The sequence below is a fragment of the Staurois parvus genome, unplaced genomic scaffold (assembly GCF_062004578.1).
Source record: "Staurois parvus isolate SC_StPar_1 unplaced genomic scaffold, SC_StPar_1.0 ptg000218l, whole genome shotgun sequence".
Taxonomy (NCBI): Eukaryota; Metazoa; Chordata; class Amphibia; order Anura; family Ranidae; genus Staurois; species Staurois parvus.
The window spans coordinates 5,582,528-5,654,616 of record NW_028318014.1 but is presented as its reverse complement, the minus strand read 5'-3'; the positions used below and the strand labels follow the sequence as shown (position 1 = coordinate 5,654,616).

Here is a 72,089-nt window from a genome sequence, read left to right as displayed (position 1 = left end):
GGTGCAGTACAGGGGAGACACAGGAGGGAGAGGTGCAGTACAGGGGAGACACAGGAGAGAGAGGTGCAGTAGAGGGGAGACACAGGAGAGAGAGGTGCAGTACAGGGGAGACACAGGAAAGAGTAGATATATGCAGCGCAGGGGAGACACAGGAAGGAGAAGGACAATACAGAGGAGAAGCAGAATGGGGCATAGAGATGCAGTACAGAGGAGACACAGGAGGGAGAAGAAAACTATATGGGAGAAAAAGAATGGAGAAGACAGGTGCATTATACGGGCAACACAGGATGGGGGGGGGACTACAGGGGAGTCACAAGAGGAAGATGATAGGCATAGCACAGGGGAGACACAGTACAGTGGAGAAGCCGGAAAGAGTGAATAAATGCAGTAAAGGAGAGACATGGAAGTGAGAGGTGCAGTAGGAAGGGGACCGGTGCAAATCAGAGGAGGAGAAGGGAGTGGTGGAGAGGTGAAGAACAGGGACGACACAGGGGAGAGGGCTCAAGAAAGGAGAAGTGTCATACAGGGACAGGTAAAGCACAGAGTAGGTTGGTCCTTCTGTGAAAAAAGCCATTTGGCTGTTTTACTCCCCCAAACCAAACGTTCCCAGCCATTCCTTGTACTAGTACTAGGGAATTTAGTTGTTAAACAACATGGCATTGTTGCACCATCAACCCAATATATATCTCTTCTGGAGTGTAATGTTTAACATGAATGTATTTGACAGGATGCAATAGAGAAGAGACTACAGGAAAATATGCACCACTTGACTCTGAAAATAGACAACACTGACTATGTCCAAAGGCTGGAGGCAAAGCTCAATAAACTGAAGCACGCAGAGGAGAAGATGGCTGCCAGAGTCTCGAAACATGACAGTGAAATTTGGGATGAGATCGAGAATATGAAAAGTGAATACAGAGCAGGCAAGTCCTCCTTCCCTCCTACCTGTGCAATTCTGCCATTTCACAATGACTTATCCAGACATTATACTGGCCAGAAAAGTACTCTAGATGTTAATTAAGCAAAAAGAAATCAACATGTGGGAATAACCGACATACATTTGAAGTAGTGTGTGGGAAGTGGCAGAAAAATGTTCCTTATGATTATATTGTTGTCAGAGGTGCAGAGAAGTGTTCTTCAGAGCTCACGCTTGAACTTACAGTATCTATATTGCAAACTAAATGAATTTAAAAAAACATGAGCTATCTGGTCATTTTTCATACAGTATTTTTAAGAGAACTAGGGCAAGAAATAAAACATATACCGAGCTGTCATCACATATAAAGCTTGACTCCAGCCCAATTCTTGTTTTTGTTTTAGATAGAGTGGGAATACTTAGAACCATAGGTTGCTTTCTGTGTTCCTGACTGGTAGATGCCCCTATTACTTCCTGTTCTGGTAACACCCCTTCATTTCCTTTCATTTCCTAATGCCAGGGTGTCACCAAGACCGAATGCAACAGTAAATTTCTGCAATGAGCAATCATGCAGCAGTAACTGAAAGAATCAGAGCTTTACCAGTCAAAACACTTCTGCAGGAAGGTTTGGGAGGCTTCTGCAGGTATGTGCCTCTAGGTGTCTGTACTTCCCACCTACAGCGGTTGTCCCCCTCTTCACATGAAAGAGTCTCTGTAAGCTGGTTAATTAAAAAAAAAAAAACATAATACCATTTTATGCTTGTAATTTAACCTGTTTAGATATGCTCATTATCCATTTCTGAGGACATACGAGGGGCATTCAAATCAAACCGGGACTTTTAATTTTACAGGTATAAAAAATGGATGCTAGCGTGGTGGTACTGCATGCATTAGTAAGTGGCAAGTGTGTCCTATTACTGATAGGCAGCTTGCATGTAGCGGGCCAGTCCAGAGACAGGTTATTAAGATGACAGAAAACAGTGTTAGTGCATGCATGGAACAGTGTGTTGCGATGATGTTTCTTCTGAACGAAGGTGTAAAACCAATGAATATCTACAGAAGACTTCAAGTGGTGATGAGACGCTCAGCCTCCATAAGACATTTGAATGGTGTAAACAGTTCAAAGATGGCCATACGTCTATCAGTGATGATCCCAACTGTGGGGGTTACCAGCCCACAGCAGTCATTCCTGTGAACATTCAGTGCATAGAAAGCCTGATCCTGGATAATCACAGCATAACCTGTCATGAAATTGCACAAGAGACAAATCTTTATGTGGGAATGGTGAACACAATCATTCATGAACACTTGCATTTTCGAAAAGCTTTCACACACTGGGTACCCAGGCAGCTTTCTGCTTTTGATTGGCCCAGAAGAATTAATGTCTGCACTGCGTTAAAGGAGCGTTTTGATAGGGAAGGCCAAGATTTTCTGGATCGCTTCATTACATGCGATGAAACCTGGGCACATCATTTCACTCCAGAATCAAAATGAGCATCAAAGCAGTGGAAGCATGCAGACTCTCCACCACCAAAAACATTTCAAACAATTGCATTTGCAGGTAAAGTGATGGCAAGTGTTTTTTAGGACAAATATGGCGTTATTCAAGTGGATTTTCAAAGTGAAGCAGGCTGTCCTACGATGGTTCAGGTTTACTGACAAACCTTTCTTTGGTGGAGCTCTCCAAGCATTAGTTAAACACTGGGATAAGTGTATAAATGTAGCAGGGGAGTATGTTGAAAAATAAATGCAGTTTACACTAATTTAAATTTGTTCTTTTATTATATAAACTCAGAAGTCCTGGTTTGACTTGAACTTCCCTCGTACAATTTGAATAGTTTTGTGTAACAAGCACTAATTATGTTCCAGTAATCAACTATAATAAAATACCTTATTCCAATAAAAAAAACACTGGATTAGCACAACAGTTATTTTTACGGAGGTGTAATAATATGCAAGCTGCTGAGTCCTGCAGTACTGTGGAAGTCAGCAGCGGAAACCAGAGGAGTGGCTGGGGACCCAGAAGAAAGGCACATGTAGCAATTTTACATTACTCTCCAAAGAGCTGACATTTGACCACTGGAGAGCAACTGTAATTTAAAATTATGAGTCACATACCTATTACACCGTGAGATTTATACTTGTAATCTGCTTTTTGGCAACAGGATTTCAAGCTATACAAGAGTCTCTAAATTCCCTTCAACAAATCCAAGAGAGCAAAGTGAAACTGGAAAGCAGGAAAGTCCAGAAAGACATCAAGAAAATTCATCGCAAGATTGTAGAATTGAAAGACATTTAAAATGATTGTGATGTAGTAGGCTTACTATACTAAAGGATACACAAAGCATAATGTCAACAACATTGGCTGTGTATTAAGATACATGAGAATTTAAAAAGACACATTTAGACGTGCTTCGTTGATTCCCAGTGTGTTACAATGTAGTACCTTACCTTATGCAACAGGTGTGTCTTTCATGTCATTTGTTCATTACCTAATGTTTTAATCAACAAGGTGCCATGTATTCTATCTTCTTTAGTGATAAAATACAATCTTATCTTGATTGCACACGCAGATGCTGCTGGCCAGTAACTCTGCTAAATCCAAAAAGTAGCTTCCCTACATAATTTACACCGGAAAGCCCTATTTTGAATCCATTTAAGGTTCTCATTTTAACTGAAGCCCTAATGAAGGGGGGGGGGGGAGAGATCTACTCCTGAAACATGTTGGTTGTTTTTTTAGTGTAAACCAGGGCTTAAAATTTCAAGTCCTGAGCTACTAGCCAGGCCTTAGAGTTACTCACCACTAACAAACACACACAAACAGAGACACCTGTACACACGCACAGACATGTACGTACACACACAAAAACATGTACACACACACGCAGACACATGAACACACACACACACACACATACAGACACATGTATACACACACAGGCATGTACAGAGATGCATACACACAGATACATGTACATACACAGAAATACACATGCACAGACACATGTACATACACACAGACACATGTACATACAGACACATGTACGTGCATACACACAGACACATGTACACACACACATGTACAATTGTACATGCATACACAGACACACACATGTACATGTACACATACACACCCAAACCACCCCCCCCAATAAAAAAGTTGCAGTACTTCGTTGTTCACTCACAGATCCAGGTACTGCACTCTAGGGGTAGGCAGAGAGTACAGCACACACTCCTTGCTTTGCTTTCACTGCGCTCAGCTATTGAGCAGGCTGACGGCTCCCAGTGCCAATGACAGATCCGGCCTGAGCTCCGAGCCTGCTCAGCAAGACAACCCTGGGGGACACACTCGCCCCCTCCATAATTTCCACTCACCATGGGTGAGCAGGCGAGTGGAAATTTCAAGCCCTGGTGTAAACCATTAATTTATTTGGGCTCTTTTATCCTTTGGTCTAGGACTAGTTCTATTGGTGCATTTTTTTTGTCTAAAAGACTAATGGGGACTGTAAATAAAAGACTTCCAGCAAGCTATAATCCACAGCTAAGTTGTTTTAAAGGCAAAATCCCCCCCCCCCAAAAAAAAATTAAAATATTTTTTAAATATATATATTTTTAAAAATATATTTTTTAAATATATTTTTTTAAATACATTTTTATGATTTTTTTTAATATATAAAAAAGTAATTTTAACATACTTTTAACATGTTTTACATATATTTGTAAATGCATTCCAAAAATGTAGCTTTGTATTTTTAAAGACATACAGTATATTTGAAATGTATTTTTAAAAATATTTTTCAAATATTTCGGAATAAAAACACATTTCAACATGCAGTATGTATGTATATATATATATATATATATATATATATATATATATATATATATATATATATATATATGTATATATAAAAATACATTTTGAAATATATTGAATATGGCCAAAATTGTAGCATTTCAAATATGTCAATATATTTGGGAAGAATATTTTTAAAATATATTTAAAATATATTTCTCTTCCATGTGGGTCATGAGGTCAGGTGGGAAAGGGGCCACGAAATGCATATGTGCAACACTCCACCCAGTGGAGGGATGTCAGCACTCAGTTGCATAGTGTTAATCCATTCTACAGCAAGCCAGCAGTAAACATGAAATTCAAAAAAGGGGCCCAGCTATTAAAAAATAAGGGAGCTCCCATTGCCACTCACAAAAGTGAGTTTTCAGAGACAGTAAAAATCTAACTTCGCTAGAACCAGAAAGTGCTCAATTTTTGCCCAGCGGACAAGGATCAGTTTCAGGCTAGTCCCTTGATGTCCAATGTAGCAGGGTCCGGTCACAGTAAAACCAAAAGTCAATAGGACAACTGTACTGGGTGGCTACAAGAAAACAAATCAACCTTCTGCAAATACATGGAGAGGAATCCTGACTGAAAAGAACAAGTATGTGAAGTCTTAAATCAGCAGATCTGAGAAACAATGCACATCTTCCCAACACACTAGCAAAATATTAGGCAAGAGTGTTGTTGCTGATTTGTTGTACTAAAATGAGCTGTAGATAAAGTTACAGACCTATTCTAGCATCTAGAGAAAGTAGTAGTAAAGTCCATTCTTCCATTTTACCTACAGGCAAGCTTATAATAAAGCATACCTGTAGGTAACATGAATATCTCCCAAACATGCTGTGGTTATTCCAGCGAGCAGCCGGTGACGTGCCGTGTCCAGGGCTCCTGTGTGCATGCTCAGGAGTGACATCATCACAGCTAGGCCATTCAAGCGGCGAGAACCCACAAACCCGGAAGATAGACCAGGTAAAGATAGAAGCCCTGTCAGTGGTGACAGCATGCCACTGGAAGGCTTTGTTGTAAGGTAAGTATTTCATAATGAGCACAGGGGCGGACTGATCATTCGTGCACTCGGGCACTGCCCGAGGGCCTGGGGTCAATAGGGGGCCCCATGAGATGCCCCTGGTACCTTTCATAGGCATTTATGGGTGTGGTTTGAGTGTGGGAGAGGACACAGGGGCCCCATGATCTCCTATTGCCCGGGGGCCCCATGAGTTGTCAGTCCGCCCCTGAATGAGCACATTATGATATTACCTTGCAAGGTGAAACCTTTTTTTTTCTGAAACTTTGCTAACACTTTTTAGGTAGATGAAATCAAACTTCAGCATGTGAAGGCCCCATAAAGCTTTTTTGCAAAATTGATGAACCTCTACTCATTTTTACGTCTGAGACATTCTGACTCTCTAAGATGCTCTTTTTATAACCAGTCATGTTACTGACCAATTAACCTAATTAAGCTTTTCATTGTTAGTTCTACTTACTTTGTCAGCTTTTTTAAGATTTGTTGCTGCCATCAATTTAAAAATACTTAAGTTTGTTTCCTTAAATGGTAAATTTTCTCAGTTTAAACTTTTGATATGTTTTCTATTGTGAATAAAATATGGGTTAATGAGATCTGCAAATCATTGCATTCTGTTTTTATGTAGATTTTACATAGTGTCCCAGCTTTTTTGAATTGGGGTTGTATATACTGTGTATATACAGATGTTGGGCAAAAATATAGAAACATATGATTTGCAGTTGTGAAAGTTACAACATGGTTCACGTTGAAAGTGAAGTGATGTGGCATTCTTTTGCTTCTGCTGTGTAATGAGACACCTAACAGGTGGGAAGCCTCACTTTCATCATTTACTGTGTGCACTGCAAGTAATATGGAATCATGTCAGAGCCTACTGAATTTCAAAGAGGACAAATTGTTGGTGGCCGTTTAGCTGGTACCTCTGTGACTGAAGTTGCAAAATGATTTGCCCTGTCGTGAGGTACAGTATCAAAGGTTGTAATGGCATATACAGTTTCTGGGAAAATGACATCTGATAAGCATAAGCCTGGTCGACATGGTCAACTGAACAAAAGAGACAAAAGAACATTGTGCAGGATCATGACCCAAAATAAGGAAACAACTTCTGCAAAAGTGACTGCAGAGCAGTTTTCTAAAGCCCGCGTCCACAAAAATTGTGTGGAGGGAACACCATAAGTAAAACATTCACAGGTGAGCTGCAACTGCCAAACCACTAGTGACCAATATTAATGCTCAGAAGAGGAGACAGTGGTGCAAGACCCATAAATCATGTACTATTGATCAATGGAAGACTGCAATATGGTCCAATGAATCAAATTTCACATTGTTCCCAACCACTGGACATGTTAAAGTGTGTCAAACACTGTCCCAAGCATATGACCAGGACTGTCTTGCAACAATGGTACAGCATGGGGTTGGCACAATCATGGTTTGGGCAGCTACTGTATATCTTAGTATCCTGAAAGCCCCATCATCACCCTGAAAGGGAGAGTCAATGCCAGCATCTATGTTCACATTTTGGCTGACCACGTGCACCTCATGGTGCAGACATTGCTTCCCAAAGACAGTGCCATTTACCAAGACAATAATGCTCCGATTCACACAGCTGGTGTTGTCAAATCGTTGTTTGATAAGCATGCAGACAAAGTCTCACACCTTCCCTGGGTCACACATTCGCTGGACCTCAATATCATAGAACAACTATGGGCAATTTTTGGAAAACAAGGTTTAGGCTCATTTTCTGGAACCATTTTTGCATGAAGAGCGGTATCAGATTCCATTGTCCACCATCCAAGACTTATATTTGTCAAACACCAGGAGAATTCATGCCGTCTTGGCTTTTTGTTCTTGGTTTCCACACTTTTGTCGCATATATATATATATATATATATATATATATATATATATATATATAATATATATATATATAGAGAGAGAGAGAGAGAGTGTCAGGATCAAAGGGGAAGACAGGTATCCATCAGAAAGTTCTACAAACTTAAAATCAGTTTTTTTTGCCAGCAAACAAAAATGTAAGCCTTGTTTTCAGCTTAAAGCATAACCCAACTCATCAGTTCACAAGGGAAGAAGATTTAGGTAAGTTCTACAGAATATACAGATGACTTTGAAGGGAAAAAAAATAGCATGCTCTTTAAGTAGTCATTAGCGGTACTTTAATTTGTTATATTTTCTACTTGGTGTGTTTAGAAAAAAAAGAGCAATGGAAAGGCAGATGAAATAGTAGTAATATCAATGCTAAGCCAAGAAATTACAGGTTGATTGCTGGCCCATTTAAATTATTAAATAAAGCAGATCCCAAAGAGACCCATAACTGTATTCATAATGGCATCTTTGATTAGAAGTGAAGCTCCTGTACAAGAGTATCCATTATTTCATCATTTTACCCACAGATAACATGATATTATTTAATTTAGCATGACATCCTAATAATGGGTATACAAAGGTATTTGTGCGTGTTTTATTCTAATATCTACAGATCCGAGAGCTCAACTTCAGGAAAGCAGCTATATACACAGCTTAAATAAATGGGAACAGTATAAACTCTGTTTAGCCAGTCTTGTGATCCACTCACCCTTCCCTGAGTGCACAGCCAGGTCTTAAAACCCCATTGTCACAGTAGAAGAGTTTGGTGAAGAACACATCCCAGCATAGAAAAATTAAAGAGCAGTAAAACAATGATTACATTTTCCTATATGCTTTCACCTCCTGTTAGCAAATATGCAGCAGAAGAAGCTAAATGGCTATTAACAGTCGGCCTAAAGAGGAGCTTCAATCAGTTGTGCAAAAATTAAAAGTCAACAACAAAAAAGTAAAAGAATAAATAAGGAATTTATTATTGGGTTTATACCAGCCACTCTCAGTCAGTTCTGAAAAAATTAAAAGTCAGCAGCTACAAAAACTGTAGCTGCTGACTTTTATTAAACGGACACTTTCCTGTCCAAGGATCCAGCATCATCCTCACCCGGGCCAATTCATAACCAGTCTTTGGATCCCCAGTGCCGACATGTTAACTGTAGGCAGACAGCTTTCAACTGTACATGCATGAGCCACGCTGTGCTTTGTAAATGGTCCCACAGCCTTCTGGGACCTGTGACGTCCCAGAAGATTGAGGCAAGAAGGGGGGGTGGGGGAACTCCAGGTGGAATCAATGCAGCAATCTGGCCAGAAATGAGAGTAGGCACCTGTCAAAACCAGGTACCTGCTGCTCCCCTTCCTCCCCACAAAAATTTTCCAAATATAGTGTAGTAAAGGAGGGGAGCAGTTGGAGGAAGAGCAAAACTTCCCTTTTTGTGTGAAATTTCATTTTAAGCACTGGCTTTCAGGAGTATGATATGAAAATTTGTACTCGCACTAGTTGCCTTTAAATGAATAAAGAACCACATTATGGTTTTCTATGGCTTCTGAATTCAAAATGATCACCGTGTCTCAGCAAAACAAAAATGACATCTCCACAAGGGCAGATTATGTTGAGTAAATCTGATGGATGCAAACCAGTGAGTATAGCAAATGAGACTGTATAATCACAGCACCTTTATGTGATGATTGTAAGTTCTCAATCAAATTTGTTCATAGGCCTGTTTGTCTAAATCGCTTAACTGTCCAGGAACACAGCACCACCGTCTCTTAGTTTCAGGCAAGGTTACTCAGAAATATACTGCTAATTTTCATCATTATTGCTCCTTATGAATTGAAGATAAATTCTTTTATATTTAAAAAAAGTAGAATTAAAAGCTTGAGTTACTACCTAGTATAGAGGGATTAAAATCAAACTTTAGTTTTGAGTGCCATTAAAAAAAAGAACAGAAAATGTGATAAATTGTATTATGTCGTGGCTAATGTTTTTGTTGTCATATACAATGCATAGCTGTAGCTTAAGGTAAATCTTTCACGTAATAAAAGTCTGCAAACTATGAATATTCCCAAAGTCCAGGGTCTCTGTAGAGTTTACAAGCACCTTAGTTTTCATTGTGCATCCAATCCCAGGGACTACATACTGTACAGGTCTAACTTCAAACCCAATGTGCAATGATATAATGTGTGCAGGGGCGGACTGACCATTTGGAAACTCGGGCACTGCCCGAGGGCCCGGGGTCAGTTGGGGGCCCCATGAGATGCCCCTGGTACCTTTTTCATAGGCTTTTTTGAGTTTGGGCAAGGACACAGGGGCTCCATGATCCCCTATTGCCCGGGGGCCCCATGAGTTGTCAGTCCGCCCCTGACTGTGTGTTTGCGACTGATGGGCCTCAGGCACACAGAAAAGATGTTGAAGATCAAGAATTGTTACCATCACAAGGGGCCTGCAGTTTGGGAAGATTGTCCATTTTAAAACTATGACTTGACAGGTTCACTTTAATGTCACTGCTACAAAAACAAAAGTGTCTGTAAAATTGTCAGATATTATCCAGCTTTATATGCTTTTTCTATTGAACCCAGACAGCATCAGGTCTGGCCATCACAAATTTTAAGCATGTTACATAGTTATATAGTTAGTCTGGCTGAAAAAAGACAAAAGTCCATCCAGTTCAACCATAGAAAAAAAAAAAAAGTTATAATCCTATACCCCCAGTTGATCCAGAGGAAGGCAAAAAAAAACCCCAGCAAAGCATGATCCAATTTGCACCTGCTGGGAAAAAAATTCCTTCCTGATCCCCCGTGAGGCAAACGGATATTCCTTGGATTAACCTAATTACAATTAAAGTAGTATTTCTTTTAACTTTTTTAATTTCAAACTTTGTTTACATCCATTTTTCATCCATTTACCACCTGCGTTTTTTTTGTTTTTTTAACGTAACAAAAATACAGTCTTGTTCCATTTTAAAAAACGAACCTGAACGGAAAGAAAAGAAAAACTGATGTGAACAGACAACATCCATTTGCATCCATTTGCCTAAAGGAATGCATTGCCATATGTTTTTCATCTGTCAATAGATGGATGAAAAATGGACAGACAGATTGCCCATGTGAAAGGGGCTTAAGGATGTAAACAGATGAAGAGCTGATGTACACAGAACTAAAACAGAAGATGGATATTAAACTATGTAAACTGAATCAGTTTTTATTAGCAAAAAAATGACTAAACTGATGACATCCATGTGATAAGGGCCTACACTTGAATCCACTTAGGCCCTACTGCTTGCATATGACAGAAAGGGAGAGTAGAGAAAGCACTGATGACATGTCACTGTGCTGCTGCTCCTTCATTGTCCAGACTGGCAGATTGCAGAGAGTCCTTAAAGTGGTTATAAACCCTTACATATACCCAGCGAAATGACTGGCCTCCGGTGATACACAGAGATGAAACAAATTCCTTTATATACGTTGTAGCTGTTTATCTGCTGTATTCTCTATAGCAGTTCAAAGTCCAGAATTTATAAAGCTTGTCTGAGCGTTCAAAAAACAGTAGGTGGAGAGCTGATATTATGCACTGCAGAGCTCAGTGAGGAATGCTATGAGAGCTGATTGGAGGAAGGGGACACCCCCCCCCTTCACACAGTACCCTGGAACAGAGTTGAGGCTGTCAATCACAGACTGTGTGCTGGAGTCTCTCCCCTGTTACCTTTTTTCCCTTGGTGTCAGGAAAATTTGTCAGAAGTGATTCAAGCTGATAGCAGAGGAAGAAAACAGCAGACAGAAACTAAACTTAGTGCTCTCAATTGAGACAAGCACATGCTACAGAGGGATTTGCTTTGTTCGCATTTTACAACCACTTTTACTCTAACAAAGAAAGTGGTGTCACCCTCCTGACTGTTTTTTTTATATTTAAATATTTATTGATTTTTCAGATTAACAAATCATACAAACATATCCTTTATAAAAACATAATCACAGTATTAAAAAATCATTAATCTTTTCTTTTCATCTTCCCCCCCCAAGCCCCCCCTCCTACCTATGCAACACCCATCCCCCCACCCCCCTCAACTCTGCAATTTCCTATTCCTTTCTGGAGATCTCAATCTCAACAACGGCAGAAGCGAGTAACACCATAATGTTCTATGTTAGTCCCCCAACAACTCTAGATTTAACTAACTTTTTAAATTCCTCCCATTTGTTCCATCTTATATCGTGAATCTCCATCTTATCTTCATTCATATGGTAAAGTTCCTCCAATCTACATATTTGATCTACCCTGTCAACCCAATCTTTTATTTTTGGCACCTCCTGTCTTCTCCAGAACTTGGGTATCAATCTCTTTTGCTGCATCCAAATAATACAATAAACCAGATTCTTTATACTTTTTGACTGAAAGCTTGGTACTATGAAAAAGGCAAGTATCTGGGTCTTTTAATACATCAACCTCTGAAATTTTTTGAATCAAACTTACTATTTTCCCCCAATACTCTTGGATTTTAGGATATTCCCACCATATATGAGACATTGTGCCTCTACCCCCACATCCACGCCAACATAAGGGTGAGTTATCTCCACTTAATCTATGTGCCACACTCGGTGTAATATACCATCTTGCCAAACACTTATAGTTCATTTCCACCTCCTGCATATTTACATTTCCATGAATTATTCTATACATTTTCCTCTGTTTTCCCGCATCCAATATCATTCCTACATCCCTTTCCCACCTTTCTATAAATGGAGGCCTTATATCAGTGTTTATTTTAGTGAGAATCTTATATATTTTAGAAGTTCCATGTTTCCCATCTCCCCGTGTATCTAACAAGTGCTCAAAAGGGTTCCAATCCTCTCTTAAAGACTTTAGAAGCTTCCCTATAAAGTGTTTCAATTGAAAATAACGTCACTTATCCATTTTCGTGAAAACGTCTTTTTTTTTCCAGTTCCTTAAGTGAATCTATTTCCTCCCCCACCATTATGTCCCTTAATTGTGCATCTTCCTTCTTTATCCACTTCCCTGTGATACCTTCCTTACCCGGGGGGGAAAAACTCTGTGGACCCTAAGGGCATTAATAATGAATTAAATTCCCATCCCATCTGTTTGTGTAAAACATCCCACACTCTTAAAACATTTAATGTGAACAAACTTGTGCTATCTACTAATCCTCCCTTTTGGAACAATCACTATTTTTATCAAATTTATATGACCTATCCACGACGGGGTACCCCCTCCTAATTTCACTGTTCAACAGGTAAAAAGTTTTGGGCATAAAATTAGCTAATCTTACATAATTTTGGGGTGCTGAAAACGAAAATGACCCTAAAAAATGTTGATTGGCTCTAGTTTCCATGATATATTTACCCATCTAATGACGTAAGCCATTCAAAATTACGATGCAACTTCAGCTGCATATTGCGCAATTGATACTGGTGACCAATAGAAAATTGCATGTATACTGAGATGATGCAATATTAGCCTTTAATTGCATCACTTCACTGCATAAAAGCTGCAGTATCTGCAGCTGATTGTAGTTCGACAGCGTCTTTACATTTCGTTTTATGCTTATATAGGCTACTCAGTAATGCCTCGAACTTGTGTGAATAAAGCAGATAATTTCTGCTATATCTGCGGTGAAATAACTTTTATCTCACAAAAAAGGAGGATAACAGGAATGATTAAGAAAGCCTACAACTTGTATTTTGGCTGCAAGATAGGAGACCAGGACAAGAGCTGGGCACCAAATATATGCTGCAATTCTTGTGGGACGGCACTGGAGCAATGGTTGAATGGAAAAAAGGCATCTATGCCTTTCGCTGTGCCAATGATTTGGAGAGAGCCAACAGATCATGTTAGTAATTGTTACTTTTGTATGGTGCCTCCAATTGTAAAAGGGCTAAATAAGAAGAAAAAGTTATCTGCGCACTATCCAAATATTCCATCGGCAATACGTCCAGTTCCTCATGGAGAGGGGCTACCAATTCCTAAAGCACCAGAATCCTTCGTGGTTGAGTCAAGTGAGGAAGAACCTGAAGCGTGTAGTCATGTGCAGTTGTAAGAGATAGCCCTTTCCTCGAATACAAGAGAAAAGCCAAGAGAAGCAAAACCGACACAAACTGAAGACAAAACTAGTGAGAATCCTAAGTATTAAAATGATTCAACTTAGCTTATGGCTATAATTTTTCTTGGTAATCCTATGCAATATATTATGCCATTTAGGCTTTGTTATGTAGTCAATATCACTTGCTTTATATTTGTGGAAAGACATCTATCTATAGAATTATTGTGCATTATGTAGTCATTACGCCTATAGTAGAAAACTTTCCGTTTACAGAAAAACTAGAGCCAATTGACAAATTTCATTGTTATATTTGAACTCAGAATGTGAAATTCATTAAGAAATGGACCCTTTTGTTTCCAAAACTGGCAAAAAATAAAAATTTGTTGAACAGTGTTTCCTTAGTTCATCCTTAATCTCATTTAACAAAGGAATATAATTCAATTTATTCAGGTTCTTGGAGGATACAGTTAGTTTTATTCCTAAGTATTTTAGTTCTTTTTCTCGCCAAACGAAGGGAAATTCCTCCTGTAATCTATTTTTCTCACTCTGTTTTTGTTGGATTGATTTTTAAATTTGATATCTCCCCATACTCTTTCAGTGCTCTCATTAAATTTGGCAATGTTATTCTTGGGTTTCCCTCATAGAACAGCATATCATCTGCATAAGCTGCCACTTTATGCTCTGTGTCTCCTATCCAGATTCCTTTTATATCTATATTATTCCTTATTGTAGCTAATAGAGATTCTAATGACAAAACATATAAAAGTGGAGACAGAGGACAACCCTGTCCTGTTCCATTGTTCATCCCGAAATACTCTGATAATTCCCCGTTGACCATAATTGTTGCAGAGGATTGACTATATAATTTCCTTATCCATTCTCTCATTCTAGGACCCTTCCCCAATACTTCCAGTGTATCTATCATATATCCCCAATCTACTCTATCAAAAGCTTTTTCAGCATCAATCCAGAGTATCACCACAGGGGGTTTTTCTTTCTTACTTTTTTGTACGAGAAACAAAGATCTCAATCCATTGTCTCTACCCTCTCTCCCTGGGACAAAACCTACTTGATCTATGTGTATCCATTCTGGCTTTACCTTCTTTATGTATGAGAACTACATGTGCTTGTAGAGATTCCTTCCTCATTTCCATCTCTCCACCCAATGCATTCATATATATTCTCAATTTAGGTACTAATAGTTCTTTATATTTTATATAATACCTCACAGTATATCCATCTGGTCCTGGACTTTTCGCAGCTATTGTACTTTTTAATGCTGTTTGTATTTCTTCCTGCGTTATTTCCAATTCGAGAGATTTTAATTGTTCCTCACTTATTTTCGATAGTTCCGCCTTTTTTAAGTATGTCCATCTTTTTTCTATTTTTCCTACTCCATCTTTATTTCTAGAACTGTGCGGAATAATATTATATAGGTTATTATAATATTCTTTAAACACTTTAGCTATATCTTTAGTTGAAAACACTAATTCTCCTTTGGGGTCCTTTATTTTCTCTATATAGTTCCTAGGTTTTTTTTTTCTCTGAGCCCTCATTAAATACTTTCCTGGCCTGTCACCCCATCTATATCTCTCACTTATTTTATTAAATACTCTTCTCTTCTCTTCTTCCAGGATATTATTTAATTATTCTCTTTAATTTGTTACCCTCTGCATAATCTCTTTTGTTGCTCTATATTTGTGTGCCTGCTCTAGCTCACTTAGTTCCCCAAGAAGCGTATTCATTTTTTCTCTTCTTTCCTACTTCTTCTTTGCTCCTATTGCTATCAGGATTTCTCTAATATACGCCTTATGAGCCTTCCACACCATTGCCACAGACACTTCCCCCGTATCATTCTCTTTAAAGAATTGCTATATTTCTTTTTTAATTTTTTGATCAATCTCTTGATCCTGAAGAAGTGTCTCATTTAACCTCCAACCATTTCCCCCCATTGTGACGGGAGAATGGTCAGATATTGTCATCACTTCTATTTTTACTTTGATCAAAGACTAAAGGAGTTGATGTTCTAGCAATATGTATTCCAATCTTGAATACATCTCATGTGCATGTGAGTAAAACGTATAATCTCTGTCCTTCATATGCTTAATTCTCCATATATCTACAAGTTGGCATTGATATATAATTTTTTTCAAGGATCTCAAATATCTACTTTCCTCTCTCTGCACAGGAGACGTCATGTCTATCTGAGGATCCAAACAAAGATTGAAATCTCCTGCCACAATTAAACTGCCTTTTTTGAAATCCAGTAATTTTTTCAAAGTATCTTTTAGGAATATCTCCGGTTTTTTATTCGGGCAATAAATATTTGCTAATGTACAATCTTTTTCTTGTAGTTTTCCCTTCAGAAACAGAAATCTCCCTTCAGGATCTACCAAACTGTCTTCCAATTTAAACTTTATATTTTTCATAAAACCTATTGCCACTCCTTTAGCTCTTCTAATTGTCAAATCTGCATAAAACCACAATGGATAATTTCTGGAATTCAATTTCACATTTGTTTATAGCCCAAAATGAGTCTCCTGTAAAAACCACTGAGGACAATCTATGCTGAATCTCTTTAAATATCCTAAATCTCTTCCCAGGGCTATTTAAACCATTAACTTTATAAGTCACAAAGTTCATTTCTTCCATTCTTTCCTTTTCCTCCATCCCCATGCTCCTCCTCTCTTCTCCATATCTTCTCCTTTGTTCTCTAAAACTTCTCCAAACTAATGTTTTCCCTACTATATTGCAGAGTCTTAACCTACCTAACCCCTCCCCGTGCCCTTCACCCCCCCCCTCCCTCCTCCCCCTCCCATCCGCTTCCCTCCCCCCCCCGCCTTCCCCTCCCCCCCATCTCCTTTTAGGCTACTTTCTTCCCTATAAATAATTTATGGTCCTAACCCCACCTTTGATTCAACTTTAGAGTGAAGCTCTGACCATGTACGTTCCTCCAGTATTCATACCTAAACCTCTGTGTCCCGCCTTACTCAGAAAAGGAGGAAAAGAGAAAAGAGAGGGAAAAAAAAGGCAGAAATAGAGGGAAAAGCTAATAGCAATAATAAATATAATGTTGAAGGAGGGAAGAAGAAAGAGAAAAAAAAACCCACACCAAAATCCTAAGAGGGAGGCAGAAATGGGTCCTATTTACCATCTCTACTTCCTATTCCTTCTTGATACAACCTGCCACCCCTCTTTTCCTTTAGCCCCTATCTCCCCTTCTTCTACTTCCCACCCATGAATATCTACTTTCTGTAAATCAAGTCTCTCACAAAAGTCACTTAAGTCTTCCAGATGACTCAATCTTGCTGAACGACCATTTTTCCAACCATTTAAACACGCCGGGAATCCCCAGCTGTATCGAATATTCTGCTTTCCCATCTGCTCTAATAATGGTGTCAGAGATCTCCTTCTTATCAATGTTTCTGTTGCTAAATCAGCAAAAATCTGTAAATTTATTTCTCCATATTTTATCACAGTTCTTCCTTTTATCTTCTTCCAGATTTCTTTTTTATCTCGATAATTATGAAATTGCACAATTACATCTCTTACGTCTCTCGTATTTTCTTTTCTACCTTCTTGTTGATGTCTTCCTATTCTATATACTCTGTCCACTTTAAGAGTCTCCGATGTAGGTCTGTCCATTATAGTGTTCAGCATTTTCCTTATTATTCCCATTAGATCTTCTTCTTGAGAGATCTCTGGAAGACCTCATATCCTTAAGTTACTTCTCCTATCCCTATTCTCCTGATCTTCTATTTTTTATAGCAGATTTCTTTGTTCTTTTCTTATTTCTATCATCCTTTTTTCTAACTTCTGGATAATTTGGGCATGTTTATCCACCTTTTCTTCCATCTCCTCCACTCTGGACAATATTTGCCCCAAGTCTTTGTGTATTTTCGCCATTTCTTGTTTTATGGATTTCTCTAGTCCTTTAAACATTTCCGCCATTTCTGTTTTAGTGGGCATCTGTGAGCTCTTATCTTGTTCTTCTACATTTTGCATCCCCACTCCTTCTTCCATTTTGTTGGCTACTATCAACTATTCCTAGGGATAGTCTGGAGTTTTCTCCAACACTGATTTCCATCTCACTTCTTTCAGATATTCCCTGTTGTCTTTCTGGGGTTCCTTGCTCCTGTGAGGGTATATATTTTTTAATTGAGCCTGTTTGGAAAGCCTTAGCCCCGCCTCCTTTAAGCACTTTATTTTTCATAATGTCCACACTGTTTTCAAAGTTTTTGGGGTTCTGGGGGGCTATTTTTGGAACTAATTATTCAAGTTATAGTCCCTTTTATACTCTCTTCCATGAGAATCTTCTCATCACTTTCTTTCTTTTACTTTTCCTCTTCCCCCTTCGCCTAATCACCTCCACCAAGTTCCACTTCTTCTGGGTCTTTATTTGGTTGTAACTTATTCTCCTTCCACCTCTTTTATTTCCTTCTCCTTCCTCTCTCCTCTTTTAGACCCTCTGGGTGAGACCCCTTTTAATTTTACATCACATCTCTTCATATCTCTATTCCCCCATGTATCTCCTCCAACACAGCAGGCAGCCACTCACACTCACCCTCCTGACGCTTTCTCCACTTTCTCCTGGGTGAGGTGGCTTCAATCACTCTCCTCTGGGGGGTTTCAGCAGTCCTTTTAGGCAGGTTGCAGAGAGGGGGTTCTCCCAACTTCAGTGGGATCCAAGCAGCCACAGTCCCTTGTGAGGGAGGGGGGGATCCGGCATCTCCTTCCCTCGGAGAACGCCGGCCGGCTTCCCTACCTCCCAGTGCTTCCTTGCAGTGAGTAACCTTACCGCCTCCCAGCTCCAGGGAGCACCTCGGCACCAAAGAGATGACGCCGCAGCAGCCGCCCCTGGGAGATCCCTGGTCTGACCGACCCTCACAGCCGGATCATGCCAGAAGTCCCCTCCACCACTCCGTAGGGTCTGCACTCCTCCATCGAGACCACCCTTCTCACAGGTAAGTCTTGTTCTCCAGGCAGGACAAACTGATGTATTGGGAGCGGAGAGCCCTCACATCAGGCTCTTGCTCCACGCCATGGTCAGGCTCCTCCTCTGGAAAAACGTGGCCAGTTTGTTGTGGCCCTCCTGACTGTTTTATCTGGCAGAAGTGTATGATTCATAAAAGTGACTAATCAAAATGACACTCCCTTTGGCAGAGAAGACAGTTCACATACATGTTTTAAAGCATTTTGCCTAAAGTTCAACCTAAAATCTCACAAATTATGGCTCATATAAAAGATGGAGTCTTGTACTGCAGCAATATTCCTGAAAATAATTCATACATTGTACTATATATGTACAATAGATTCTAGCAATAAAGAGAAGCATTGCCTAATTCATATGCAAGAACTAAAAAACACATGGAGGGCATTGTACTGAGAAATCTATGAATAATTGAGTCACACAGCTTGTTTTGGCTAGCATTTTGTTGCAAATATGAAAGGTAAGCTCTGGCTGGTACAACACTGGATTCTGCGGGTTGTATATTACATTACATGCTGATATTTCATGATAAAACGATTTACATTTGGCAGGAAGGCTGTTTAATTCATGTCCGGTTACGAAAAACAAAACACTATGAACTATTGGACAGCTGCTGGTAGAGATCCAGGACTCTGTTGTCTTCATGAACTTTGGCATTCTCTAAGAGCACCTGAGAAAGTGTAGAACAGAAAAGTGGCAAATTATTATCAAAGATAACACAACAGGACAAGACAGGCCATTTCTTCTTCGGGGACTACTAAAGATGCAATGTGTTACATGTCTGAACTAAACAGGTCAATAAAAAGTAAAACAGGATAGGCAGCAAGTGCCAAGCGGCTTCTGAAAAAACTAAAAGGGATGAAACATATCAGGAGCAACTTCTGGAACTTAATGTTTAACCTAGAGGAAAGAAGGGAATGGGGAAACAGGAGTAAAACCTATAAATATATCAAGGGGGTGAATAAGGTTAAAGAGGGCAGAATTTTCAATATGAAGTCAAGATCAAGAACACGGGGACATGACCTCAGACTAACAGGAGGAAAGTGCAAAACTAATCTTAGAAAGTATTTACTGAAAGAGTAGTTGATGATTGGAATAGACTTTAAGCAGAGGTCATGACTAAGTCAACAGTAAATGGCTTCAAGCATGCTTGGAACAAGGATCTATACTCAGACAAAAATGTTAATAAAAAAATGAAATAAATAAAAAACCCAAAACAAAAACGAAAAACCAACCACAAAATAAACAAACAAAATACCACTACAAAAACGGGCAGACTCGATGAATCACCTTTTTTTTTCCCTGACATCACTTTTCTATGTTTCCATCTTTCACTGAATACAGCTATCCTAATATAAGCTGTGATATCCTGGAAGTCACTTGATTCTCACCTGCTGATATTTCTGGATTCAACTACATCTGCACATAGATTCTCTGTACGTTGGTATGGAAGAGACTGTTACTAAAGCCCAAACCTTTTTTCCTTTTTAGTTTTGGAAAGAGTGGCTAGAACCCCTGCCAGCTTTTTTAACTGTGTCTCTGCTGGGAAGATTCACTGTCTCCATCTGTCCTGGTGTCTCCTGTTACTGAGACAGAAAGTGATGGGAAAAACAAAATATTAAGCTGTCACTGGACAGCAATAGAGAGATCTTCCAATATTATATCTGGTTCAGCCACAAGTGTCTAAGGGCAAGTTTACACTAGTGTTATCCTTCTGAAGAGCAATCTGCAGTGGAACGATTTTTCAGAGGGCTTTTGACAGGTGATAAGACATAACAGCCTGTTTTTACCCCTAAAAGCGCACACCACTGCATTGTAACCGATTGCATTGCATGTGGTTGCAGGGAAGTTGCGGTGTGGCCACAAACCAAAGCATTTGTGGCTGAGGCTTGTGAACATCCTCATCCGCTGTCTTCACAGCTTAAGCTGGAGCAGTTGTGGGGAGGGCAGTAAAAATGTGGCTCAACTACATTTGTACCTTCAGTCAAACATGAGTAGCTCCAAGAGGAAATTGCCCCACACTTTGTAGAGATTAACTTTCACTTTCTGTCCTGTATATAGTAATAAGAGGTTAAGGGAAACCTCCGCAGTGGACACACTAGAACATCAAAATGCTTTTAACCATTTCCAACTTCACAAAAAAATAAACAAAACAAAAAAGAGTTTTGACTTTAGCTATATTTTAAAGTGTTACTAAATACAGGCACCTACATTCATTCTATCTGGTCTCCCACAGTACACACAACATTGAAATACAATTAGTTTAGTAAATATAAACTGCTAAATACCTTTTCTCATCAGCAGTTAAAGCAGTCCTATGACTTCTATCAGTGTTCAGCAGAGCACTGGTTAAAGCTTGTAGGATGAGTTTTCTTTCTGCTCTGGGAGGATGCAGGACCCCTGATCTCAGTCTGGACAGTGCTTATTGGCCCTGTGCACTCTCCCAAGAAATAAAAAACCTCTCTAGCAATACACACCAAACTGAGCATATGCAGAGTGTCTCCACACGATATGTCTTATAATGAGATAAGAGAGGGACACTGGAAGAAGGGGAGGAGCAAAGAAGTGAGGATCAAATAGCATTTTTACACAATGCAGAGGATTAACCCCTTAGGTTCCACAGTGAGTATAACAAGCATGCTTTACTGCATATATAGACTCATTTAACTTTAAGTTTGCCAACTCCTCTCCTTACAAAATACACTGCTTCTCTGGCTGAATAAATGCAGTTAAAGGCACTTATTCTAATTACTCCAGCCAGGCCCGGACTGGGACAAAAAAATAGGCATTTTAGACTGCGCACCCAATTTTTCCGGGGGGGGGGGTTCGCAGGGCAGTTGGTGATAGAATATTCACAGAGTCATGGAGTTGGTCCTCTGCACTGTAATGTAAAGGAGCACTGTGATATAAAGGGGACTGCACTGTAAAGGGGCACTGTATTGATTACAGTGCCCCTTTACAGTGCAGTCCCCTTTATATCATAGTGCCCCTTTACATTACAGCCCATCCAGCAAAGAGACATCATGCCCAGCAAAAAGACATCCTGCCCAGCAAAGAGACAGCCCATCCAGCAAAGAGACAGCCCGTCAAGCAATGAGACAGGCTATCCAGCAATGAGACAGGCTATCCAGCAATGAGACAGGCCATCCAGCAAAGAGACAGGCCATCCAGCAAAGAGACAGCCTGCCCAGCAAAGAGACATCCTGCCCAGCAAAGGTACAGCCCATCCAGCAATGAGACAGCCCATCCAGCAAAGAGACAGCCTATCCAGCAAAGAGACAGGCCATACAGCAAAGAGACAGCCCATCCAACAAAGAGACGTCCTTCCCAGCAAAGAGACATCCTGCCCAGCAACGAAACAGCTCGTCCAGCAATTAGACAGCCCATCCAGCCTGTCCAGCAATGAGACAGCGCCTCCAGCAATGAGACATCCCGCCCAGCAAAGAGACAGCCTGCCCAGCAAAGAGACATCCCGTCCAGCAATGAGACAGCCCATCCAGCAAAGAGACATCCTGCTCAGCAAAGAGACATCCTGCCCAGCAAAGAGACAGCCCATCCAGCAAAGAGACAGGCCATACAGCAATGAGACAGGTCATACAGCAATGAGACAGGCCATCCAGGAAAGAGACAGGCCATCCAGGAAAGAGACAGGCCATCCAGCAAAGAGACAGCCCAACCAACAAAGAGACGTCCTGCCCAGCAAAGAGACATCCTGTCCAGCAACGAGACATCCTGCCCAGCAACGAGACAGCCCATCCAGCAAAGAGACAGCCCATCCAGCAAAGAGACAGCCCATCCAGCAAAGAGACAGCCCATCCAGCAAAGAGACAGCCCATCCAGCCCGTCCAGCAATGAGACAGCCCTTCCAGCAACGAGACAGCCCATCCAGCAAAGAGACATCCTGCCCATCAAAAAGACATCCCGCCCAGCAAAGAGACAGCCCATCCAGCAAGGAGACAGCCTGTCAAGCAATGAGACAGGCTATCTAGCAAAGAGATAGCCCATCCAGCAAAGATACATCCTGCCCAGCAAAGAGACAGCCCATCCAGCAATGAGACAACCCACCCAGCAAAGAGACAGCCCATCCAGCAAAGAGACAGCCCATCCAGCAAAGAGACAGCTCACCCAGGAAAAGAGACAGCTCGCCCAGAAAATAGACAGCCAAATCCACCACCAAGCTGTCACGGTGTGCTGATGGGTGAGGGATAGAGGCTGCCATTGTCCCTTCAGTGCGGCTGTCTGCAGCGGCTGGCCCAGGAGGTGTCTGTGTGTCCTCGGCGGTGCTTCCTGCCTATCCCTGGAGCCGTCACTGCTGCTCCTCCTGTCAACCCTGCTTTGGTCATAGCCACACAGCGGGAGGTGAGCGGAGGCCACGGTCTATGTTAGCTCTGTCCAGACCTCGGTTGCCGCTTACCTCCTGCTGTGCAGCCCAGTCATCAATAGGCTGCTCTTCTTAAGCCCAGCAGCCCTGGACCATTGGGCAAATGCCCAGCGTGCCCTATGACCAGTCAGGGTCTGACTCCACCCCAGCCTTTCCCCATCTCAGAGATATGGCAGCTAGCAATTACTCCTAAAATATGAGTCCCAGATACCAAAAAGAACCCAGATCACTAAAGAAGATAAATCACAGAAACACCTAGAAGACAGAATCCTGCTGCTACAGTGAAACTGGTATGTAGAAATGTCCCTGAGCCCATGATATGTTTTGCTATGTCCTGTTCATCATAAAGAAGAATAGCTCTACTGAGAAAATGAGAACAAGGTTCTGCTGAACTTGGAGATGGTACCCGAGCCACATAAACATTACTATAGTCTCATTTACCAAAGTAAATGTCTGTTGGACCAGTACCGGACAGTCACATTGAAACCTGCACAAGATGTATACATTAATATTAAAATGTGAACACAGACAGTTCCAGCTTAAAGTGAAACTTTGCCTATAACAACTTGATAAAAAAAATCATGTTTTTTTAGCATGGAGCATACATTCCACATTAATAATTATGTTACCAAAATGAGTGTGTGTAGTAAATTGCCTCTAGCATTGCTCCTGTTTCTTTTTGCTGGAGGCTGTCATTTTGCTGAAGCCCAGAGCCCCTGAGCAACAGTAAATCTTTAGGTTGTTAGCAGATTGACACATACAAATGGATATACAAATTTGGCAGTACCTAAAAACAGAAAGCAACTGAGAATGCGCAGAGAAGGGTGAAACAGCGTATTACTGGACTTTAAACAGTATAGGCACTTATTTCTAATGTTTTACATATGTAGCGGGCCATTGCTGTTTCCCTTTTAAAGAACGATTTCCCTTTTGAGACTGCATGCTGTCAGAAAGGGTTTGATTGGCTCAGCTATCAGCAGTACTGGAGTGTTTGTGAGAGTTGCAGTTTCATCAAAGAGGCAGACAATGTAACCTTATGTTGCACAGGACTACAGGGACCAGGATGCTTTGCAAGGAGGAGGGTTGGTAACCCATGTGTGCCTTTGCAGAGGACATATGCGAGCTAGTCAGCAGCCCCTACTTTTGAAGTACACTGACACTGTTTCTAGAACAGCAGAGGTTGCTAAGGACAACGGTTATCTACAGCAGCCGAAATCAGCAGCAACTGTGATCATTGGTACCAGTCACCCGCGACGGCAGTTACCAACCCACTGCAGAGAGAGGTCAGAGTGTTGGAAATCACAGAGGAGGAGTGTGACCATCACAGGTGAGGCACCCCAGAGATTGTGCAGCACCGACAACTGACAACAGGAGAAAAAAACTAGCCAGAGAGAGCGCCCCATTCATCATCCGATCAAGGAGTTAACCCCTAGAGACTGTTCTTCTTGGATGTGGTGAGCAACTGCTAACAAGTGACATGTCAGTCCTTAACCTCCCTGGCGGTATTCCCAAGTTTAGATCGGGGTAAAGTTTCACCACCACAAGCGGTAACCCCGAGCTACACTCGGGAATACCCTGCAGCGCTGCTCCGGGATCTCTTCTTCACTTACCTTGTCCTGCGCTCCTGCGATGCCCCTCCTGCAGTGTCCCCTGCAATGTCCTCCGGCGGCTGCCGGCATCTGTCTTCTGGGATCCGTTCCCTGCGTCTTCAGGACGTACGGGGGGGACGGAACTGGCAGGAAATTTGCAAGTTGTAAAAGTGACATTCACTAAACCATTTCACATACATTTTGTCCCTAGAGCTTTGTCCTGTGCCCTGCCTGCATTTTTACCGTTCTTTCTGCCTGGAAACTGAGAAATGTTCATGGTGTCCAAAAAGCGTCCCTTTAGGTCAAAATCAGTTTTAGATCAGCTAGAGAACAGCGATAGTAAATCAGAACTACTTGCAGAATTGAGTGATAACGATTTGTGTGGAAATTCGTCATCAGACACTGAAAATGATTCTGCGACTTTGCTCAGTGATGTGCAAACTTGGCGCTCTATTTCAAATTTCACTGTTTTTGGTTTGATTATATTATTTAATTAAATCTATATTATTATTTTTTATGATTATTTATTAAATTATGATTTTGTGTTTCAAATTTTATCATACCCGGGATGTTTACTAGACTCTTGTTCGGACAGATTTCAGAGAGTTATTCCTAAAAACTACAGGCCTACAATAAAAAAAATACATATTTCCATGCAAAAGAATGAGCCGCTTTGAGCACAGAAATATGTACATACCACTACGGAGGTTAAGAGTGCTCCAACGATTCATTAACACAAGCCTGTGCAACACATAGACTCACACAGTGTTACAAGTGAATTTGGGACTGAGCCTAAGGAGACGTCGGTTTAGCTGGGGACATATTGTTGCTGTAGTTGCAGGGTCTATAGCTATACCAGTATATACATTAATGTTGTGTTTATTGATGTTATTGTGCCAATTCTTTAAGGTTTCTATATTCAGTGCATTTAACTGATATTTTTCAAATTAATGTTCAGTCTAATTGCAGAGTTTTACCTGTCTTATTAAACCTGTTATAAATCTTCCCACAAGGTGTACTGGAGTGCTGTGGATCCATTATATATAGTTTATCATTGAAGTAGGACAGAAGTGCCCGTTAATTCCAGCGGCTCCTTTGGGGGTGAGCGCTACCTGCAAAAGGGGGCCATCCTGAACTGATCTAGCAGGACTTAATTTTCTGACTAAAGTTCCACTTCACAAGCGAATAATGAAAACAAAACCTGAGTATGTGTTACATTTGATTTCTCTGCAGCTTTCAGTATGTGCATAAATGCACACCATGCAAAACTTCTGAAGGAAGGAAATGTCTGTGGATGAGCCATAACTGATTCATTCATCTGTACTTTTCTAAATTTAGTGTGAAAAGACTACAAAGAAAGCAGATGTGTATGTGTATATATTTGGGATAGACTCCTTTGAAAAGAATCATCTACTGGCTTTTTGTATTTTTTTCAGTGACCCCCGGCAGTGAGATCTCCCCCACTGTAATTACTGGCTCTTCTCTCATAAACACACACTAAACCTTCTCCTGCTGCAGCAGCTGTCTCCTGCATTATCCTTAATGGAAAACTAAGAATCTGTCAATAGAAGAGAGACCCCTAAAAATGGCTACAGCAAATAGGCACACTTTGATACTGATGGGTGATTCAACCCATGATTATCCACCCAAAGCAAAAAAAATAATTTGTGGGTAAACTGACCCCTTAGCAAAAAAATAATCTAACATAAAAAAGAAAATTCATATTAATAAGGTGATAATAACGTGTCAAAATGACAGCAAGTATTCATTGTCACAGTACAATGAACAGCTGTCAGGATCTAGTATAAGTCTGATCATGTCACAGTGACACTGTTAATTAATGATTTTATACAAATGACATGACGAGAACATTTACTAAACCAAGAACAAAGGCTTACTTCAATTAACTGATCGTCATTTTTGGCATGTAAATGTCTAAGGAGATACCAGCGGGCGACAGCAGCAATCGTCTCACTGCTTCCAGTTTGATAGACCACTTTCTCCAACAATTGCCGAGTTTTCCTGGTGACAAAACACAAACATACCAATGAATAAGAATTCAATGTTTTCTTCTTCCTTATTGTTAGTGATTATTTTTTGACTTAACAAAAAAAAAAAGAAAAAGTATAAGGAAAAAATGGTAAGAAGAAGTAACCCAATCAGAATAATATAGACCCTAAAGCAGTGGTCTCCAAACTGCAGCCCGGAGGCTGGATGCGGCCCTTTACTTTCTGCTATTCGGCCCTTTGGGCACTATTCCTACCATTGACATCAACAACAGGGCATAATCCCCATCACTGATACCAACAATAAGGCACTATTCCTACCAACAACCCCAACAATGGGACACTATTCCTGCCAATGACACCAATGGCAAGGCACTATTCTTCCCATTGACACCAACGATGGGGCACTATTCCTTCCCCTGGTCCCTACTAATGCCAATGATGGGCCTTCATTTACTTTCATTGAAGCCAGGGCATTTCTGCTTTTACTGGCCACAGTCCGGCCCCCTCAATGTCTTAAGGACACTAAACTGGCCCTTTGTTTAGAAACTTTGGAGACCCCTGACCTAAAGCAATAAAATAAAGAAATGTGAGCAAGGAATGGTGTTCAAACAAATATGTTCTGATTGGCTGGCTGCCATTTGCTCACTGAGTAGTACTCAGATCATCCTGATCACAGCTGCACTCTTAGCACTTGTTAATATGAATTATAATCCTATTTGTTTTAGGGTGCAATCCAATCAAAAATTTAAATGATTCTTCTAAATGCAGTTAGGGGACACAGTCTTCCTGCTGGGTGCCTCTAATTCCATCCCGCTGTTCATACTGTGAAGCTGGCTAACCTACTAAAGAAATCTGTTTAGCTGCTATCTTCACCTTCTGAACAGCTCTTAAGTAGGGGTGCCACCTCATCCCTTTAAAACTGAACACGTTATTTATACAGGTTCCGAGGCTAATTTAATGCAAATATGGTACAGGGTGAGTTTAAATACCACCTTAATCAGCCACAGAATCTGTATAATTAATATGTGCTCCGTTTTAAAGGGATTAGGGGGCAACCCTACTCTAAAGTGGAGCGTCAAAAGGGAAAAGTAGTACTATTTCATGTACCACCATCTCTCTAGTCCCTCTGCAGCCTCACCTGCAAATAATGGAGAAGAAGAGAAAGGTTTACAACACAGAATCACGTGACGAGTCTGCAAACTCACACAAGGGTCCGATAAGTCTGGCTGCATTAGATTTGATATGCGTCATTCGTAGGCGAAAGCAATGGGATTTACTAAATATCAGCTTCCAGGTTTTCAAATCCAAGCATAATTGAACAAGCTGACGTTAGAGGCTGATGGTCTACAATGTACAGCTGCACCAGATTTTGCACTCTCAACCCCAATGTGTCTTTATGTGCTCATCTTCCCGTCATGCCGATTCCGAGTCCTCCATCTTCTAGACTCTTTCTTTGGGCACCCACGTTGCTGGGTGGGTGGGTGGTGTGGACACCTCTCAATGCCTGACCGGAAGCAGGGTCCTCTCAGGGTCCAGTAGAATGCAGTGGTGTGATAATGTCACTAACAAGGTGTGGAAATAGGACCGGTTGCAAGATCGCCAGCCTCAGTTCCTGGAAGAGGCACTAGGGGGGGGTCAGACAGAAATTAATTAAAAATAAAAAAAGGGGTTTGTTTTAAATTGGTGAACCAGACATACCTCCTTTTCTGTGACCTATGGAAAAAATCTAGGTTCTGAGAAGCATGCTGGGAATACACGTGACTAACCTCGTTAATGGACAGCTGTTTAGTTCCTGTTTGCCCTTACTTTGTGAGTCTGAGGGCTTCTGCTTTTGATCCCTGCCAATAACACACAGAGGGTTATTTACTAAAACTGGAGACTGCAAAATCTAGTGCAACTCTGCATAGAAACCAATCAGCTTCCAGGCAAAGCTTAAAGTGGTAATAAGCTGCAGGGAAAAAATACTAGCACGTTATGTAGGACTTACCTTAAAACAAAGCCCTCCAGCTGTCATCACGCAGAGGCTTCCATCTTCACTCGGTCTTCCTTTCGGGTTCGCAAGCTCTGGCCGTCTGACTGGTCGGGCTGTGATGATGTCACATCTGCGCAAGTGCACAGGAGTCCCGGGCCATGGCACAGTACTCTGAAGGAATGGCATGGGTATGCCGTTCCTTTAGAGGATATGCACCAGCTCTAAAAAAAGAGAGAATCTCTCTTAAATTGTGCATGTTTAGGAGATATTCATTTTACCTACAGGTAAGCTTTATTATAAGCTTTCCTGTAGGTAAAAGTTAAAACAATTAGTTTTCTACCACTTTAATTGAACAAGCTGAAGTTAGAAGCTTATTGGCTACCGTACACAGCTGCACCAGATCCTGAGCACACCAGTTTTAGTAAATCTACCCTACAGTCACATTGAACAAAACTGAACATAGGCAAGACTTCCTCAGCAATTAGAAGTGACTATGTTTGGGGCAGAATCTGTGCTTCTATCATTAGAATCTAAGCAACAGATTCACTCTAATGCAGGCTCCCCTGCAGCAGTAAACAGTTGCCTTTCATTCACGCTCTTGCGCCTCCATTTATAAGGAGGGAGAAGAAGCCCATCTTGGAGCTTACACACAGCTTAGGTCTCCCCACCATCTGACAGTGTTGGACGAGCAACATCTTGCACGTACCAATACTGTATTGTGGGATGAAGGGGATTGGATTGCATGTGTCTACATACTCAAAGTACACAGTACAGTATTTGCTTTTGCTCACAGAGTGAGACCTCAGTAGCAGGAGAGAAAAGGGAAGGCAAGTATAAGCTGTTCAAGGAGGAAGGAGAAAGATATGCAAGAGAAATTAAATATATGGCTTACAAGTCAGCTTTAAAATTCCACAAATATAAATTCCAAGAAAACATCTTGATATTTTTTTTTCTACACAAACAAGAACATGTACTGCAATGCATCAAACTTTCTGCCAGAATGAGATCACAGATGGCCAGTGCTGCGGTATGTGTGTAACACGGAGTTCTGAGCACTAGGCTGAAGATTATTGCCAACTGTCAGCTCTATCAAACAAAGGCTTCAGACCCTCTGAGGACAACAATGGTCAATGCTCGTCACAAAAGTAGGTGAATGAGCACAGAATTTATCTAGGGGTGGGCAGGAACGTTTGGCATCAGTACTAGAGTTATACAGGAGGTGGAGAGCGGGGAACCCCTGTGCTGGGCTACAGAAGAAATTAAACTGTGCAATGGGAATAGAGTCGTTTTCATTTGCTTTTTTTCCTGCGTATAAATTAATTCACACTGCTACTTCTGTACTTTTCTCTAAAATAGATACAGTATTTCCATTGTTTGCACTACAAACTAATAGGTAGCAAGTCTCCAGTCGTCCTCCATTCACTTTTACAATGTCTCAAAATGCTTTTTTTAATTGAAGTATATGTAAGCCCTCACCTTTAACCACTTGCCCTCCAGGATTTACCCCCCTTCCTGACCAGGCCAGTTTTTGTGATATGGCGTTACATTACTTTAACTGACAATTGTGCGGTCATTGCAGCCAGGGGCAGCTCAGCCAGGGGTAGCATTGGCAGCTATCATCTTGGCTAAAGTATTCATCTTGGAATCAGTAGTGAGCAATGCACTTTGGCTCTGCGAATGCACAAAGCGAGAAGCAGACAACTTCAAATACTCAACAGACTATAGGTGACCTGTTTCCCCATCCAGCTCTTTTATCTCTTCCAGTCTGCTTCTTCATCTCACCACTCTGTAACATGCACTCCCTACTCCTCCTTCTCACAGTTGTATCATCTCTCTTCAAACTCAAACTCTCTCTCCTTCACCTCTTTTCTCCACTCCACAGCTTATATATATATCACCCCCACTCCTGTCTTCACCGTACTACTGTGCTCATTAACTCCTGCTAATTCTGAACCCACATACTAATAAAACCTCCAGGACACTGGAACCTGTCCCTCCATATACGTCATACTCCTATATTGCCTCTGTCACCCTTATGCTTCTCCTAACATCTGGAGATATTTCCCCAAATCCTGGGCCACCATCTTTTTCCTTTGATAAACACATCTGGCATCCCCTATCCTATAACAGCAGCCACAATCCACACAATCTAGTTACTATTCCTCTTCTTCCTAGAACCAGCTCGCCCTTTTCCTCTCAAGACTTTCTGCTCTCTAGTTCTCGTGTCACCGCCTCCCATACACACCTCCAGGACTTCTCCCAAACTTCTCCAATCTTATGGAACTCAGTACCCCAATCTGTCCAGCTATATCCTAAACTATCCACCTTTAGACGATCCCTGAAAACCTCTCTCTTTAAAGAAGCCTATCCTGCTTCTAACTAGTAAACTGACATTTATTTCCTCCATCAGCTCACCCCCCCCACAGCTATTAACTTTTGTATCACTCAACCCTTCCTCCTAGATTGTAAGCTCTAACGAGTAGGGCCCTCTTTTTCCTCTTGTACCAAATTGTATTGTAACTGTAATGTCTACCTTCATTTTGTGCAGCGCTGCGCAAACTGTTGGCACTATTTAAATCCTGTATAATAATAATAATAATGCAACACTGCACCCAAATTAAATTTATGTCCTTTTTTCCCCACAAATGGAGCTTTCTTTCTGTATTTTTAAATAAAAAAAGACAGACAATTTTGAGAAAAAAAACAATATTTTTGACTTTTTGCTATTAAACATTTCCAGTAAAAAAATAAAAAAAAATAAAATTTCATCATAAATTTAGGCCAAAATGTTTTCTGCTACATGTCTTTGCTAAAAAATAAATCCCAATACATGTAAAATAATTGGTTTACATAAAAGTTATAGCGTTTACAAATGGCGGTATATATACACTGGAATTTATTTACTAGTAATGGCGACTTATAGCGGGACCGTGGAGGGCATTCTGGCACTGGGGGGAACTGACTTGGTGTCACTGACATCCCCAGTGACAGCAATACAGTGATCAGTGCTAATAAAAAGCAATGACACAGTTCTAATGGCACTGGGCATGACATCTGGGGCGATCAAAGGGTTAACTGTGTGCTGTTTCACTGTAAACACACTGCTTTGTATGGTTCTGCTTTGAAGAGCCATACAAAGCAGTGTGCAGGAGTTGACAGGGGAGTGATCTGTACTGTTTAGATACAGGTCTCTCCCCTGTCCGTGATACACGGAGATGACCGGGTGCCAGCGAGTAATCATCAGCCGGGACCCAGTGATTGACAGCTGAGGTCGCGAAGGGCGGCGCGGGTAGGTCTCGTGCGAGCCCCCTACCCGGAATTGCAGAAAATCACATATATATACAGTTGTGTTCAAAATTATAGCAGTCAGACATCATTAACCTGATCAATCACTGTTTTTGGTAGAAATGATATTTCTACATGGCAAATAATTTACTAGCAGGTGTAGTAGACTAATAGAAATCCAACAGACCCAACAGTCATGACATGCATGCTGCTGATTCTGTGTAATTGAATCACTAATTGAAAGGGGCATGTTCAAAATAATAGCAGTGTGGAGTTCTATTAGTGAGGTCATTCATTCTTTGAAAAACAGGTGGCAATTATTGCCCTTATTTAAGGAAGGAAGGCAGCAAATGTTGTACATGCTAGTTACAGTGCATTTCTCTCTGAAATTCTGAGGAAAATGGGTCGTTTCAGACATTGTTCAGAAGAACAGCGTACCTTGATTAAAACGTTAATTGGAGAGGGGAAAACATATAAAGAAGTGCAGAAAATGATAGGCTGCTCAGCTAAAATGATCGCAAATGCTGTAAAATGGCAACCAAAACCGGAAAGACATGGAAGAAAGCGAAAAACTACCATTCGAATGGATAGAAGAATAGCCAAAATATCAAGGACTCAGCCAACAATCATCTACAGGAAGATCAAAGAAGGTCTAAAGTTACCTGTGAGTACTGTTACAATTAGAAGACACCTATGTGAAGCCAAGCTATCTGCAAGAAGCCCCCGCAAAATCCCACTGTTGAAAAAAAGATGTGCTGAAGAGGTTACAATTTTCCAAAGAGCACATTGACTGGCCTAAAGAGAAATGGTGCAACATTTTGTGGACTGATGAAAGTAAGATTGTTCTTTTTGGGTCTAGTGGCCGGAGACAGTTTGTCAGACGACCCCCAAACACTGAATTCAAGCCACAGTACACTGTGAAGACAGTGAAGCATGGTTGCGCAAGCATCATGATATGGGGATGTTTCTCATACTACGGTGTTGGGCCTATTTATCGCATACCAGAGATCATGGATCAGTTTGAATACATCAGAATACTTGAAGAGGTCATGCTGCCTTATGCTGAAGAGGAAATGCCCTTGAAATGGGTGTTTCAACAAGACAATGACCCCAAACACACCAGTAAACGTGCAACATCTTGGTTCCAGACCAACAAGATTGACGTTATGGAGTGGCCAGGCCAATCCCCGGATCTTAATGCAATAGAAAACTTGTGAGGTGGCATCAAAAATGCAGTTTCTGAGGCAAAACCAAGAAATAGAGAAGAACTGTGGAATGTAGTCCAATCATCCTGGGCTGGAATACCTGTTCACAGGTGCCAGAAGTTGGTTGACTCCATGCAACACAGATGTACAGCAGTTCTCAGAAACAGTGCTTATACAACTAAATATTAATTAAGTGATTCAAAGGAAAGCAAAATATTCAAACATTTATCAGTTTATATAGTGAATGTTTATTTGTAAAGAAGAATATAAACACTGCTATTTTTTTGAACAGTCTAATATTCACTTTTCTTCAATTTTTTTTAGAGGAACAACACAAATTTGATATATTTTTCTTCATGTTTTGATTGGGAATAGAATGTGTAGTGTTTCCAATGCATTTGTGTGTATGGAAATAAAAGCTATTAGAAGAATTTTGAGCTTAATTCACTTTTTTCAACACACTGCTATTATTTTGAACACAACTGTGTGTGTATATATATATATATATATATATATATATATATATGTGTGTGTGTGTGTGATTTTGCGCATCCCTGCCACCCTGTAGCAGTATTTCTGCTATAGGGTGGAGGGGAAATGGTTAAAATAGAAATGATAGGCAAAACATGTGCATAGATATTAAAAAAAAAAACATTATAAACACAGTTTTTCCCTTTTTTTTAAGTGATCACATACCCTCTGTTCTTAGCTGCATAAGAGCTGGGGGAGGAGAAACAGCCATGCACTGATCTTCCCAGTGAATGGCTGTGCAAGGGGGTGGTGTCAGGACAAGACTGATCATTGGAGGAGAGCAGGCTGAGTTCTGCACAGCTAGAGAACCAACCATCATGTCTTTTCCTGCTTAGTGTGGTCAGTTTTAAATAAGAAATCAAAGGGACTGGCAGAAACACCAGTGATTTCACACAAAGGAAACAATACAAAGAGAACAGGATACTTCTTCATACATGTACATGGCACAGCAGGTACATATCAGGAATATGAAATGTTGGGTTTACACACTCTTTGACAGTGTAATCATCTAAATAGAAGGAATGTATTATGGCTTCTGTGATTCCCTAAATATTTAATGCCTCTACAGACACTCTCCTGCATAACACTATAAAACATTGATGTTTTCTTCCGTGATATACATGTTTATTTGATCAGTTTAATATAATTAATATCAATAAATCCAAGTCTTTTTTTATTTAACCACTTGACCTCCAGAAGATTTTACCCCCTTCATGACCAGGTCATTTTTTGCTTTATGGCACTGCGTTACTTTAACTGGCAATTGCGCAATCTTGCAACGCTGTATTCAAACAAAATTTATTTACATAATTTTTATAATAGAGCTTTCATTTGGTGGTATTTGATCACCACTGGGTTTTTTATTTTTAAATATATAAACGAAAAAAAACCCATAAATTTTGAAAATAAAAAAATAATTTTGTACTTTTAGTTCTACAAGGTTACCATGTTCTGATTATATGGTTTGTCCCTCGCAATGGGGACCTGAATTTTATGCGACGATGTCAAGGGTCTGCTCACATTTCTGGCTTGGGTGGAGCAGAGACGAGTTGGCTGCCAGAGGCGCAAGGAATTAGGCAAGTATGGCTCTTTGTTATATACCCATTGACTAAATGAGCATTAGATCATTAGTTTCCAGGAGAGCATGGGAAGGGGTTGAACCTGAATATCATTTTTATAAGCTTACCAGAATTCACCTTTAAGTCTGAAAGTATTTCAAATAAATGAACTGCATTAGAGCCAGGAAACTATCACTCAAAAAGAGTTGTCAGCAACAGCAGCCTACATGTTTCTTTCAATATGGGTTTCCTTTAAATAAGTCTGTGTATGAGTCATTTCTAAAGAACCTACTATATTTGTTACCATCAATGAGAAAATACTGAACCCAAAAACTACAATTTTACAGAGTCATTAAATCTCCTGGGTTTATTTAGCCCATAGGCTTTAGTTAGACACATTCACAAGTTTTTCTTGACATCGTGGTGACAGTGTGAATCAGAAGTTAAAATTAGAATTTACAAGGAATAAAGAGTAAAATCCAGCACTGAACAGGGGACAGTACCTGTTTAATCTCTGCAGTCTTAGACAGAGAACCTGGGTAGGGTGTACAGATTTAGCCTCAGCATTACTCTCTTGGCTCTAAGTGAAACATCTTACTGGAGTGTGCGTTATCTGGCCCGAGGGTTTGTCAGGACACAAGAGCTATGAATAAATCCATCATCTCGTAATACATTAAATCAGCTGTATGGCATGCCAAAGATTCAATCCAAAGCCTTTTCATAAGCAAAGCGGGAGTAATTTCTCTCTTTCAGTAACTATGACAAGGCTGGTTTTAAATTTTGATTTGTTAAAAAGAAATTAACAAGCGGAAAGATGATGGCTGAGAATTTCCATAGTTGTGCATCAAAGTTAGGTATGAATTTACTTATGTGTTTAGATGGGCAGTTTTTTGTACTGCTCTGGTATGCTACACATCAACAATGCTTATTTTATCTTCTAAAGAAGAAAATAGATCAACCTGCTTTCTTATAACTTACATCCATGGAGAACAAACATGCAGTTATGGCTGCATGGCCTTTCCCTCTTAAAGGATAAGTTCACCTTTCGTAACATGTTACACCCATATTCCAGATGTAACATGTAACATGTTATGATCAGACCCATACTTGTCTTGGCAATGCTCTATAAATTGTTCGCCTGGGTTCCATTTTGAGACACATACTCGATAGGCCAGAACTCCAGATGAATGCTTCTTCACTAAAATAAACAGGGAAAATGATGTGCCAAGGGTCTGCAGGCTATAAATCATTATGTTATATTAATAAAGAAGTACTGTGAGGGTCTGAAATGTCAGTTTTCCTATGTTTATTTCTGTAAGGACACTTTTTATCACATATTCTGGAGTACTGGCACATCTGGTATTTGACATTACAGTACCTCCTTTTCCCATGCATGCAGTCCAGACTTTAGTGGTCTGTGTGTGGAACGGATTTGTTCACATTGCCAAGACAAGACTTTTTTTTAGTGTGTTGACAGCCTCTTTTTTTATCTGAAATTTATTTAACAATCAAACTGGATTTTTCAGACTGAAAGACCATTTATTACAGTGTGACTTTAGGATCACTACATACTAAGTGGACCTTTATATGAAGTGTGCTTCCATGCCATTACTGCTTTTACAACAATGGAATAAAAGGTGACAACAGAGGCTCTCCCTCTGATAAAGACTTTCTGACCAACTTCAGTACAAGACACAAATGCCACTGCTGAGTAGTTTGCCCGTGTGAGCATGTAATGGTTTCCAGACATAATGTCACCCCAGCAAAAACTGTTCTCTATACTGAATGAGGGTCCCTATACTCAAAGACCATTTGCTGACTGCAGGAATCAACTTAAAAGCTTTTACAGATATCTGCTAACAGTCAGCAAACTGTCAGAGAGTATTGAATCGGCGTTTACATTAAAGAAACTGTCTTTATGGCAAATATTGTACAAAATGCTCTCGAAAGCAAATAAAAGCAGGAAAGTTCAGATAGCAACAGGGCCATGAGAAGGTACTAAATATACAAAAAATCCCCCTGCGCTCCACAGAACCTAGTGATCAAAAGTAAGCTGCTATCACCTATTCTTTATACCTCCAGATATGTGCAAACAAATTATATAAATGATGAAGCGCTCAACTTATATCCTTCCATAAAATATAAATAATAATCAATCTACAAAAATCTAGTGCAAAATCCCCCACATAAATTATACATCCCCTAGTGGTCAATAGTGATATTCAACAGAATGACACTTAAACTGTGGAAAGTGACAAATATTATACAAAATATAATGCAAGATCAAATTCAAAAATTAGTAGTGATGCCACACTGTGCAAAATAATAAAAGTGTTCAATACACTGTGGTTATGATTTCACTCCATGCTGCAATTGTGCTCTTCGTGACTCTTGAAGTGACTCCCCTCATTAATAGCCAAAGTGCCCCCTCACCTTCCACATTCGACCCTTGCGGGTCACAAAGCTTTATATATATATAATATATATCTGCCAGGATATTGATACTCCACTGCCTCCACCGACTTTAATCAAGATCCTCCTCCAAGCAATGGGTTCCTCTCAAATACCTTCTCTCACAATACGGGCTCAAAAACAGGGCGCATATGCAAGAGAAGAACAGACCTCCATAGTGCAACACTATTTTAATGCACTCAAGGTTAAGATAACAAAAACGCACTCACATATCCTCCAACAGAGAGAAGACTTCACTATTGACCACTAGGGGATGTATAATTTATGTGGGGGATTTTGCACTAGATTTTTGTAGATTGATTATTATTTATATTTTATGGAAGGATATAAGTTGAGCGCTTCATCATTTATATAATTTGTTTGCACATGAGAAGGTACTGGTGAGTTGGACCCATTACAGGCTCAAATTTTAGAATAATAAATAAGCAATGATGATGTGAAAACTGAAGAATACCAATCAGAATTAATGTAATGGTTGTTAGATGAGAACAAAAAACAAAACATTAAATCGTATAGGTGACTCCAGGCATATGTAGTTTGGACATCAATACTGCTCTTTGCACTGGCTTACTGTATACAGTGAGGAACAGAAGAATTTGAACACCCTGCGATTTTGCAAGTTCTCCCACTTAGAAATCATGGATGGGTCTGAAATTCACATTGTAGGTGCATTCCCACTCTGAGAGACAGAATTAAAAAAAAATTCAGTGCATATCTGGTGGTCATGCCCGAGGTTGGTTCGTTTTTGGTCTCGTGTGTTTGGCCTCCTTTTCACTTTGTTTCATCTCTCCATACGCCGGGATGCTCGGTATGCTTTGCTTCATTGCCCCATACCGGGCCTCTTGGCTCGTCAGCAGCGGTTGGCTTCCTATTTGTTTTTATCGGCCACTAGGACAATTGCTCAGGCCTGGAAGAGTCCGTTTGTACTTTTTCAGGGGGTGCGGGATCGTATGACTACTATTATGCTTAATGAACAGATGTCGAGTATATGCAACGACTCTCAACATAAATTTTTGAAAATATGGGAGCCGTGGTTGCAATATGCCTTTCCCACGCTCCCCCCGGCCAGTGTAGGGAGGTGATGGAGTTTTGTATTGGCGCTCATGGACCCTTGCTCTTTGGTGTGTGTTTTTGTTTTTTTGTGTTTTGTTTTTTTCTCTTTCTTTCTTATCTGCTCTTCTTCTCTCCTTTTCTGTTTGTTTTGATGTGACAGTGGACAGCTGTCTTTAGTTGCGATAATCTGAGTTTCACTGATGTTATTGTAACCTATGTGCCATTGATAGCCCCTGCGTGGGCATACGTTTTGCCTTATTGGAATTAGAGCGTTGTCTGCTCTATTATGCATTTTCTATCGCTGCACTTGATAGTCCCTGCGTGGGCGTGTTTTGTTGCCTCTGTTTTATACTGTTTAAAATTAATAAAAACCATTGAAATACAAAAAAAAAATTCAGGAAATCACATTGTATGATTTTTAAAGAATTTATTTGTCTTGCACTGCTGAACATAAGTACTGTATTTGAACACCTGAGAAAATCAATGTTAATATTTGGTACAGAAGCCTTTGTTTGCAATTACAGAGTTCAAACGTTTCCTGTAGTTCTTGACCAGGTTTGCACACACTGCAACAGGGATTTTGGCCCACTCCTCCACACAGATCTCCTCTAGATCTGTCAGGTTTCGGGGCTGTCGCTGAGCAACACGGAGTTTCAGCTCCCTCCAAAGATGTTTTATTGGATTTAGGTCTGGAGACTGGCTAGGCCACTCAAGAACCTTGATATGCTTCTTAAGGAGCCACTCCTTGGTTATCCTGGCTGTGTGCTATCATGTTGGAAGACCCAGCCACGACCCATCTTCAATGCTCTGACTGAGGGAAGGAGGTTGTTGCTCAAAATCTCAAAATAAATGGCCCCATTCATCCTCTCCTTAATACAGTGCAGTCCTGTCCCCTTCACAGAAAAGCACCCCCAAAGCATGATGTTACCACCCCCATGCTTCACAGTAGGGATGGTGTTCTTGGGATGCAACTCATCCTTCTTTTTCCTCCAAACACGACGAGTGAAGTTTAGACCAAAAAGTTCTACTTTGGTCTCATCTGACCACATGACTTTCTCCCATGCCTTCTCTGGATCATCCAGATGGTCATTGGCAAACTTCAGACGGGCCTGGACATGTGATGACTTGAGCAGGGGAACCTTCTGTGCAATGCATGATTTGAAACCATGACGGCGTAGTGTTCTACCGACAGTGACCTTTGAAACTGTGGTCCCAGCTCTCTTCATGTCATTGACCAGCTCCTCCCTTGTAGTTCTGGGCTGATTTCTCACCTTTCTTATCATCAGTGATACCCCACGAGGTGAGATCTTGCATGGAGCCCCAGTCCGAGGGAGACTGACAGTCGTCTTTAGCCTCTTCCATTTTCTAACAATTGCTCCAACAGTTGATCTAGTTTCACCAAGCTGCTTGGCAATTGCCCCATAGCCCTCTCCAGCCTTGTGGAGGTCCACAATTTTGTCTCTGGTGTCTTCTGACAGCTCTTTCGTCTTGCCCATGGTAGTAGTTGGCGTCTGTCTGACTGTCGGGTGGACAGGTGTCTTTAAAGAGCTCAGACAGGTGCTGCTAAGTTAGATTAATGAGTGGAGTAGAGGTGGACTTTTTAAAGGCACAGTAACAGGTCTTTTAGAGCCAGAATTCTTGCTGTTTCTTAGGTGTTCAAATACTTATGTTCAGCAGTGCAAGACAAATAAATTCTTTAAAAATCATACAATGTGATTTCCTAAATTTTTTTTAAATTCTGTCTCTCAGAGTGGGAATGCACCTACAATGTGAATTTCAGACCCCTCCATGATTTCTAAGTGGGAGAACTTGCAAAATCGCAGGGTGTTCAAATTCTTCTGTTCCTCACTGTAAGTCTGTTATGTAACATTTTCTCATTTTAATTAAACTGGCTCTGATGCACAGTATGATAGCAGTAGATGATCCTTGCCATTTCAGTATCAGTATTATTAAGCCTTCCCAAAAAGCAAATAGGCTGCTATAAAAGACAATGGGAGCATCAGACAGTTTATAATGTATGCAGATGTGGGATCATGGTACTCTCTGATTAACAAGTATATCTTCACATGAGGCCATTACAATATATCACTGCTGGCAGATTCTCTGCACTGTAAGTTTTATCATGGACAAGGAGCCCATTAACCCGCCTGCAATAATAATAAGAATGGCCACCACATTTTAGAGATGAAATCATTGTAACATTATCTTTACTATAATTCATATTACTTGATATCACTTATGTGGTTGGTCTCCACAACAGCAGCTCTGTAAATCAGTGGCATATGGTACAATAGCTTCTAATTTCTGCCGCAGAAGCAAGACTGATTAAATCTTACACTTCAGACAGAAGAAAATAATGACTGCCAAACAAAAAAGAGCTACATATGCAAGCAACAGCTGACTACGAAAAAACTGCAATTTTCTAGATGATGAGAAAGGGTTAATATAAAGTGTATTATACATAAAAAACTGAAAACAAAACAAATTGTCAGATTTTAACAATGGACTCTAGGCAGATAAAAAAGACACAAATTATTGTAGCTCTGTACTCATGGATACATCATTAAATGTTATCTTTTTTGCACACAGTGTAAGGACCTGAGGTTGGCTTGGAACCAGTCTTTTGCAATCCACTGTACAGCTGAACATAGAATGGGAGATGGAAAAGCAGCACAAGGAGCAAATCAGTTGCCCTGGAGTGATCAAGTGCTGAAAAGGGGCATGCCGACAGTAGCAGTGAGAATAGTGAGAGATGAGCTCACCAGTCTGCTGCTTGTCCTTTCACTTTCTCTTACAAGACCTGCAACTGCCTAAGGCTAGGTTCACTTATGTGCAGGCGGATCCGCACAAAAATCCATGCAGCTGCACCACCACAGAAGAATGCGGACCTGCGGGCGGGTGCCATTAGTTCTAATGGCACACCGCCCGCACTGGAAATCGCAACCGTACTGGGAACCGAGTTTCCCGTGCGGGCTGCGTTTTCAGAAGTGCAAGGACTTCTTCCCTGCGTGTCCCGGGACACGGGAGTCCATTCAAATGAAACTTGGACCAGGAACGCGGATATGTGAACCAGGGGTAAGATAAAAAAAAAAAAAAGTCACCTGCACTGCCTGCCAGGGCTGTGCAAATCTCTGGACTGGGTGTATAGAAATTCAAATCCATTGGCAGGAAAAGCAACTCTCTTATATGCATTTTATTTGCCTATTTAACGGTTTGCCTGGAGTTCAGTTTTACATTAAATAAGGATAATTCACTTTTTATGAAAAAAATATTAAATGCACATTTTTTGCATGTAAAAAAATGTGTATTTATAATATATTTTTGAAGAAGCCTGCAGAGCATTGCATCTTCTGATCACGGGTGTAATGCCAGGATCTTGAAAACTCTCAGTCAGCGGTCTGTCCTCTCCTCCCATATGGGCAGCCAGTTACTGAACTACAGGAAGATCAATGAACTACGAGAGTGCTCACCAGCATCCTTGTATTTCATTGGGAACTACAAGCGGTCTGCTGCAATGGCAGACAGTAGTCATAGTTCATTCATTCACAGAACTCTGTGGATGAATGGCGCGACTGTGTGGGTGTAACATGTAACATATTCAGAAAGGTGAATCTATCCTTTGGAGATGCACACTAGTCACAGGTGAAAATGACTTATTAAAATTCACACATGGACTTCTGTTTTTTAGTTTGTAATCCACAGCAGAGTAGTTGTAGTGCACCAGGTTCATAGGACAGCCTTGTGTGTTGCTAGCATCCGTTTTTCAGTCTATGCACTAGCACTTTTGCCATCTTGTCAATACGTACTGTTTTTAGCAAGAGAAACCCAATCTAGCATTGGCTTACTATAATATTGCCCATTAGGTTTTCACAACAGATTACAGTGTTTTAAGTTACAATGCTTAATATTTTTTATGTAAATGTGACACACATCATGCTTTGAATTACCTGGTATCCTTAGGTAGCTCACATTACATTACTATCACATCTTTCTATGAATTGTTCTACAATTATTTATTTTATTTTATCAAGATAACAAATAAAGAGGTGACTTTTGTTGTTTTCTGTAAGACTCCTTTCAGACTAGGTTTTTTAAAATCGAAAATGCAGTGACAAAGTGTGAAAACGCGCGATCATGTTTTCATGTGCCATTCATTTGGTTCCAGAACCTTTGGTTGGCGTTGCATGTCCCGTGATTTTGTTTGAGTGATCACGATGCATTTGCTGTGCGGAAAAACGTGCCGCGATTGCAGTAAAAACTCCCTGCATTTTCAAGTGCCATTCAAATGAATGGTACATGAAAGTGTGATCGCGCGTTTTCACACTTTGACAACACGTTTTCAAATCGCAGGCAGAATAGCGCTAATTCCACCCATGATTTGAAAAAACCTAGTGTGAATGGAGACTAACTTTTTAGTGTCCGTCCTACTGAGGGATAATACCTCACAGCTCTGCTAGTTCCCCTAAAGAACATTCTGGGCCTGATTTAGAAAAACTTGAGAGTCCAAAATCTGGTGCAGCTCTGCATAGAAGCCAATCAGCTTCCAGTTTTTTTTTTTTTGTCAAAGCTTAATTGAACAAGCTGAAGTTAGAAGCTGATTAGCTACCATACAAAGCGGCACCAGATTTTGCACCCTTTTAGAAAATCAACCCCTTTTAGAAAATCAACCCCTATATTAATCACATATTGCTTAGGTAGTGAGTACTTTATACTTTCATCTTCTTGTCAATTACAAATATATTGATACAAGTACCTTGCAGTATTTTGCACCGCAAGGAGGAAAATAAAGAAAAAAAAGAGGATGAGTGCAGAAACGTAACTTTTATGCATGATCTCTTCTCTTTTTTGTTGCTGGGTTTCAGAAAGAGGGACAGAGAGAGGAAAAAGAGAGAGGGATGGAGCACACCATTGAATCCTGAGACAAGAGAAAACAGCTGCACGCAGAACTACAAGTAACAGGTGGCAGGATTCGACTGTATGATTATTACAGTTACTTATATAGTGCTGTCAACTTTACGTGTATATATATATATATATATATATATATATATATATATATTTTGTACATTCACATCAATCCCTAACCCTCATCCATACATACACATGATGCTAAATGAACAAAAACTACCTAATAATTTACCACAATAGGTCCTGGAGGCATATTTTGCATTGAATGAAATGTACAGATGTACCTTTGTTAGGCAACCCAAGAGCAAACCTCCACTAATACAAGCGGCGATCTTACAAAGCAATATCTGTGGTCTGGGCTGACACTAGAAATCTCTAGAGGAGTTTTGCCCCTGTAAGCTTAATGAAAGGACATCAGAGTTCGCAAAGTGATGCTTTTATAAACAATACCAAGGCCTCCTAAGCAGGGTTGCCAACATTTCATGGCATTTTTTGCTGAAAAAGCATGGGACATTCACTGTCGGAGCACACTTTTTACGGAGGAGTCTGTCGTACTGATGTCACACTGCCGCGTCCTCACAGAGGTCCGGCGGCCATCTTTGCGAGTGTATTTTGCCATTTCATTTCCACGTGGACGTTTTTACTCATTTAATAAATAATTACTGCACCATAAGCTCTCCTTTCTTTGTGGCTCGGATTTGTGAGCCGTTCCCTTCAAGGTTGGGCTGTGCTTGTTTGCTGTTGGTGGAAAGGTCTTCTTGAGTCATCCCTTAATGCTGTGTGAGGCCAGTGGAGTTTATTCCCATACTGTGAGCATTACGGTGTACAAGCCTGACCTGTGGAGGAGCTTTAAAAATAACAATTCACATTTAATATGTGCTTCTGGTGAGTGCATTCAAGAGAAATAATTAATCATGGAGTCACTTTTTACCTTTTATCACGGATATATTTTGGACTATTTATTGACATATTTGCTGGGATGATTGTATTCATTACATATGTTGGACATTTCACTATTGTCACTAATACAGTGTTGTTTGACCACTTTTTCATTCAGCGTGACACTTTTGATCAGTTACCATGACTCACCATAGCCCCACATTTAGAGCACTTCACTTATAGTTTTACTGTGCATCTTCACCATTGTCACTAATTTTATCAGCATAATTTATTGTGATTTATCATTATTAATATTTTTATGAGCTCTGCACTTCACGTTATTTATGTTTTTGAGGATACAGAGGGTTGTCCTTTTGTGCAGGCTGCTTTTATCCTCTGTGCGCTCACTACTTACCTCTATTTTACACTTTTTTACTGACAACCTGAGACATGACCGAACTCCTATACAAAATTAAGACAAGCGTTATTTAAACAGTATAAACATGATACAGAAACATTGACAATACACATAACAAGTACTTTGCCTGGTGACACTTTCAAAAGTCAACACAGCATGACAAAAATTATCAGCCCCTGATAGTTACAGACAGTTCTAAAAGTCACTGATTTTACAAACTTTCAGTAAATTTACTGATGGTTGGCAACCCTGCTGAACACCCTAGATGTTCAACTATCTCAGTCTCCATTACTTTACAATCACTAACTTGGAACAAGCATTACTCTGCAGCAGGGCAGTGTGAGAGGCAGCAGAAACTACAGGCAACTAACACCATGGTGAACATTGGTATCAACGGAAATAAGCGTTTTTGACTCTTAAGCCTAAAAAGCCAGGAGTCCATCATATCTGGTGAGTGTGGAAGACACAAGGGAGGATCCACTGAGCTCTACGTGATGTTAACATCGTTTGTCTTAAAGGAATAGGATATATAATATTTTTTGGACTTTCCTTTCTTTTACACGGATCTCTTTATTAACAAGTTCCCGCTCAGCCTACAGTCAGATGGCGGCCGGGCGAGAAGCTCGTCCCTCCGGGTGGACGTCATATGGCGTCCTTTCAGTCATGCGCAGTTTGCCTCCCCGCAGAGCCGCGCAACCTGTCACCGGCTGTGTACCTCGGACACGGCCGATGACAGATCTGTGTACCAGCCCCGTTGCCAGTACCATGTGACCTTCTGTGACCAATCACATTAGGTCACATGACAGTTGTATACAATGGATGGCTTCCTTTCATGACATCCATTGTATACTAGTGTGGCTAGCTGTAAATGGTCACAGCGATCACATGCACAAGCTGGGCTAATCACAGTCCAGCTGTGTCATGTGATTAGCCGTGGCCAAATCACAGCTAAGCACCAAAACAAAACCCTGAATAAATCAAGAAAAGAGAAAAAAATGTAATAAAAAATAAAAATTTTTTTTTTTTTTAAATTAACTCTTTTTTTTTCGTACTGTCACCAGTCAGTGTCCCTGATCACCGCCATGCCAGTTATATGATGACGCTGTACTGCACTGGTGACAGTATGTAAAAAAAAAATATAGTGAAAATCATTTTTTTTATTTCCTAATTTCCAAAAAATTATGACAAAAAAATTACAACTTCAAAAAACTCGCCATGCCTGTTATGAAATACATCGGACTGTCTACTTTGCAAAGAGGGGTCATTTGGGGGATATCTGTACTGTTCCGACATTCTTGTACCTCAAGAAATTAGATTGGCCGTCAGTACTTCAGGATTGATCATTTTTCATATATATCCCATAGTTTGTGAACTCTATAACTTTCCTACAGACTAAATAATACATCCTAATTGGGGTTATTTTCACCAAAGACATGTAGTAGAATACATTTTGACCTAAATTTATGAAGAACAATGATTTATTTGCAAATTTTATAACAGAAACAAAGAAAAACATGTGTTTTTTTCAAAATGTTTTTTGTTAATTTAGCAAAAAATAAAAACCCCAGTGTTGATTAAATACCACCAAAAGAAAGCTCTAGTTGTGTGAAGAAAATGATAAAATTTTAGTTTGGGTACAATGTTGTATGACCGCACAATTGTCATTCAAAATGTGAGAGCGCTGAAACCTGAAAATTGGCCTGGGCAGGAAGGGTAAAAGTGCCCGGTATGGAAGCGGTTAAGCACAAATTATTTAAGATTGTGGACTTTATTATAACCAGGGGCGGACTGACCATTTTGGCAATCGGGCACTGCCCGAGGGCCTGGGGTCAGTAGGGGGCCCCATGAGATACCCCTGGTACCTTTCATAGGTTTTTTTTGTGTGTGGTTTGAGTGTGGGTGAGGACACAGGGGCCCCATGATCCCCTTTTGCCCGGGGGTCCCATGAGTTGTCAGTCCGCCCCTGATTATAACCATATACAGTTGCAAGAAAAAGTATGTGAACCCCTTGGGATAACGTGGAGTTTTGCATGAATTGGGCATAAAATGTGCTCTGAACGTCATCTAAGTCACAACAATAGAAGAACACAGTCTGCTGAACATAATACTACACAAACATTAGATGTTGCCATGGTTTAATTGCACATAACATGTAAACATTCACAGTGCAGGGAGGAAAAAGTATGTGAACCTTTGGACTTAATAACTGGTTGACCCTCTTTTGGCAGCAATAACCTCAACCAAACGTTTCCTGTAGTTGCAGATCAGACCTGCACAATGATCTGGAGTAATTTTGGACCACTCCTCTTCACAAAACTGTTTCAGTGTAGCAATATTCTTGGGATGTCTGGTGTGAATCGCTCTCTTAAGGTCATGCCATGGCATTTCAATCGGGCTGAGGTCAGGACTCTGACTGGGCCACTCCAGAAGGCGAATTCTGTACTGTTGCAGCCATTGTTTTGTTGAATTACTTGTATGCTTTGGGTCATTGTCCTGTTGCATCACCCATCCTCTGCGGAGCTTCAGTTGGCGGACAGATGGTCGTACGTTTTCCTGCAAAATGTCTTGATAAACTCTGGAATTCATTTTCCCATCAATGACAACAATCCGTCCAGGCCCTGAGGCAGCCCCAAACCATGATGCTCCCTCCACCATGTTTTACAGTGGGGATGAGGTTTTGATGTTGGTGTGCTGTGCCTTTTTTTCTCCACACATAGTGTTGTGTGTTCTTCCCAAACAACTCAATCTTGGTTTCATCTGTCCACAGTATATTTTGACAGTAGTGCTGTGGAACATCCAGGTGCTCTTTTGCAAACTTCAAACATGCTGCAATATTCTTTTTGGACAACAATGGCTTCCTCCGTGGTGTCCTCCCATGTACTCCATTCTTGTTTAATGTTTTCCTTATTATAGATGTGTCAACAAAAATGTTAGCATGTGCCAGAGATTTCTTTAGGTCTTTAGCTGACACTCTGGGATTCTTCTTTACCTCATGCAGCATTCTGCGCTGTGCTCTTGCAGTCATTTTTACAGGACGACCACGCCTAGGGAGAGTAGCAAGAGTGCTAAACTTTCTCCATTTGTAGACAGTCTGTCTTACCGTGGACACATGAACATCAAGGCTTTTGGAGATACTTTTGTAACCCTTTCCAGATTCATGCAAGTCAACAATTCTTGATCGTAGGTCTTCTGAGAGTTCTTTTCTGCGAGGCATGGTTCACATCAGACAGTGCTTCTTGAAACCAGTAAACCCAAAACAGGTGTGTGTTTTTTAAGGGCAGGACAGCTGTCAGCAACACATCCAATATCATCACACTGATTGGAGTCAAGGTTGGCTCACTCCTGGCTCCAGTTAGCTCTGGGAGAAGTCATTAAGCTAGGGCCTCACATACTTTTTCCTCCCTGCACTGTGAATGTTTACATGTTATGTGCAATTAAACCATGGCAACATCTAATGTTTGTGTAGTATTATGTTCAGCAGACTGTGTTCTTCTATTGTTGTGACTTAGATGACGTTCAGAGCACATTTTATGCCCAATTCATGCAAAACTCCACATAATCCTAAGGGGTTCACATACTTTTTCTTGCAACTGTATTTCTTGCACTGTGTTTTTCATTATTATAAGCATTTACTGTAGATCAGGAAAACTACAACACCTGACCTTCCAAATCCAGAAGCCACTGATTTACCATGACTCTCAGGCAACTGGCAATTTCAGTGAGAAGACGGCAATGGCAGTCTGCATAAAGTACTCCTCTCTGCTAACTGTTGATAGCACACTGAAAGAACTTGGTCAACATTTGCCTTTTACTATATTTTGTATTATGGCTGAGAGACAATGATTTTGAGTTGTAACCAAAACTTTGAGAGAGCTGAACACAGAAGTGTCTGAGTATTACTCACCGTGACCCCTTGGTGCAGAACTGGAGAAGTCTCTGGAGTAGAATGACCAATGGGCATGACGTCATCTTCAGGACTTCACTCGTGGCCTCTTGTAGAAGAGTCGGCCAGCGAGTGTCGGGAATCTTTGCCTGAATTAAGCAATATTTCACAGAAAATATATTCACAGCACATTGCTTATCGATTTTCTTCAACACGAAGGCAGTTAAAATCAATGTAGACAGCAAAACTGAAACCAGCTGCATGTATTGAGAGGAAAATTCACTTGCTGCCAAAAAGAAAAACAAAAAAAACAAGGATTTTTCTTTAAATTGCAGTTTTACTGAATTCAGGGAATTCCAATGGTATCTTACCAACGTCAAGTGAGGTAATGATAGTAATATAGTATTATTTGGTTTAAATGCAAAAAAGCATTAAAGATCTGTATGGATGATTCAATTTTTATGATGCTTAAGAGTTTTCAGTGCCTCTCTAAAATGTCTCTTTCAACCTCCACAAGCATTATACATTTTGGCCATAATACAGGCTAATACCTAAAGATTTTATGTGTTCTGGTCTTTTGGGGAGAATGTTAAAAGATGCATTTAGAATACCTACCAGCCTGTCTGCTTGAAGCTGAATTCCAGCCTTCCCTTCAGTCTTGTGCAGTTGTACAGGCTCCGTACACTTCTCGGTGTGCAACAGAAGCTGCAGCAAGTCAGATAGAGCCTGCTCATGTCCTGGCTGAAGGATGTCCAACATCATTTAGCGCAGCAGTTCTCAACCTGTGGGTCGCGACCCCTTTGGGGGTCGAACAACCCTTTCAAAAGGGTCTCCTAAGACCATAAGAAAACACATATTTCCGATGGTCTTAGGAACTGAGACACCGCTCCGCTATCAGTCTCCAGGCGGGTCCACCCACATGCAGATACGTCCACATTTCCCTGGACCGCGATGTGTGCGCGGGATGACATGCCGCCCCTGTCATCTGGCCACATCCCCGGATCACTCAACAGCTCCGCCTCCTCGCCAGTGATTGGCTGCCGGAACTGTAGCTCAGGAGAGGCACACAGGCGGCCAATCACCGGCGAGGAGGAGGAGCCGATCAGCAGCGCGAAGATCAAAGAAGATCGAGCAAGGGAGCGGCCGGAGAAGGAAGACAGCTGACAGGTAAGTGTCTGTAGCGTGCAGATGGTGCTGCTGCAGCCAGGTATGCTGGCTGTAGATGGGAGAGGGAGAGAGCGAGTCCAGGCTGGAGCAGGAGTCAGCAAGGTAAGTATCATTGGTGTCAGTAGGAGGAATAGTGCCCCATCATTGGTGTCACTAATACCAATGATGGGGCACTATTCCTCCCACTGACAACAATGATGGGGCACTATTTCCTCCCCCCCCACTGACACCAACAATGGGGAACTATTCCTCCCCCCACTGACACCAACATTGGGGCACTATTCCTCCCCCCACTGACACCAACGATGGGGCACTATTCCTCCCCCCACTGACACCAACGATGGGGCACTATCCCCCCCCCACTGACACCAATGATGGGGCACAATTCCCCCCCACACTAGTATCAATGATGGGGCACTATTCCCCCCCCCCCCACTGACACCATTGATGGGGCACTATTCCTCCCACACTGACACCAATGATGGGGTACTATTCCTCCCACTGATATCAATGATGGGACACTATTCCTCCCACTGACATCAGTGATGAGGCACTATTCCTCTCACTGACACCAATGATGTGGCACTACTCCTCCCACTGCAAAATTACAGTTATGAAGTAGCAACTAAAATAATTTTATGGTTGGGGGTCACCACAACATGAGGAACTGTATTAAGGGGTCGCAGCATTAGGAAGGTTGAGAACCACTGATCTAGCGCTTTCCTCCCCAGCATTGTTGTTCACCCCTTTCATTAAATGGGTTTCAGTTCCTTTAATCAGGGAGGCTCAACATCACATTACATAGTGCAGTCTGCATGCAAATGTACACATCACGTAGCCTGATGAAAGAGCGTGCTGGCCAACGCTGGTCCCGCTCATGCTCAGAAACGCGTCACATCCCGATGACGTCAGACGCCCAATGCTACTAGCTCCAGACACATTGGAGACCCAGCTAGGCTTCATCATCCATGCTTTACTTGGTGCAGCGCCTCCTGCTGACCAATCAGGGTTCACTCCTCTCCGGAACAGCCTTTTACATCTGGCGACAGACGTACTACCTACATCCCTATGAGCCTGTTTTTTACTGTTCAAGATGTGAGTTGTTAAGCTTACCATCTTATTAAATTTGTTTACACTTAGAGGTGCTGTGTTCTTTGTTTCTTCTACTCCAGAGTTTTGCTTCACTCCATCGCAGCCTGCCCTAGTGCATACAGCATTGCCCTTGCCCATATTGGAACTTATCCACTTATTCAACATATACATGGACTGCTACATTATGCACCTGCTATTCTCTTTGCATGCAAATGTAGCCTGTCTAGGAATGCCATTCCTAGAGACTGACATAAACTCATGAAGGCATTTTGATATTTGCACAACTCCTCCTAAAAGGCAGCTCACTAGTTGCATGGGGGCTGAAGGCTCTTGAGAGGAGTACAGTGGAAGGGTGCTGTAATGTTTTTGGGAAGCTATATACAGCGCTCTGATGATCCCTCGTCACCAGCCATGATCTGCCTGCAATACAAAGAGAAGCACAGAGACTCATTTATGATATCACCAGATCAAAAATAATGTATGCCATTTTAAGGTTTAAGGTTTCATTTTTAAATGCCATTGGCATGCTAATGATGGGGGAAAGGAAGAACCAGGGAAGGCAAATATAAGCAGATTACAGTGCTTTAAAAAAGTATTCATACCCCTTGAGATTTTCCACATTTTGTCGTGTTGCAACCAAAAACATGAATGTATTTTTTGGGGATTTTATGTGGATAGACCAACACAAACTGGCACATAATTGTGCAGTGAAAGGAAAATAACTAGTTTTCAAATTTTTTTACAAATAAATATATGAAAAGTGTGATGTGCAATTAATAATTAAGTTATGGAGATGTACTGTGTTTAGACAGCAGGTATTCACTTTTTCTTTTTAACAAGCTTTTCATAGTTTCTAAAACAAAGCAGTAAATAATGTGGCACCAGTAATATTTGAATCTCATTTTATATATATACACACACACACACACACACACACACACACACACACACACACACACACACACACATACGATTGCTTTAAAAAAGGCCTGGATTCTTTCTTAGATACACAGAATATAGCTTAATACTAACATTTATAGGTAAAGCTGATCCAGGGAATATCCAAATGCCTCTCGGGGGATCAGGAAGGAATTTTTTCCCCTGCAGGAGCAAATTGGATCATGCTTTGCTGGGGTTTTCTTTCCTTCTTCTGGATCAATAGTGGGTATAGGATTACAACTTTTTTTTAAATGGTTGAACTGGATGGACTTTTGTCTTTTTTCAGCCAGACTAACTATGTAACACACACACACATGCCTAGACCATCAGCAACAGCTTGCCAATGCCAATACTCTTCCCAGTGGCTTCAAACCAGAAGCACTTGAGCTTGGTGAGTGTATATAGTTGTTGAGGGGAGGGTTACCTACTGCTCAGGGATGATGGGTAAGTTAAATTGCTCCTCAGGGAAGGATTTTTACTGTAAAGTGTATATTATTGATAGTGATGGTGATGGAGGTACTGCAATATGATATACATAAAAGGAGGAAAGGGGTGAAAATTAATGCTAAGTGGTAAAATTCTGCTAAGGGACTGAAATGCGTAATACTGTGATGTAAAATACTGTTGGAAAGAGTGGCGTGCTACTGGATTTTATACTATGCCACCGAGTAATGTAATTTTTATCATATGTTTTCTCAATAATCATTGTACCACCACACCCACAATGTGCTGCAGCTATTTGCATGCGGCCAGTTACTTCTATGCTCCACAGTACCCTGGGTCTGTTTAAAGAATTCCTAAGCCTAAAAATAAAAATATAATGCAGCATACTAGTGTGTGAGGAAACAAATAAAGTTGCATTTTGTTATTTGCATGATTTCCAGGAACATAGGGGGGAAATTTAGTTTTCTTTGTTTTGTACTGCATTGAGGAAATGCACCAAGGCTCCGTTCTGTACTACATATTTTTCAAAATCAATAAAAAGAATTTTCAAAAATAAAAAAAACATGTTCTCTGCTAGGTATATGGGTCCTTGGCTTGTCTGTGCATGTGTGAGATCCTATGCATGTGCAGACTTGGCCCACAGGTCTCTAAAAGAACTTGGCAGAGACGTCTGGCCATGCTTAACATCTCCTTCAACAAAAGCTTTAAGATGGTGGTGCAGAAGCAGAGCGGATAAAGGAGAACTTCTGCTATAGGAAGACAATTCTGGACTCCATGGACTAATAAGTATTTTTTTAAATTATCATACAGGGATATTTACTAGAACAATGAAATTTAGTTATACCTAGGTAGGGTAAAGTTCCTATTTAATAATACAACTCTAATTTCTCATGTTCTTACATACATAAAAGGAATCAAAATAACTGCAAAGTAGAAAATACTGCATAGGCCTCCTCATGAAAAAGAACCATGAAAATGAACCAATAGCAAACCAGCACCCTGACATGAAACTTATAAAAAGAAAGCAATGCTGGAAAGAGAGAACAGATGACACATACCATACAAACTCTCAGTGCGAGAAGTGCTAATCGCAGCAGGCTTGAAAGCTTCCCACTGAAGTTCCCTTGCTATGATGCCAACTGAAGACTCTTCCTGTAGCACATCTCAGCATCCATCATCATTCCCTGAGACTGGTACACATCAGCTAACCACGGAAACAACAGCAAGGCACACTGTCACTTCAGAAATGTTCAGTATTAAAAAGATAAAGAATGCCAACAATACACTAAGCTTATTACAGCCGACCACTAAACAGTCTCAAGTAAAAACTACACTTTTTTAAATAGTACCACTCCTGGATAAATTATCGCACTTTTATTGGTTAATGGAGATGAGATTATTTTACGACCACACATGCTAAATGTTCTGTATTAGAAATGGCACAGAAATGTCAAACTAACAGTGACATTTTTTAATATTTTATTTTAAAGTGTTACTAAACCCAGGATCCTGCATTCACTATATCTATTCTCCCACAGTACACACTACATGGAAATGCAATTATTTTTGTAAATATAAACTGCTAAATACCTTTTCTCATCAGCAGAATATAGCAATCTTGTGCCTTCTAACAGTGTCCAGCAGAGCACTGGTTAAAGCTTCTAGGAGGAATTTTCATTCTGCTATCTGGACAGTGCTGATTGGCCCTGTGCTGATCACATGCACTCTCCCAAGAAAAAAAAAAAAACTCTCTAGCAATACAAATCGAATTGAGCATGTGCAGATTGACTCTACACAACATGTCTTATCAGGAAGTAATAGGGGACATTGGAAGAAGGGGAGGATCAGAGAAGGTAGGACCAAACAGCATTTTTACACAATGCAGAAGATTAACCCCTTAGATTTCAAAGTAAGTATAACAAGCATGTTTTACTTCATATACAGATTGATTTTACTGTTGTGGGTTTAGTAACACTTTAATTACAATTACATATGAAAAAGAATTGCATGTTAAAAAATGTGTATATACAGTGGGTATAGAAAGAAATCACCGCCCTGCTTGCTTTGCAGCCAGAAATGGGGAAAGACACAGTTTTTTGTTATCCAGCTGTATTTACTCAACCATTGAGTTACAGCCATGTGATTGGCTGATTAGCAATTTGTGTGAACCACCTTTTGATTTAATTACAGCCCTTAGTTTGTTGGGATATGTCTCTACTAACTTTGCACATCTAGACTTTGCAATATTTGCCCACTCTTCTTTGTAGAACTGCCCAAGTTCAGTTAAATTTGACGGTGACTGTTTGTGGACTGCAGTCTTCAAGTCATTCCACAAATCTTCAATGTTTAAGCCTGGGCTCTGAATAGGCCATGCAAGGACATTCACCTTTTTCCTTCAACCACTGTGTAGTCATTTTTGTTGTGTGCTTTGGGTCATGGTCATGTTGAAAGTAAACCATCTTCCCATCGCCAACTTTCTGGCAGAGGGCAGCAGATTTTTCTCAAGAATTTGACAGTATTTTGCCCCATTCATTTTTCCTTCTATCCTGACAAGTGCTCCAGTCCCTGCTGCAGAAGAACATCCCCATAACAGGATATTACCACCTCCATGCTTTACTGCAGGAATGGTGTTATTTGGATGGTGAACTGTATTGGATTTCTGCCAGACATATTGTTTGGTGTTGAGGCCAAATAATTAAATTTTAGTCTCATCTAACCATAACACCTTTTTCCACATGGCCTCAGAATCGTCAAAGCACATTTTGGCAAAGCTGAGTCGTGACTGCATGTGGCCTTTTTTGAGGAGTGTCTTTTTTTCCTTGCATCCCTCCCATACAAGCCACATTTGTGAGGAATTTGTGGTATTGTCACATGCACACAATGACCACTCGTCATAAATTCCTGCAACTGCTACAGAGTAGCTGTAAGCCTTTGTAATGTTTTTGTATCCATCTCCTGACTTGCACCTGGCCACTCTATTCTGCAGATCTTTTGACAGTGCCTTGCCACCCATAACTGATCATTTCAGATGTACTACCAGGTACTAAAATGCTCCAGGAAAGCTCTTTTCATGCTGAATTAACCAAAATGACCACAGCTGATCACAGTTGAAAGTCAAATGGCTTTGTGTGCCATTGAGACGGTGATTAGCTACACCTGATTGAGTTTACAAGTCATTTTTGGGAGGGGTTGATATTTTTTCCAATTCAGTGATTCTGTTTTTGATTTTGATTTTTTTTAAATTCTAACATGTTGGTGTTATATCTTTCACTTAGATGTTATAAGTTTCACTGACTAAATACAGCTGGATAAAGTAAAAATTGTGTCTTCATTTCAGGCTGCAAATCACTAACGTGATTATTTTAACATTTTAAAAGGGGGGTTCTCTTATATACCATGTATATTTATATAATACATACACACACACAATCGCTCCAACAGTTGTCTCCTTCTCACCCAGCTTCTTGCTGATAGTCTTGCAGCCCATTCCAGCCTTGTGTAGGTCTACAATCTTATCCCTGATGTCCTTTGATACCTCATGGGTCTTGCTAATAGTGGTTCCCAAGAAAGAGATTTGGTGGACAGGTGTCTCTTTTATAGACAAAAGGAGTTGTCGTTAGGAACACCTTCCTAAATTGACAGGACTAATCTGTGTACCACATGAGCACATAGCCAGTCTGTGGGAGCCAGAATTATTGTTGGTTGATAGTGGATCAAATACTTATTCTACTCACTGAACTGCAACTCAATTTATAACATTTGTATCGTGTTTTTTCTGCTTGATTTTCTGTCTCAATTAAAATACACTTATAATAAATAATTCTATAAAAAAATTATACATACAGTATATACACACTCACCAGACACTTTATTAGGTACACCTGTTCAATTGCTTGGTAACCCAAATTGCTAAACAGTTAATCACATTGCAGCAACACAATGCATTTAGGCATCTAGATATGGCGAAGGCGACTTCCTGAAGTTCAAACCAAGCATCAGAATGGGGAAGAAAGGGAATTTAAGTGACTTTGAGTGTGGCATGGTTGTTGGTGCCAGATGGGCTGGTCTGAGTATTTCAAAAACTGCTGATCTACTGGGGTTTTCACACACAACCGTCTCTAGGGTTTACAGAGAATGGTCCAAAAAAGAGAAAGTATCCAGTGAGCTGCAGTTGTGTGGCCAAAAATGCATTGTTGATGTCACAGGTCAGAGGAGAATGGACAGACTGGTTCAAGATGATAGAAAGGCAACAGTAACTCAAATAACCACTTGTTACACTGCACCACTTTGCCCAGAAAATCGTCGCAATTACAAATGTTTAGGCATTCTTCTGTTTATTTCTTTTGTTTTTATTGGTATGAAAAAAAACCCCAAAAAGCCAAATCTGACACATTCCATGCAAGACCCCAAAAGGACTGGACAAAATTATTATTACCCTCAATTTAATATTTAGTAGCACACCCCTTGGAAAAATATAACTGAAATCAATAGCTTCTTGTAACCATCAATGAGTTTCTTACACCTCTCTACTAGAATTTTGGACCACTCTTCTTTCGCCAACTGCAGCGATAAAGAGCTTCAACTCTTTTGGGAAGCCTGTCCATAATATTCTCCATAGCTTCTCCAAACCCTTTCACGTCTGTCACATGTGCTCAGTGTGAACCTGCTCTCATCTGTGAAAAGTACAGGGTGCAGGTGGTGGACCTGCCAATTCTGGTGTTCAATAGCAAATGCCAGTTGAGCTCCATGGTGCTGGGCAGTGAGCACAGGGCCCACTAGAGGACGTCGGGCCCTCAGGCCACCGTCATGAAGTCTGTTTCTAATTGGTCAGAAACATTCACACCAGTGGTGTGCTGGAGGTAATTTTGTAGGGCTCTGGCAGTGGTCATCCTGTTCCTCCTTGCACAAAGGAGCAGATACTGGTCCTGCTGATGGATTAAGGGCCTTCTACGGCCCTGTCCAACTCTCCTAGAGTAACTGCTTGTCTCCTGGAATCTCCTTCATGCTCTTGAGACTGTGCTGGGAAACACGGCAAACCTTCTGGCAATGGCACGCATTGATGTGCCATCCTGGAGGAGTTGGACTGCCTGTGCAACCTCTGTAGGGTCCAGGTATCGCCTCATGCTACCAGTAGTGACACTGACCCTAGTCAAATGGAAAACTAGTGAAAAACAGAAAAGATGAGTAAGGAAAAAAATGTCATTGGCCTCCATCTGTAAAACCATTGCTGTTTTGGGGATCATCTCATTGTTGCCCATCTAATGCACCTGTTCTTAATTTCATTAACACCAAAGCAGCCGAAACTGATTAACAACCCCTTCTGCTACTTAACTGACCAGATCAATATCCCAGGAGTTTCATTGACTTGATGCTATACTCTGAATAAAAAGTGTTCCTTTAATTTTTTTGAGTAGTGTGTGTATATATATATATATATATATATATATATATATATACACACATACATACAGTATATGTGATATACATGTGCACACACACGTGTAAAATTTCTGTACAATCTTTAATAAAGAACATGAGTCACAATCTTTCACTATGTATAAAACTATAATACTATTGATTCATGAAGTCAGTACATACTCTAAATAAAGATGTAAAGTTTGCTTTGTATAACAGCTGTGCAATACCTGTGTGGGCTGGAAAATGAGTCATTAAGAGCAAACCTTTTTCAACTTCCTAAATTGTATAATTTCTTTGCAATACCAAGGACACCTTCTGTGGGGGTGGACTGTGAGCGTCATAATAGTGGAAACTCACAGAAATAAGGCTTGAAGTGAATCTCTAGCTAAGCTATGGACATTAAAGCGTTCACATATTCTTAACAAGCAGTAACAGGCTACTCTCTGCAGATGTGTGCACTGTGAAACAATTCATCCTCAAAGATCACAGCAGAAGTACTGAAGTCCTTCTCTCAACAGCTTTGCTCAGCTTCTTCCTCCTCCCAACAGTGATCCATCCTTCCAGCCCTCTAATCTATAGTGTAAACACAGAGCAAGTTGTCTATGGAGAGTAGGGTGAGCCAAATGCTGAAAGAAATACTTCAGTCCCACAACTGTAAACTTTGAGGATGAATTGCTCCACAATTAAAGCTATCCTGTAACATAATCAAACTCTTTAAACCTTGAAATACATTTGTAAGGAAATATGTCTTATTAACAATAATATTGCAAAAAGTATTGGGACATGCCTCCAAATCACTGGATTCAGGTATTCCAATTACCACCATGGCCGCAGGTGTGTAACCTAGGTTGCCACCTATGCAAAAAGTACATCCTGGAAATTTCCTTGCTACTAAATATTCCACGCTCAAATGTTAGTGGTATTCATCAACTGTCTGCAGAGTCAATAGCTATGGACCTCCAAACATCGAGTGGCCACCAGATTAGCACAACAACAATGCGTAGAGAGCTTTATGGAATGGGTTTCCATAACCGAGCAGCTGCATCCAAGCCTTACATCACCAAGTGAGATGCAAAGCGTCACATGCAGTGGTGTAAAGCACGCCGCCTCTAGACTCTAGAGCAGTGGAGATGTGTTCTCTCGATTGACGAGTCATGCTTCTTTGTCTGGCAATCCGATGGACGTGTCTGGGTTTGGCGGCTGCCAGGAAAATGGTACTTGCCTGACTGCATTGTGCCAAGTGTAAAGTTTGTTGGAGGGGGGATTATGGTGTGGGGCTGTTTTTCAGGGGTTGGGCTTGGCTCCTTAGTTCCAGTGAATGGGGATGGTCCCTTCCTGTTTCAACATGACTGCGCACCAGTGCACAAAGCAAGGTCCATAAAGACATAAATGAGCGAGTTTGGGGTGGAGGAACTTGACTGGCCTGCACAGAGTCTTGACCTCAACCCAACACAACACCTTCGGGAGGAATTATAGCGTAGACTGCGAGCCACGCCTTCTTGTCCGGCATCAGTGCCTGACCTCACAAATGAGCTTCTGAAACATTCCTATAGACACACTCCTAAACCTTGTGGACAGCCTTCCCAGAAGAGTTGAAGCTGTCATAGCTGCAAAGGACGGGCCAACTCAATATTGAACCCTACAGCCTAAGACTGGGATCCCATTATTATTATTATTATTATACAGTATTTATATAGCGTCAAAGGGTATGCTCAGCGCTGTACAATAGCAAGGGGGACAGAACATGAGACAAGACAGTAACAATACAATACACAAGGGGTTCGAGCTTAAAATCTAGGAGGGAGGGGAAGGTGGTACAGGAGGAGATGGCTGTGGGGGATGGAGTGGTGGGAGGAGTGGAGGAGGTTAGTTGTTAGGTGAGGTCAGGTGTTAGGTGAGGTTAGGGTAGGCTTCCCTGAAGAGCAGGGTTTTCAGGGTGCGCATGAAGGTGAGGAGGGTAGGTGACAGTCTTATGGATTGGGGTAGGGAGTTCCAGAGGATGGGGGAAGTCCTGGAGAAGTCCTGCAATCGGGTGTGGGAGGAGGAGACCAGGGAGCTAGAGAGTAGGAGGTCCTGTGAGGAGCAGAGGGCACGGGTAGGGTAGTATTTGGGTATCAGGTCAGTTATGTAGTTTTGGGCGGCATTGTGGATGGCTTTGTAGGTCAGAGTTAGCAGTTTGAATTTGATGCGTTGGGCAATCGGGAGCCAATGAAGGGATTGGCAGAGGGGGGAGGCAGATGTGGAGCGGTTGGTGAGGTGGATGAGACTAGCCGCTGAGTTTAGGATTGACTGGAGTGGGGATAGCGTTCGTTTGAGTAGGCCAGTGAGAAGGGAATTGCAATAGTCCAGGCGTGAGATGATGAGGGAGTGTACAAGATGTTTGGTGGTGTCTGGGGTGAGAAACATGCGTATCTTGGAGATGTTGCAGAGGTGGAGTCTGCAAGATCTAGATAGCAGTTGGATGTGGGGTAGGAAGGAGAGGTGGGAGTCCAGGGTGACACCCAGGACTTTGGCGTGTGGGGTGGGAGAGATGGTGGCATTGTTAGTAGTGATGGAGAGGAGGGGGGGCACGGAGTGGGGGGAAGACCAGGAGCTCGGTTTTGGATAGGTTAAGTTTGAGAAAATGGAGCGACATCCAGTCTGATATGTTGTTTAGGAGGTGGGCGATGCGGGCAGAGAGTGAGGGGGTGAGGTGGGGGGTGGAGAGGTAAATTTGGGTGTCGTCGGCATAGAGGTGGTAATTGAAGCCATGGGAGTGAATAAGTTTGCCAAGGGAGGAGGTATAGATGGAGAAGAGGAGGGGCCCAAGGACAGAGCCTTGGGGGACCCCAACAGAGAGGGGGAGGGGGAGGGGGAGGTGGCAGTGTTGTAGGTGATGCTGAAGGAGCGTTGGGAAAGGTAGGAGGAGAACCAGGAGAGAGCAGCGTCCTTGATGCCAAGGGAGTGCAGTTTGGCAAGGAGGAGAGGGTGGTCAACAGTGTTGAAGGTCGCGGAGAGGTTGAGGAGCAGGAGGATAGAATAGTGGTCATTGGCTTTGGCGGTTAGCAGGTCATTGGTGATTTTAAGTAGGGCGGTTTCGGTGGAGTGCAGGGGACGGAAGCCAGACTGTAGGGGTCAAGGAGGTTGTTATCAGTGGGGTGGGCGCTTAGGCGATTGTAGGCCAGGCGCTCAAGGTGCTTGGAAGTGAAGGGCAACAAGGAGATGGGTCTAAGGTTGTTAAGGTTAGTGGGGTCAAGGGAGGGTTTTTTGAGTATGGGGGTGATGTGTGCGTGCTTTAGAGGGGAGGGGAGGGGAAGGTGCCAGTGGAGAGGGAGAGATTGAAGATGTGGGTGAGAGAACAAATGATGGAGGGGGGGGGTGACTGGAGGAGCTGTGAGGGGATGGGGTCCAGGGGGCAGGTGGTGAGGCGGGCTTCAGTGAAGACCTTAGAGACCTTAGAGACCTCCTCGGGGGTAGTTGGGCTGAGGGAGCGGAGTGTTGGGGAGGGGATGATGTGCGGGGCATTAGGTATAGTGGGGGGTAGTGCGGCTATGAGGTCGGGGGAGGGGACGGTTGAGGGGTTGAAGGAGGGCGGGAGGCTGGGAGGAGAGGTGGATTGTGAGTTGACAATGGCCTTACGGATTGCGTCAATCTTGTTTTGGAAGTGATTGGCAATCTCGTGTGCGGTGAGTGAGATGCTGGGTGGGGGGGAAAGAGAGCAGGGATTTGAAAGTGGAGAAGAGCCGACGAGGACAGGTGGAGAGGGTGTTGATAAGGGTTATGAAATAGGCTTGCTTGGCGGCGTGGAGGGAGGTGGTGTAGGCAAGGTAGGCGGCTTTATAGAGTGAGAACGCGCGAGGGGATCTGGTTTTGCGCCATAAGCTGGGGGGGGGGGGAGTTGAGGGAGGGGGAGATGGAGAATTTGAGGAGGTGGTGGTCAGAGAGGGGGAAGGGGGTGTTAGTGAAGTCGTGGGGGGTGTAGAGGTGGGAGAAAACGAGGTCCAGGGTGTTTCCATTGGAGTGGGTGGAGGACTGAGTGTGCTGTGTGAGCATGAAGGAGCAGGTTAGAAGGAGAAGTTGGGAAGTAGCCGGGCTGTTGGCGTTGATCAGGATATTGAAGTCGCCTAGGATGATGGTCGGTAGCTCGGAGGAGAGGAAGAAGGGAAGCCAGGCGGCAAAGTCGTCTAGGAAGGGGGATGCGGAACCAGGAGGCCGATAGATTACCACAATCCTTAGGGGGGTGGGAGAGAAGAGTCAGATGCAGTGGGCCTCGAAGGAGGAGAAGGATAGGGAGGGGGGTTAGGGAGGACCTGGAAGGTGCTTAGCGGTGGTAGGAGCATACCGACCCCTCCGCCTCTGCATTCGCTCGGTCTGGGTGAATGGGTCCAGACGAGGCCTCCATGGGAGAGGGCAGCAGAGGAGGTGGAGTCAGTGGCTTGGATCCAGGTTTCGGTGACCGCTAGGAGGTTGAGGGAGTGGGAGACAATGAGGTCGTGGATGAGCGGTGAGCTTGTTGCAAACTGAACGGGCGTTCAGAAGTGCAGCAGAGAGGGGAGGGGTGGATGTGGGGAGGAGGGGGACAGATATGAGATTGAGGGGGTTGCGGTGGTTGGCGTGAGTAGGGGGGTGCCGGGAGGGGGAGTAGGGAGATGGGGGGCCAGGGTTCGGGGAGATGTCACCGGCAGTTAGGAGAAGGAGGAGGGTGAGGAAGGTGGCATGGGAACGGGAGGTGCAGGAGTGCGTGGGTCTGTTGGTGGTGGCATGTGGGTCGGCGGGGGAGTGGAGTAGTAGGAGGAGGTGGTGAGAGCCATAGAGGGGGGAGGGAAGAAGTGAGGGTGCGATGTAGAGCTGTTTCGGGGGAGTAGGGGCGTAGAGGGAGGCAAGTTTGGGGATGGAGGAGAGGAGAACGAGGAGGAGGAGTGCAGGTGGCATGCTAAGGTGGTCAGAATGCTGATTGGGTGGGAGAGAAGGGAGGTTTCAGTCAGGACGTGAGGAGGGGGTGAGTCCATTATGCCATGTCGGAGTTCATCAGTGTCCAGTCGTAGGAGGGGAGAGGGAGTGGTGGGCGGCTGGGGCCGCAGCTGGCTGGTTGCAGTCTATGGGTGCTGTGGGCCGGCATCAGCTGGTGTTGTGGCACGGCGTCGGTGGGCAAAGTGGTGGTGCGGCTGGACGAGCCGTGGGAAACGGTGATGGAGATGTTGTAGGCCCGGCGTCAGGGGTGCTGGAGGCCCGGCGTCGGGAGGCGTTGAGTGCGCAGCTTCGGGAGATAATGAGGGCCCGGCGTCAGGAGGTGTTGAGGTCCCGGCGAGGGGAGGTGTTGAGGGCCCGGTGTCAGGAGTAGCTGAGGACCCAGCGGCAGGAAGTGCAGAGGACCCGGTGTCAGGGGGTGCTGAGGGCCCGGCGTCAGGGGTGCTGAACGCCCAGCATCAGGAGGTGGTGTAGGCTGGCGTCAGGAGGTGGTGTAGGCTGGCGTCAGGAGGAGGTGTAGGCTGGCGTCGGGAGGTGGTGTAGGCCGGCATCGGGAGGTGGTGTAGGCCGGCATCAGGAGGTGGTGCAGGCCGATGTCCGGAATGGGCTAGGCGTTGGTGGGCGCCTCCGACGATGGAGCGGGGCTCAGAGCTGTGCGAGGCAGAGGCACGGGCGGCGTGGTGGGCTGGTGGTCCCTGGTGGGGTGGCGGGCTTGCGATCCCAGGTGGGATAGCAGCCTAGGGTCCTTGGTGATTTGGCGTCCCTGGTGGGTAGTGGGTGCCCCTGTTTGAGTCCCTGGTGGGATGATGGGCTTGCGATCCCCGGAGGGATAGTGGCGGTCCCAGGTGGGATAGTAGCCTGTGGTCCCTAGTGGCTTGCAAGGAGGCAGCTGGTGGAGGAGACTGACCCTCTCGGTGGCGGTGGGGGCTTACCCTCTCGGTGCGGGTGGCGGAGGTGCGGCGACGTCTCAGTTCGCTGGGTGGCCTGGAGAGGTCCCTGGTCCGAGGCTGGGTGTCGGCTAATGCAGGGTACTGGGTGGTCTGAGGCAGCCCCTAGGTGTCAGGTGCAGGTAGCTGGGTGCCCGGTGGCTGGGTGCTGGGTGTCCAGAGGTGGTAGCTGGTGTCCAGAGGTGTGCCATTAAAATTCATGTACGTGTAAAGGCAAGCGTCCCAATACTTTTGGCAATATAGTGTAAGATTCAACAGTGTGATTGGGAGGAGAGGTAAGTATTCAATGTCTTAACAGATATGGGCTTGGTTGAGAGTATTTTTATGTGACAACATTGCTTTAAAGCTTAACCACAGACACAACGTTCCACACCCAGTCCTGCTGTGATTGGCAGTGGCATCCAACAGAAGGCATACATAGACAAGGAACATACTACTCCACTGTGTATGTGACGTCACCCACTGCCTACTATTGGAAGTACACTACACATTATTGAGGTTCTGTAAGACCTAAAATAACCTTTTTCTTCAATTGCAGGGGAATGCAAGGAAGTGTAGTCCCAACAGCTCAACACACTAAAAGTCCTGATTATTGAACTGCCGATTCATTTGTCTGACAGCCCATTGTGCAATATTGCAAACTGTCATCAGAGGAGAGAGGAGAACAGAGGCTGGGTGGGCATGTGATCACAGAATAAAATATCTGAAAAAGGTACTAAACATTTCTTAAAGGGAAATATGATAATAGAAAATTTAATTTGTTTTGTCATAAGGTATTTTGTAGTTATGTATTTACAAACACTTTCATGTATAGTATTTCATCACCTTCACAAATGGGTCCCACAAATAGCCAAAGTGTTGTTAAAACCTACCTTGGGAAAAGGGGGAAAGCATTACAACTTCTGGGGTTTACCTCTGTCTGTGACCCAATAGAGGAAAATTTCCCTTACTTCCTTCCCATGACACCAGTACAGGGTATGAAGAGTGTGATTCTCCCTAAGACAGGAAGGCATCGACAGAAATAAAAACATTGTTCTAACCTTTTATCAATCTACTAGAACTGTATCTTTGCCTGCGTCTATATTAAAGGGATTACCTATCACTCCCTGCCCTCATAGAAATTAAGAGGAAAGTGCCCCAAGAAGAACACAACAATAAAAACCTGACAGAGGCTCAAACACATTTTGGATGAAGCTGGGCCTTAATCGTTTGCGAAAGCAACTCTCAGGAAATGGTACAAAAATACAAATATTTACTAAAGAAATACACTAACGTCCTCTTTTAACCGCTTCTGCGCCGCCCTATAGCAGAAATACTGCTACACGGCGGCAGGGGTGCGCAAAATCACATATATATATAAATGTGATTTTGCAGTTCCAGGGAGGGGGTATGCGCTCTACCCGCACAGCCATTCATGGCCTCTGCTGTCAATCACCAGGTCCCAACCGGCGATTTCTTGCCAGCACCCGATGATCACCGAGTGCCTCTGAGGGGGGAGAGACCTGTGTATAAACAATACAGATCTCTCCCCTGTCAGCTCCTGCACACTGCTTTGTATGGCTCTGCATAGCAAGCCATACAAAGCAGTGTGCTTACAGTGAAACACACACAGCACACTTTTTATTAGCACTGATTGCTGTATTGGTGTCACTGGGGATGTCAGTGACACCAAGTCAGTTCCCCCCAGTGTCAGAATGCCCACTGCAGTCCCGCTATAAGTTGTTGATCGCTGCCACTACTAGTAAAAAAAAAAGAAGAAAAAAAAATGCCAGTATATATACATTTGTAGCCACCATAATTTTCACGTAAACCAATTAATTTACACATATTGGGATTTTTTTTTAGCAAAGACATGTAACAGAATACATTTTGACCTAAATTTATGACATAATTTGATTTTTTTAAATTTTTTTACTGAACATGTTTAATAGTAAAAAGTAAAAAATATTGTTTTTTTTCTCAAAATTTTCAGTCTTTTCTTGTTTACAGCGCAAAAAATAAAAAACCCAGAGGTGATAAAATATGATCGAAAGAAAGCTCCATTTGTGGGGAAGAAAGGGCTGTAAATTTAATTTGGGTACAGCGTTGCATGACCGCGCAATTGTCAGTTAAAGTAACAGCGCTGTAACACAAAAATGGCCTGGTCAGGAAGGGGAGTAAAGCCTCTGGAGGGCAAGTTGTTAAAGGGCCAATACATAAACAGATTTTAACAACATTCATATGCCAATATGTAAACATTTTAGATCTCTAGTGTGGACGGGTGCAATATATTCCATCACATGACTGACTTCACATCTAGTCACTCCACAGATAAAAGAAAAACAAAAACAAAATAATATTCCAAATGTTGTGCTACTCCCAATCAAATTATAAAAAAAAAAATCAGAATAACAAAACATATTCATAGTTTTTATTTTTGTGGTTTTGATATTTTGTTTTTTTATAATTTGATCAGCACAGCATTTTGAAGGATAATTGTTTGGTTGAAGTGTAGTGTGGTGCTAGTAACTTTCCAATTTCACTTATAGGGTCCTTTAACATGGGCTTTCCGTTTTCATTATCCATTCAGTCACCTTTTTTTTGTTAGAAAATTGGATGAAAGAAGGATCTGGACTTCAATTTTACATCTGTTGTGTACACTGGTTTTCTAACAAAGTACACATTTTTGGAACAATTCGAATCGGTCAAAAACTGATTGACCAATCCGAATTCTATTTGAAGAATAGCTGGTTGCTAAGGAGTGTGATTAAAAATTCTGAAAAAACAAAAAATTACATAGGGGTCCCCCCCCCTATCCATACCAGGCCCTTCAGGGTGAACGAGTACCCTTACTCATTCACCCAAAAATCGTAAAAAGTAAATAAAAACCCGACACCAGTTTTTAAAAGTCCTTTACTAAAAAACAAAATTAAAGTTAAAAAGTCCCCCCGGTGTAGATCTATCATCAATCATGATGCCGCTGCTACTGCCGACCCGAAAAAAACCCAACAAAGTTCAGCACTCGACAAAGGCTTCCTCCATCTGACAGCTCTGCCGTTTGATAGTTCTTAAATAACTAAGGAGCAGGGCCACCCAATGACAACTCCAGTGACACCGCCCCCTTGCGATGTCATTGATCGGGGTATGTTGGTTTGATGATGCCGTTGTTTTTAGAATTTGTAATTGATGGCAATTGTTTTTAATTTCCCGCTGACAGCGGATGAGTCATCGGTTGTTCGGATGCCAAATACAGAAACATCCATTAACAGCCATTTAGGTCCACTTAAATTTTTTTAATGGAAGAAAAACAGGGCTTTGTTCCATTTCAAAAAATGGATGTTAAAGAAGGCAGATGCCAGCAGTTGTCAATGGATGATAATCTGCTAACATCTGCTTGCCGATAGAAATACATGCAGAATGCCTGTGTGAAAGAACCCTAATCTACTTCCCACTCGGCCTATAGTGAAATGACGGCTGGGCGAACCTCTCGTCCCTCCGGTAGGGCATGCCCACAGGGCCAAGCAGTGGTGAGGTCTGTCACCGGCTGTGTACCTCGGACACGGCCCATGACAGATCTGTGTACCGGCCCCGTTGCCATTACCATGTGACCTGCTGTGACCAATCACAGCAGGCCACATGACAGCTGTATACAATGGATGGTTTCCTTTCATACCATCCATTGTATACAAGTGTATCTAGCTGTGAATGGTCACAGTGATTACATGCACAGGCTGGGCCAATCACAGCCCATCTGGGTAATATGATTAGCCGATCACAGCTAATCACAACAAAAAAAACCTGAATGAATCGATTTCATTCAGGTAAATGCTTGCTTATAGCAAAGAAATTCTTTGCTATAAGCAATCAAATTGTGTAAAAAACTGATCACTTCCCCAAAGTAGTACAATGTTACTATGGTAACATTATACTACTTTGGGCATAGTGTAATATGAAAAAAAAATCTTAAAAAAAATCGAAATAAATGCAAAAATAATTTTTAAAAAATGAGCACTTTTTTTTTCGTACTGTCACCAGTTAGTGTCCCTGATCACCGCCACACCAGTTATATGATGACGCTGTACTACACTGGTGACAGTATGCAAAAAACTATGGGTTAAAAACATTTTTTTAATTTCTTCATTTTCCAGAAAATTATAACAAAAAAATTACAACTTCAAAAAACTCACCATAACTGTTATGAAATACCTCAGACTGTCTACTTTGCAAAAAGGGGTCATTTGGGGGATATCTGTACTGTTCTGACATTATTGGGCCTTAAGAGATTAGATTGGCTGTCAGTACTTCAGGACTGATCAATTTTCAGATACTGTATATCCCATAGTTTGTGGACTCTATAACTTTCCTACAGACTAAATAATAAATACTGATTTAGGTTATTTTCACCAAACAAATGTAGCAGAATACATCTTGGCCTAAATTTATGAAGAACAATTATTTATTTGCAAACTTTTATAAACGGAAACAAAGAAAAACGTGTTTTTTTTTTAAATTTTCGGTCTTTTTTTGTTAATTTAGCAAACAATAAAAACCCCAGTAGTGATTAAATGAAACCAAAGAAAGCTCTAGTTGTGTTAACAAAATGATAAAAATTTAGTTTGGGTACAGTGTTGCATGACTGCGCAATTGTCATTCAAGTTGTGAGAGTGCTGAAAGCTGAAAATTGGCCTGGGCAGGAAGGGGGTAAAGGTGCCCGGTATTGAAGTGGTTATTACTTCGTACATAATCTTTGTATGGAGAAACTAGCTGCATGCATTGCCCAGGTGTGATTTTGGCCCATTCTATCACACAAACAGTCTTCAAATCTTGATGGTTCTGTGGGCCTCTTCTATGAGCGTGTTCTTTCCAAAGATTTTCTATTGGATTCAAGTCAGGGGATTGGTTGAGCCATTCTAGCAGCTCTATTTTCTTTCTTTGAAACCAATTGAGAGTTTCCTTGGCTTTGTGTTTGGGATCATTACCTTTCTGAAATGTCCACCCACATTTCATCTTCATCATCCTGGTGTATGGGAGCAGATTTTTATCAAGAATGTACTGGAATATTTTTCCATGCATTCTTCCTTCAATTAAGTTTGCCAGTACCGTATGCTGAAAAACAGGCTCACACCATGATGTTCCCACCTTCATGCTTCACTGTTGGTATGGTGTTTTTGGGGTGATGTGCAGTGCCATTTGACCTCCAAACATGGTATGTATTATGGCATCCAAAGAGTTCAATTTTGGTCTCATTTGATCAGACTATATTCTCCCAGTATTTCAGGCTTGTCCAAATGTACAGCAAACTTTAAACAAGCTTCAGCATGCTTTTTCTTCAGCAATGGAGTCTTGTGTGGTGAGCGTGCATACAGGACATGGTGGTTGAATGCATTACTTATTGTTTTCTTTGAAACAATTGTACCTGCTAAAATTCCAGGTCTTTCTGAAGCTCTCCACAAGTGGCCCTTGGCTCTTGGACAACTCTTCTAATAATTATTTTTGCTCCTCTGTCAGAAATCTTGGTGAAATTATGTTCTCTCCTCTTCCGGATTATAACCCCAACAGTGCTCACTGGAACATTCAGACGTTTAGAAATCCCTCTTTAACCAATGCCATCAGTCTGTTTTGCAACAATAAACTTGCAAAGGTCTTGAGAGAGCTCTTTGCTTTTACCCATCATGAGATGTTTCTTGTCTGACACCTTGGTAATGAGACACCTTTTTACAGGCCATCAGGTAAGACTGAACCAGTTGATATTAATTTGCACTGACAAGGGGCAGGATTGCTTTCTAATTACTGATATATTTCAGCTGGTGTCTTGGCTTTTTATGCCTTTTTGCACCTACCTTTCTTCATGTGTTCAATACTTTCTCCCTGTGTCATTCCATTTTATTACACATAATATCTGAACTTGTTTTGATTTCTTTGTATGTATGGATTACATGGGTTGTGACTGACATGTGGTGAAAATTTCATGTCAATAGCACCTTGCGAAATATATTTACTGAGAAAATAGGTGACGTGTTCAACACATATTTTACCAGCTGTATTTGAAAATCGATCAATCCTGAAGTACTGAGGACCTAATTTCTTCAGGACCAATCTAATTTCTTGAGGCCCAAAAATGACAGGACAGTACAGATATTCCACAAATAACCCCTTTTTGCAAAGTAGACAGTCGGAAGTATTTAGTAAGAGGCATGACAAGTTTTTTAAAGTTGTAATTTTTTTTGTCATAATTTTTGGGAAACTTAAGAAATGAAAAAAAAAAAACGTTATATTTTCTTTTTTTTTTTTTTTTAATTATTACATTTTCTTTTTCTTTTTTTTAATACACCATGACCAGAGTAGTATATTGTTACCATAGTAACATTGTACTATTTTGGGGAAGTGAACAGTATTTTTTTTTTTATACATTATGATTGCTTATAGCAAATCATTTCTTTGGTATAAGCAAGCATTTAACTGAATTAAATCAATGCATTCAGGGTTTTTTTGTGATTAGCTGTGATTGGCCACAGCTAATCACATGACACAAATGGGCTGTGATTGGCCCAGTCTGTACATATGATCACTGTGACCAATCACAGCTAGTGACACAAATGTATGCAATGGATGACATGAAAGGAAGCCATGAATTCTTTACAATTGTCATGTGACCTACTGTGATTGGCCCATGGCTCATTGCCATGGTACTGGCAACGGGCCTGTACACAAATCTGTCATCGGCTGTGTCTGAGGTACACAATTGATGACAGTGCAGCCGTGCAGGCACGTGCGATTCGGGAAGAACGTCATATGATACCCACCCGGATCGACGAGAATCCCGATTGGCCGTCATTCTGCTATTGGCCGGGCGGGAACAGGTTAAAGTGTATGCAAATCAGATCATTTTCTTTCTTTTAATTAATGCAGTATTAAAACTGAAAGCAAAATTATAATTTATTTCAGCTTACCAATTCTTAGTTGTGGCAGTTGCGTTCAGTTTCTTTTCTATGCCTTTTTTCCTTTGTCCACACTAATTTGCAGTTAAAAGTTTCTGAGACAAACCATTTACCAATGACAGGGGCTTACAAAGATCAGTTATTATTAATTTATGTAAAACCTTTATCCCACAAGGAAAACAATGGTTGCTGTAACTGAAAAAAACGAGTCTTATCTGGAGTCTGGCTTTAATTTGTTAATCAAGTCCATTTAAATCTGAAAGTTCAGCTAGAGATGACCATACACTATACAATCAGATTGTACAATCTCCATGCAATCTTCTTTAGAGTTATAAAAACAAATGATATATAAGGACAGACCTAAACAATGAAATCAATTTGTACGAATCAGGGAGACTCCAGCACTACAAAGTTGTTGGTAGATTTAACAGAGATTATACAGTTTGATTGTAGAGTGCATGGCTAACTTAAATCTACCCCAGATTGACAATGCCATTGTTCAAAGATTTGTTCAAAGAGGTCCCTCCATAGAGTGGAACCAACCTAAAGCATAGTATAGACACTCAGTTTTCTTTCAACCAATCAGAACTAAAAAAAAAACAGATCCCCGCATCAGCACAAGCAATGTGGATGCAGGGATCTCTCCCGCTGTTCTATTGTATTCTGACAGTAGGGAATCCCCCCCTCCATCAGAATACACAGATCACTGCTGCAGCTATTGGCTGCAAGAGGTGATTGAATGCTAGTTTTCCATCATGACTGGAGAGATTCCTCTCTTTTTCTTGTGTTTCTGTGAAGGGAAATATCCCGATAAGGCACATACAGTAAAAAAACAAAAAAAAGCTACTGATTGGGATCTAAACCATTTGCTACGTTCTCCAGAACAGAAAAAAAAATGTCTCTAGATTATAGAGGCAGTGAAGTGCCGCAATGTAGCTCAGAGACAAGAAGGACCAGCTTTCCTCAAACTGATTCTAAAGGTTGAATAAAAAAAAAACATGTTATACTTACCTGCTCTGTGTAATGGTTTTGCACAGAGCAGCCCCAATCTTCTTTTTGGGTCCCCTGTCAGTGTCCCTGGCTCCTCCCCCCTGCCACGTGCCCCCAATAGCAAGCCTCCTGCTTTGGGAAAACTCAAGCAGGCTTGCTTCTGAGCTACGTTTCTGTGAATGGGCATTGTCCATTCACACACAGAGCATGGCTGGGCCCTGAGCCCCTGCTCTCTCCTCATTGGCTCACTGGCTGTGATTGACAGCAGCAGAAGCCAACAGCCCCCACTGCTGTGTGAGCCAATGAGGAGAGAGAGACTTGGGAGTGATCCAGCTCTCATGCACATCACTGGATCGGGATTGGGCTGAGGAAACTATTAGAGGGGAGCTGTACCAAGAATGTTTTTTTACTTTCATGTATAGAATGCATGAGGGTAAAAAAAACCTTCTGCCTTCAGAAGCAGTTTAATGTCCACCCTCTTCTAGGCAGGGCATGAACAAACATTATGCTGTGTCTCAGGGGCGGACTGACCATTTGGAAACTCGGGCACTGCCCGAGGGCCTGGGGTCAGTAGGGGGCCCCGTGAGATGCCCCTGGTACTTTTTTTTGTATAGGCTTTTTTGAGCTTGGGTAAGGACACAGGGGCCCCATGATCCCCTATTGCCCGGGGGTCCCATGAGTTGTCAGTCCACCCCTGCTGTGTCTACCAGTGAATGATTCAATAATGACATTGCTAAAAAGAGCATTACCAAAGCCTGTCTGTAAATTTTGCTCAGCCACTGACTAAGAACAGATGTGTCACTCTCAATACATATTTGGCCTTGCTAATGTAAGGGAATCCTAACACATATAAAGGAAGTAATTACTGGAGAAGGAAAGGAACATAAATGCATAC

General features: G+C 41.7%; 2 protein-coding genes across 2 annotated transcripts in view; one reads left to right on the top strand and one right to left on the bottom strand.

Annotated features, from left to right (window-relative positions):
- The window catches only part of FAM81B (family with sequence similarity 81 member B), a 90,922-nt gene extending 86,443 nt beyond the window's left edge, over positions 1-4,479 (top strand). Inside the window, exons 8-9 of the mRNA XM_089679151.1 lie at positions 728-923; positions 3,082-4,479. Coding sequence (XP_089535277.1) covers positions 728-923; positions 3,082-3,215 — 330 coding nt within the window. The 3' untranslated portion in view covers positions 3,216-4,479. The remainder of the gene's footprint in view (positions 1-727; positions 924-3,081) is intronic.
- A 14,487-nt stretch (positions 4,480-18,966) lies between these two features.
- LOC149460887 (tetratricopeptide repeat protein 37-like) lies at positions 18,967-48,480 on the bottom strand. The gene is made up of 3 exons (XM_089679171.1): positions 48,355-48,480; positions 26,559-26,682; positions 18,967-19,360 (listed from the first exon to the last, which is right to left on the bottom strand). Exons 1-3 carry the CDS (start codon positions 48,417-48,419, stop codon positions 19,283-19,285), a joined length of 267 nt encoding a protein of 88 aa, XP_089535297.1. The 5' UTR covers positions 48,420-48,480; the 3' UTR covers positions 18,967-19,282.
- Between the last annotated feature and the right edge of the window lie 23,609 nt (positions 48,481-72,089).

Coding starts and splice junctions, on each gene's coding strand:
- LOC149460887 (XM_089679171.1), bottom strand. CDS start 48,419: ATGACGTCATGCCCATTGGTCATTCTACTCCAGAGACTTCTCCAGTTC. Junction 26,683..48,354: donor TTCTGCACCAAGGGGTCACG/GTGAGTAATACT, acceptor TTTTGTCACCAG/GAAAACTCGGCAATTGTTGG. Junction 19,361..26,558: donor ATGACGATCAGTTAATTGAA/GTAAGCCTTTGT, acceptor ACACTTTCTCAG/GTGCTCTTAGAGAATGCCAA.